Raw genomic sequence first — 72,089 nt, 5'->3', positions numbered from 1 at the left:
TTTTATTGCTTCCTCAGAAAAGAACTGACACTTTCGAGTTCCTCTGTATTTGCCAACCATTACTGTCATAGAGCATTTATGTTACTGGTGAAAGAGCCCATGCTCTTAGCCCACCCCCTTCTCGGTGAGCTGAGGAGCCGATTGCTTGGCAGACTGTGCCAAGCTGCAGGGATGTGAGGGTGCCCCTCTATGGGTGGAACATGGAGCCCACTGTTTCGGAGCCTGAGGCTCAGTTGATCACTGCAGAGGACTGTCCAGCTGTCACAGATGGGCACAGGTAACCAGGTTCTTAGTGATTGAGGACAAAGAATTGAACCAAACACACGGAGTTTATAGCATAAAGAAAGAGAGAAGATTTATTACATGATAGTACACTCCACAGAACATGGGAGCAGGCCAACTCTGAGCAGAGCTTGATCTCGTGGGCTGGAGGGATTCTATTCTTATAGGGCAGAAGCTTCCTGGCTAGTTTTTGGCAGGCTTCTATTGCACCTGTACAAGTAGTTGCATTTCAAACCTACTGCGCATGCGGGTCTCCCATGATTTTTCTTGATTGGCCACTGGAGAAAGAGGTCCCACAACGTTAATTTATTATAATGTTATTATAATGAGGCAGGGGTCAGTGTAGCATCTTCGGCACAGGTGCACTCGTGAATCACCGCGATTCACGGCTTTTCCAGGAAGCAGGAACAACCGTTCTTGGATGGTCTTTGTCTGGTATGGATGTCCTTTATCTTAGCCCTGGGGTACCTCTGGAGTTTCCTCCTGACTATCTCCTGCCTCACAGCTGCCCAGCCTCTCAGCCACACAACTACCCAGCCCAGATATGGCAGGCATGTTGGTGGAAACCATGAGCTGCAGGGTACCACCCCCCTCCAGTGGGAGTGGTGGTTGGGCCCAGCTGCAACGGAGCATTTGCCTGGAGATGGCAGAGCTGCCACAACAGGTACTGAGGTCCCAAGGGCAGGGAAAGCGGACAGCCTCAGGCACAGGGGTAACAGGAGTTCTGCTCCCCAACACTGGCCAGGGTAGTGTGGAGGAGAGGTTCTCACACTGAGCATGCAAAAAGCCTTTCCCTCAAGCACAAATTGGGGTTAGGACCAGGGAAAGGCAGGCATCTGTTCCGTAGGAGTAAACATGGCAGCAAGAGGAGGTGCTGGACCAAGACGGACTGCCTAGACTGGGGAAAGATGTTTCAGAAATTGATCCACCTGAAACATGAAAAAGCACCTGGTCCCTCCCACATCTAAGCTAATATAGTCCCAGAGGAACAACACAATTCTCTCTTGCCCACCTGATAAATGTACTGGCTGGTGCATTCACTCAAACTTGCAGCCCTAGCAGCGCGTGGCCCATGTCTGAACAGGTCTCACATGCAGTTTCCAGGAGGGAGCCTGAAATGAACAGCAGCTAGAAGCAAGCTAAGCTACAGGTATGACCACTTAGCAGCTGCCTGAGGGCTCCAAAGATCTGTATCAGAAATTGGAACTCTGGACACAACCTTTTGTTTGGTCTTGGTGAAAGGAAAATGGCCTTTGAGACAAAAGTCCAACATTCTCCTCAACTGCACAGCACTTGAATAAAACGTCCTTCCTTTTGCACCAGCAACTGCTTTGCAAGTTTGCCTTTTGTGGTGTGAAGCAGACGGACTCCCTCTTTGTTCTCTAACACTTATACTTCTAAACACTAGGTAAAAAAATTCACCATAGTCTAATCATTTAGAAACTCATAACTGGTTATTTCGGGTTATATAATTTCATAATACATTTCAATATTTCAAATAGCATGACTGATGCTGGTGGATTCAATATATGAAAACTCTCATGCAATTAAAATTGATTCTGCTATCATAGTGTTGGCTTTGTGCTTGCTATTACTGTCTACATTTTCTGATGACTTAGTGGTTTTTGAATCTTAACATCACTTTTTATTACAGAAAATTATCTCCCTCTTGCTATAATATCCTTCTTTTATTTTTTTCTTTAAGTCATGCCTTAGTGGATGTTCTAATCAACTTTAAAATTCTTAAAAGTTATTTCCCACTGTCAACAGCTTCAGGATCAAGTACCATTCTTCAAACCACTGAAGTGTAAGGTAGGCAGTAGATCAGATAACAACAGAACCCGAGCAGCAACCTCACAGACACACAGGCAGTCAGGAGAGACTGTGTCAGGGATACTTACAAAAGGCAGCAGCCCTTGCTCCCAGTGTACGTGGGTAGACAGAATACCCTGATTCCCAGTCTCCTGGCCCTGAGAATTCTCTTGTACACGCTTCAAAGTCTTGAGAGTCTGTGCTAAAATTTTAATTAAGTAAAAATTTCATCAATCCAGCAAATCTCTAGGCCAATAGGATGAGTCCTTCTGAACAGCCTGGAAAGAAATCCTCGTTGGTGTCTCAGTAACAGAAGCAAAAGCATTTTTCTTTTGGACAGGAAGGGTTGCTATGTTATTGAATAGATTTTCACCAGAACAGTTGACAAACTAAAAATATTCCAATGAAATTCAACAAAAAAACTTACTGATTTGGAATCTGAGGCTGTCTTTTTGTTTCAGTTTCTGAGGTGTTGTTGCCTAAGATACAGGATATGCTTTGCAAAAGAAAATAAGACTGCCTTCTGTAAACTAGCTGAGAACAGAAAAAAGATACAATATTTTAGTGCGACAATCCTTATAATGTTAAGTGAAACTGGAATTAAAACTGGCAGGAAAATGTCAGACTGTCTTGAAAACACCTGACTTTGAGGTTTCCTCCTGATGGGAGGTTGTTGCCTCAAGCTACCTCTTCTAAATGAGAGTCTCAGAACAATCTCTAGAACAGCACGAGTGGAGAAAAAATCAAGAATGTTAAAATGGGATCAGTGCTAAAGGAACAAAAAAGACAGGATCAATGCTCTTTAAGAGGCCAGTAGAGCAAGCTGAATAGGGTCAAGGAGACCTGAGCCCTGACCCACTGCAGGAGTATTCAGTGCATATAAACTACTGAGATTAAGAACAGCCTCTCAGCACACTCACTGGCTTCTCTGTGTATTTATTGATGAAAACACTGGCAGGCTTTTTAGATAATAAACTAGCCCTTCTCTCTCTTTAGTCCTACAAGGTCATTACTTGTAGAATCATGGTAAAATGATCCTAGACTTGCCGTGAGAAACTAAGCAGTTCAGAGTTTAGAATGTGGGTCTAATTTGCCTTGCACTCCCCAATGATGTGTTTTTTCTGATCCCTCAGCTGTCATTCTGATTCACTGACATAGAACTAGCCGGTTCCCCTACACAGAACCACATGCTAACTTAACACCCAGTAACACCCTTGCGCAGGATAACTGACTGGGTGTGTTTTGTACTTCATGTGATATGGGCTGGGATTCGGAGATGGTTATGTGGTCCAAAGGCCTTACTCACATGGCTGACCACCACTTGGGAGTTTAGTTGGGGCCGACAGCCAGAAACCCCAATTTTCTTCCACGTGGATCTCCCCACACGGCCACTCAGGGTTCGCCGCAGCATGGTGCTGTGTTAGCAAAAGAAAGAACTCGAAAGCCCCGTTCTGTAGCAGCCCTGGCCCCAGAAAATGTGTAACACCACCTGTGCCACATCCTGTTGACCAGAGCGCTAAGGGCCACCCCGAAGTTACAGGGAGAGCTAAACTCGACCTTCGAATGGAGGGCTGTACCGAGACAGAAGGGCTGCTGGAATCCATCTTTGGGGGCTACCACACAGACTTAATTTCTGAACAGACTAAGAATAAGTAAAAAGAAAAAAAAGCTTTTGTGAATTGTCCTACACTGTGAGTACAAGTTCTGCAAATTCCAAATTAATACAACAAACCTAGTCTTCGGTGGAACATTTCTATTTTGTGTTGAATAATTTTTTAAATTTAGTTCTCAGGACTAAAGTCATTATACATTTTTTATTTAATTATATTATTTTGAGGTAAATAAAGCATTTAAAGCATTACTAAGTAAAATGTAAATTATTATTCTTTGTTATTGCTATTTCCACCCATAATTGTTTGACAGAAATGATTTTTAGGAATTTATGATGAAAATAAACTTAAAATAAATCTTTAAAGGCAATGGAAGTTGCCTAAAAAGCTGACTTTAAGAGAGAAACACATATTATTGCAGCTACTAAATGGTTACCAAGAATAACAGCTAAATATTTAGCATTTTAGTCACACTTTGAGACTGAAAAAAAGTCTCTGAGCTAACATAATGCAGTGTAAAAATTTTTTGAAAAAGATGATGATGAAGAAGAAATACAAAGCCAAATTGAGCTAACAACAACAAAAAAAGCGCCAAAATTGGCAAGGCATAGCATTCCAGAGAAAATCTTACTGTCAAAAAAATTTTAATAATTATTTCACTATCCATTAGATGATCACTGATTGATTTACCCAAAATGAAATATGGATATAACATATGTCAAGTCCCAAGTATGTTTAATTAAATATGTCCAGAAATCTACCTAAGAATTAGAAAAATTCAGAACTCTTTGTTTATTAGTATTACAGTCTGACACTGCACATCTCCAACTGGAAGAAAACTAAAAATCCATGAACCGAGGCGCCAGACTGAGAAGCATACGGCACTTTGCAGCCCCCAAAGCCTGGTGGTTGTAGGTGGTGAAAATCCATTCGGGGGCCTCCCTTCGGCTAGAAGAGAAAAAGCATCATGTGATTCCTTTTAGGCATTGCAGTAAAAGTTTTAGATTTATTTGCAACACAGAGGAAAAGGTATTACCTTTATTGGTGCTATGTGGGCATGTGATAAAGACTAGAAGGAATTCTCTTAATCCATTTCTTTAGAAAGAGTTGGCGGCTCAGAGGAAACAATCTTTTAGGAGTTTTTAAATATTTAATATCTCACAGCCACTTCGCATTGTGAGAAAAACTTATGGTCCTTTATTGGCAAATATTTCTGAGCTTATCTTAACTTGTATGGAATTTTAAAAATGTTTAATATTTCTAAATTACAAAGCTAGATTAAACAGAAACTTAGGGCAATAAGGTAATTCTTTTTCTGCAAAATTAAAAAACTAATATTAAAATTTCAAAATTGGATTTTTCACAGCTAGATAAAAATATGTTTTTATTGGAGTTTTAATTCATTATATTTTAATTAATATTTATTGGCTGTCCATTGTACATGAATTATTTTGATTAAAAAATTTGGATGAATCAAATAATTATGGGGCTTCTATTATTAACAGTGAGTAATTTGGTAGATAGACATAGATATTAGGCAAAAATAAAATTCTGGATTGTATTATCTTGGGAGCATTCTGTATTATATGAAGATGGACATAAAAATTATTGTACTAAGGTAATTATAGAAATATGTTTTTAAAACCTCTGGAAGACTTACCTCAGATTTTGAATCACAATTATTATTAACCTCATGAAGTTAGATCACTAATAAAATAATGTGTATTGCCTGGAAAGTAAAGCATATCATTTATTTATCTTTGATTCTCTATACATATATGTGCATATTACATTATTATTATGTAATCTCCACCCTCTATCAGAAAGGATCATCAAAAAATCTGGTGGTAAAAGGCACCCCCTATGAGAAAGCTCTAAGTTATAATGCATTTTTGGAAGTGAAGTATTTGGTTCTGTAATTCAGTAATGGCAGGAGTGGCTGGCAGCAGGGGTCCTGTAGCCAGAGTATCTGGGCTCAGATCCTTCTGCTGTGTAACTGCCACATTCTGGCAGGCTTTTGGCAACTTGATTACATTAGCCATGGCTCAGACTTTTCATCTTAAATTAGAGATGTGCCATATTTTATCTAAGATGCTTTTGACTGTAAAACACACTACTACTTTAAGTTCTACTACAAAAGAAAAATCACCCAAAGCAGGGAGTTGAAAAGAAAACCCTGAAAAAAGTAAATGCACCAGAGGCTATGACCTCAATGTGAGAGAAATGAGAAGAGACCTGACACACAGCAAGGGGAGCAGAAAACTTGCCTGCCAACCCTTGGCCCAGAGTAAGGAGGGGGAAAATGTGTAGCCACAATACGGACTGGAAGCCAGCGTCTTTTCTGTTCAACCGAGTCCACACTATCAATACAGTCTGAAAACACTCAGAGAGAAACTCAATTGAAAGTGGCCTTACGGTGGCCACACTCCAGGTGACTAGCAGAAATAAACAAATTATCTCTGGGGGACTTGATGAAAATCCAGGCTGAAGCCACTCTAAGTCAGCATTGAGTGTAATACTGATTTCAGAGATGTTGCAGTGAGGGAAAGTGTGTGGCAGGTTGGCTGCAAATATGCTGGATTTCTTCCCTTCTCTGAATCCACACTCTTTGCAACATGACTTTGCAACTGCTCCCATCAAGAAATCGACCTCCCTATACTTGAATCTCTGCTTGTCTTGTGATTCCTTTGGTTCAATATAATGTGACAGATATTATGGTGTGCCCTTTCCAAGCCTAGAATCAAGAGACCTTGCACACTCCCACTTGGTCCCTAATCTCTGCCACTTCCAGGAAAATAAACCCTTGCTAGCCGGCTGGGAAGCTGAGAAGTCATGTGAAATAAAGCCAGTTCATCCTAACCAAGGTCTTTTTACATCACTCAGACCCCAGCCTACCAACCAACTGACTATATATGGAAGAGCACGTTTATCCAAGACCCTATGAGCATAGCCAGATAACAAAACTACCCCAAAGGGTCATAAACAAGTATAAATGTTTATTGGGTGGAGGGATTGGTCAAATAAGAAGATTGACACACAAAAAAGAAAAACCTCACAGACACAGACAACAGTGTGGTGTGTGGTGATTGGCAGGCTAGGGGGGCAGTTGGGAGGGGTGGAGGAGAGGATACAGGGGATAAATGGTAATGGATGGAAACTTGACTTGAGGTGGAGAACACACAATACAGTGTAGCACTGATGTGTTTTGGAACTGTCCACCTGAGATCTACAAATCTTTGTTAACCAATGTCACCCCAATAAATTCAATGAAAAAGAAAAAAGAATACATATTTATTAGTTTAGGACATTATATTTTAGGCAGTTTTGTTATACATCAATAGCTAACTGAATAAGATATATCTTGAAATCAGTGAAATACAGTAATGGTATCCACATTACGGAGCTATGGTAAGGAATTGATTTAATACTGTAAGCACTTAGAAGAATGCTCCATACATGACAACTCTAGAGAAATCCCATCTAAATTATTTATGGAGGTGTCCATATTCAACAGACTCTTGTTTTCAACTTTATTCATATATAAAATGGGAGTTCTAATTGAAGAATGATGTGGAGATGGAATGCAAGTAGAAATATTTTATAAGATACTAAATGCAATGTGATTATAACTGTTAGGTAGCAGCTAGGAATGAGCAGCCAGAGGGGAAATAAAGGAGGGTCCTTGCCATTACAATCTAATAAAGAACTTAATACAGAAAGCAAAAGGGAAACGTGTCTCACCAATTGGCTCAGCAGTGCTGAGCTCGGTTTGATAAAGTTGCCGGATGCCCCAGGCATTACAAGCAAAATAGCACAGGAGGAGGAGAACCCTTGAACTCTGTGCTGAGAAAGGGAACTTTTGTAACAATTTGACTAAGACAAAGAGCCTTTACTAAATGGAAAAGAAAGCCTTTGTAGTTGTAGTTATTGCCAAAGAAAGAAGGAGAGGGAACTAGAAGCAAGCTGAGGTATATAAGTCCCCCACCCCCACCCCTGAACTCCAATAGCCGGCATACTTAGATTAGCTAAGTACCCACTTGTAGCCTTGGCTCAAGCGTGTAGAATGAACTCACTAACTTACTAACAAATTTACTAACAACTTTATTTTCTCTGTGTGTGCGGCATTTAGACTAGCTAGGTGCCCACTGGCAGCTTTGTGTTGGGGTGTGTTTCAAAAATAAACGGTCCATCTAATTTCCCCTATACTTGTCTCCTGCTTGAATTCATCTCTTAAGGTGAGACAAGAACCAAGGTGGTGAAGGGGGGCCTCTGACCTGGGCCTCTCTCTCCCCACTCTGACATAACTACAGTTACACCTAAACAAACAGCTAAAATGCAATGGCGTGTGTGCCCCAAAAGGTATAAATATGTATTAAGCTAATACAAAAAAAAGACAAGTTTTGTTTGGGAGACCCAGGAGTGGCTTTATAGAGTAACAGGCATTTTAGTCAAACACAGAAAAATAAGAAATAATTGGTAAGGTAAGGGGTTATTGTAAAGCAGATAGTAGAAAGCATTCCAGGTGAAAGATGCTGCGTATGCAAAGATTCAAAGATCTGAAAGTGTCTGTCATATGGCAGCCCTGCCTGTCTGATCTGACTAGAGCCTACAGTTTGAGAAAAATAGACATGAAACCAGAAAGATAGGTTAAAAAGCTAATATGTATCTGGTTAAGCAAAAAAAAAAGACATTCTTATTTTAGCAATAGATGTCACCAGAGGTTTCAGAAAATGTCAGTAATATGACAAAATATGTATCTTAGAAATATCATTTTGTTAAGCGATACAGAGGAATGATTGGAGGGAGGAAAGTGAACACAATCGTCTACCTAAAAACTGATTGGGGCCTTATTGAAGATCTGATAAACTTAACTGGAGGTGTATTTAAAAGACACATTTTAGGATGGCTAAAATTCCTGAGCTAACTGCACCCACATAAACAACTGCGTGTAATTCCTCTAAATGTCTTATGAAGCTCAAACAGCTCACTGTCCGCGATAACACAGCCGAGGATGAAAATTTAAGTCTGCTGGGCCCCATAGTCCACAACATTTTACCTTGTGTCTTGCTTACCAATTTACAGAACAAGGAAAATAAAAACCAAATCTACCAAAACCCTGATGTAATTTTTTTAATTATTCATTCAGTCTACCCGTTGATACCAAATAAAAGCCTTAATGAAACATAAACAGTTTGACTTGAATTAATTTATTAATTATCATAGAAATGAGCCTTTTAGAATGGATCATAGTCAAATAGGACTTTACTGAGGTTAAAAATATCACTAGTTAGGCCCTGGCTGATGTAGCTCAGTGGATTGAACGCGGGCCTGCGAACCAGAGGATCGTGGTTCAATTCCCAGTCAGGGCACAAGCCTGGGTTGCAGGCCGGTTCCCTGCAGGCCAACTCCCAGCAGGGGGTGCACAAAAGGCAACCACACATTGATGTTTCTCTCCCTCTCCCCTTCCCCTCTAAAGATAAATAAATAAATAAAATCTTAAAAAAATATATCACTAGTCAGGTGTGATGCCACATTAGGGATTGATAAATAGTCCAAAAATTTTTGAGTAGACTAAGGCCAGAGAAGGGAAACTTCTACAAGGAAAAAGTGGGCCAAAAGTGATGAGGTATCTAGATGACAGACTACAGAATAATCCTTGAGGAATGCTTGGCCCAGAAAAGGAAAAGAGCGTGCACACAATCCTCAAAGTGTATGAAGAGATGCCATCATTTCAGTGGGGTAGTATCACAGTAAGATGCTGCAGAATTTGGAACTAAGAATAAAGGTTAGAAGTAAGATGAAGCACAGCTTTGAACTTACTCAAGAAAAATATTTTCTATTATCTAGAGCTATCCATCTAGGAAATGAGCTTATTCATGGGATATTGTCCCTAACAAAAAATATTTAAGTACTATTCATTCAAAATATTAATTGAGTGACCAAAATTTGCCAAGCCCCATGATAGGCATTCAAAAACAAGCGTGAACAAAACTGTGTATCAGAAATGACTATAGGAGGGAATTCTGCATTATTTTACTTAATAGACTCATATAATGCTGACCATGTGCTAGACATAGACAGCTATTTGAAAATCTTAGCAAATATTAACTTACTTAATACTTAAAACAACCTTACAAATAGAGGAACTGAGGCAAAAAGCAGAAATCTTCCCAAAAGCAAACTCACAGGTAGTAAGAGTCAGCACTGGGGTTCAAATCCTGATGGCCTAGCTCTGGGTCTATGCCCTTGGCCACCGTGACTGCTGCTTTCACCGGCCCCACTGGGTGGAGCTGGGCGCCCAGACTGATAAGGTGCGTCCACCGTCTCACTCGGAGGAGGCTCTGAGCACACCCATAAAACTGGTAGGAGATACTGAAGCCATTTTTGGTCAGTTTCAATATGTTCCCAGTGACCAAACTTGATCAGGTTTTATTCTTTACATTTTCTTTCCAATATAAAAACACACAGCCAAAAAACACACATGTATACCCCAAATCTGGAGTGTTTTTTCCATTTTACTAACCCCTTTGCTGTAAGGAACTCTGGACATCTATGGGAAAGAAAGTTTGGAAATTGATTTTGTTATGCAAAATTTATTTTTTTATTTGTTCCAATTTAGGAATTATTTCTTCTGAGTATGGGAAGGGAAGAATGAGAATAGGGTTCGAAAGGTGGATTTTACATTTTAGAAATTTGTACTATTTGTTTTTTATAAGCATCCTTATTTTCTTAATAAAAAATGTACAGCAGCAGTCCCCGACCTTTTTGGCACCAAGGACCTGCTTTGTGGAAAACAATTTTCATGGATGGGGATAGGGGATAGTTTGGGGATGATTCAAGCACATTTATTGTGCACTTTATTTCTATTAGTATTACATTGGAATATATAGTGAAATAATTATACAACTCATCATAATGCAGAATCATTGGGAGCCCTGAGCTTATTTCCCTTCAACTAGACAGTCCCATCTGGGGGTGATGGCAGACAGTGACACCCAAAGTGTGTTGCTTACGTCCAGCCTATTCTGTAATCTCATTTTGGTTGCTGTCCCTGAAGACAACCCTACTTCACAAAGATGGGATGTTGCAGGTGGAAGCAGGCTCCTCAGTGTTTTTATGGGAATCTCAGGATATTCCACCTTGACTTTAATCCAGAATGCATGAAGATTTGAAGTTGTCTCAAACATATTTTTAAGGCCACCGTCATTTACGATCTCAAGCAACTGATCCTCTCCCAGAACTGATCATGTCAATTCACCTGCCTTACTTACAGATGGGTCATGTAACCATTCTTTCCAAGTCCGGGGGTCTTTTGTGGTTGGGAAGTAATGCTCAAACTCTTTTGAAAGCTGAGATAGGTGATCATGCACCAGCCTGGAGAAAGAAGGTCTTGCCTCAGTCTCTTTCAAAATCTCTGCTAATGTTTGAAAGATGTCAAACATCTCAATGTTCACTCATCACCCCCCCCCCCTTCAATCCAGTTTGGCTTTGAGTGCAGCCACTTTATCTGCTGAATCAAGCACAGTTTTCATTCTCCCCTGAAGTGACAGATTGAGTTAATTGAGCAGTTTGAATGGGTCACACAAGTAAGCAAGTCTTGTGACCCATTCTGTGTCACTGAAATGTGCTGCCACTGGTGACTGTTTTTCTCAAAGAAATATCTGGAGCAGCACTTGTAACTCAAAGACTCTGACCAGCGGTCTACATTTAGAAAGCCGCTCACTTCTTTGTGGAAGAGAAGACGTGAGTGCTGTGCATCCATCTCCTCAAAGAGCTGTGTGAACAGATGTGAGTTAAGGGCCTGTACTTTCATATGGTTGATAATTTTAATTATATGCTGCAAAATGTTGGTAGGTTCGAGTGACATTTTACAGTTAACCATCATTTCTCTATGGATGACACAGTAAATAGACTCACATTCAGAAGCAACCCCTTGACCCTAACAGTGAAACCAGAAAGTTGTCCTGTCACGGCAGCTGCTCCATCCATGCAGATACTGACACAAAATGACCAGTTCTGTTTTCCTGGTATGTAATCATTCAGAGACGTGAATAATTCTGCAGCTGTGGTTTGGGTTGGCAACAAAAGTGCACATAACATCCTCATGCACATCCTCTTGAAAAATATATTGCACAGAAACCATCACTGTTTCTTTATTGTCAATATCAGTAGACGCTCAACCTGGATTGCACACCACAGTGACTCATTAGTCCTTTCTAACAATTGTGACTCATTATCCTCTGCTATTTCATCAATTTGTCTATGGTGCTAGCCAAAAAGGGAACACATGCCACCTTTTGAACTGCAGCCTCTCCTAAAAATTCACAACAAATGTCCCTAGCAACAGGCAGGATCAACTATCAACCAATAGTAAAGGGATTCTTAGCTTTAGCAATGTGGTCAGCCACTAAGAATGATGATCTCAGTGCAGACACATTTGATGAAGTGGTGGCCTTCAATAATTGCTTCTCTTCTTTGTGTTTATGTCTATTTCTTTTGAAAAACTCCAAAGGTTTGTGGTTTAATGCAGGGTGCTTGTTCTCCATGGGGTGAAGCAGTTTTGGAGGTTCTGTTGGATAGTTGAACATCACATATTATACAAAGCCGGCTTGGGGAATGTGAATTGCCCATTGCACTGAACCTACAATTTAAGCGGAACTCCTGGTATTTTCTTTTAAATGCAGCTTCCTTTCTGTTGTCAGTCTTAGGATCTTCTGCTGTCTCATCATTGGGTCTTTCTCTCTTTTCAAAGGAGCCCTCCAGGAACATTTGTTTTGTACTCCTTTTGCCTAGGGTTAGCTTGCGGGCTCACCAAAACTCTGACTGAGACAAGAGTGCCGTAGGGAAAAGAGGTGCAGAGGGAAGTGGTAACTACAATAATGGGTGGGCCATGTGCAGACTAAAAGAAGTTGGATTCTGACCTCCCACCACCAAAGGCAGCTGTACAGTTGAAGTGCATCAACTCGTTTGCCACTCTGAAGCCTGCCACCAGATGCAGCTTAATGGTCACTTGTCACTCACTGATAGGGCCTTGATGAGTCTGCAAGCAGTTGATTTATTATGGCCTCTGTGCAGTCACCTTTCTTTGCTCATGATGACCTGCTCCCCAGCAGTAGCATCACTGCCTCAGCTCCACCTCAGATCATCAGGCAGTAGGTTCTCATAAGGAGCGCGCAACAGACACCCCCTAGCATGAGCAGTTCACAGAAGGGTTGGTGCTCCTATGAGAATCCAGTGACCCTGCAGATCTGACAGAGGGTAATAAGGAGAATGTCTCTCATTTTCTGCCCATCTAAAAATGAAAGCAAAAATTTGAAATTATGAACAAAATGTATAAGATTGCCTCTATTTCACATCAGAGAATGTTGGAGCTAGTAGCATAAAAATCACCTATCATATAACTACCTTAATGTATAAATGAGGAAATTAAAGGCAAGGACATTTGTGAAACTTGGATAGTGTTAGAAAGCAACATAGAACTCTGGGAAAATTCCTTTAGCCTTTCTTAGTCCTATTTTCCACATGTGTAAAATAGTGGTAACAATAACATGACTGTAAAGCCTGTCCAGACAGCTGAGAGCTGGCTGAAGGCAAGGAATAGGAGTGGCCTGCAGGAAAGATCTCAAACCACCTGGGGCCATGATGAGGCAGTGCTGGTCCCATGGGTGGGGCTGTCTTTCCCTGGTAAATGAACACAGGATCTCCCGCCTCTGGGGAAGGGCTTACACTAGGCATTGCAAGTCTAGAAAGAAAACTGGATATGAGGGAAAAGCCCCCCTCACCCGCTCTGTTACCAGATTGAGGGTCCGCCCACAGTAAGGCAGGCACATGCGCAATAGGAGCTGAACTGCAGCAGGGGAAGGTGCTAGCCAAAGAGGCCTGTCAGTCTAGCCAGAGCTAGCAGGGATTGGCTGGGAGGTGGACCCACCCGAAGCCTGCAAAAATTTAAAAAGCTAATTGGTCATTCTGAGAAAGCGCCTGGTTCATCCCACACTCAAAACTAATACAAACCTAAGGGGAACTATTTTAGAGGAAAGTTCTCACTGTCCTTCTTACCTTTATTCCAATTTACAATGCCTTCTTATATTCCTATCAGAACCAGAAAGGGAGAAAGGGGCAAATGTTAGAAGCAGATCTATGTAAATAATTTGCAAATACTAGATTATATACTAATTTATCATCATATACTAATTTATAGTAAAAATAAAAGTTAACAATTTTTAATCATGGCCAAACACTCATGTCATGTATGACTTTCACATGCAATATACTTATATCAGGCCAGTAGAATGAGTAATCAGATAAGGCCAATATAAAGAAAAAAATATTTGTTAAATGGAGAAGAAATGGTGCTTATGGGTTGCACAACGAACTGGGAATGAGATGTCCTTATAAAAACGTCATTTCTTGCCCACATCACTCAAGGACATTATGTGCTGAAACACAGTTGATCCTATGCAAACAGTACCATGCTGTATAAAGACTGCTTAAGTTTTTCCACAGGCCTGATTATAGCAAAAGACCACATTAGAAGAAAAATCTGGTAGCAGAGTAATAAAAAAAAAAAGCAAATAAAAGACTGGGAATGTATCTTGGAAGAAAAGACACCCGCTACTGAAAGAGTGTCCGTAAGAATTTCCTGCTCACTTTGTCTCACTCGTGTCCTAGCTGGCACGTTCTGTACCGTGCCTTTCAGTGGTAGGACGCCTGCCTTTATTCACCTTAACCGACAGCACGCTCCTTCAGATGTTCTGGTGCTAAGATTACTTTCATCTTATCAGTTGAAAATAGGCAATTTTAACTTATTTCATACATTAGTGAGTCTCCCATTTCATATAGCTACTAAAACCCTTGATAAGGTACTAATAAGAAATGCCAGCATGAACACCAAAAATTTCAAACCAGGCTACATTTGCTATGTGTTCCATAAAGCCCCATGGGTTCATCAGAGCCAAAAGATCTGAAAATATGAAGTCACACTCTTGCATTCTGGCATTATAAGATAAATTGCCTTTCATTCACTTTTGTGGCACTTTAAAAAATTAGTCTATGAAATTTTCATGGCATCTTCAAAGCATTAAAGTGTAGGTAATAGAATAAAGTGATTTGAAATGAAAAAACACTTATGGTGATTATGATGGTGGCCCAACCAAAACGTACAGCAGAGAACTAAAAACCAAAGGAAAACATTTGGGAAAACACTTTTGAAAAGTTGCTTTAAGCAGCTTTTTAAAAACTGTATTATGGCAATGATTGGACAATCTATTGCACAGGCCTGGTGGGCAAGGCCACACACAACAAAGGGAGGTTACAGGATTCTTCTCAGGGTGGAAATAAGGAATTGCAGGACCTCTTTGTTTATAAGGAGCACGTTAGCTTCTTAATCAAGGTGGAGATTACCTGGTACAGGAGTTCCCAGTATCTCTAGGACAATCGGAGCAAAGTGTGGACAGGCAGAAAGCTTGGAGCTAAGGGAGCTAAGTGTTCAGCGCTGGAGCTGGGCAGATTTGACGCTGAGTGGAAGAGGAATAAGAAGGCTGTGAGGGAATTGTCTAGAGGGGAAAAGAGAACTGAGTGAAGCCATCTGGCCACCGACCAGGCTAGAACAGAAAAGAGTTCAGTTGCTTTGCTTGTAAACTCTCTTGACCCCTATCTGAACAGTAACCACAGGAACCACAGCATCAAATGAAAGTGGTTTATTTGATAGGAAGTAGAATCCCAAACCCCAGTGTCCCTAAGGTTTATGTGGCTCCCAGATCCTATCAAAGCCTGTGTTTGTTTCATGTGTGTTGACTGTAGGGCGGCCAGTACTCATTTTGGAAGAGGCAGGTGAAAGGTCATGATACATTACTATTGAAACTTCTAGACATTTTTTTCAGACACAGTTTCTTTTGATGACACTCTAATATCAGTTTCTCAGAGAAAAACCTTTGCCTGCTCAGAAAATCCCACTGCCTTTGTTTTAAAGAGTCACTTAAAAACGAGGACAGAATGCATATGACTTTGAGTTTTCAATCTGTCATCTATTTTAAATTTACTTTGCTAAGTGAATTAACCTCTTTGGCTCTGGAGACAGAGAATGAAAATAATCCAAGTTGGTGCAGAAGTCTGTTCTTTCCATTGAAATCTGTTCTTGCATTCTAATGAATATCTCAAAAACAAAGTAATTCCAAGCCAATAAAAACAAAGCAAGCAAACAAAAGAGCTTCATTCTTCCCAAATTATCTAACACTTTATTGGAAATCATCAAGAAGAACAGAAGAATTACTCTTTTTTTATTTTTAAACCCACGTATAAAGTGGTGGGCAAAGGTAGGTTTACAATTCGGAGTATGCTGAACAGTTTGTTCTTGTATTATTGAATAATTATGGTATTATTTTCCATACAAACACCTGGAAACCTACCTTTGCCTACCCCTGCTGGTTATTGATAAAATTTCTCTCTGACTTACAATTGCATACCAGAACATGGAAACGTTTTAAAACAGTAAAAGTACTTTGTTTTGCAGAGGTGGTGAAATGTCATCTTTCTCACTTTATTCTGCACCCATCTGGCAACACAGTGATCTCAAAAAGTATGTGACGATTCCGCTGTGCATCGCTTGTTATGAACTCACTAAAACTATTTGGCTCTGAATAAAAGGTTTAGCTCTTACACCTAAAGCACAAGAAACCTTCTGAGACCTGTACTCTAGAACAAGGACAAAGGACAAACAGGAGCCTGATTTGGCTTAATTCTCTAAAAAGTGCCTAATCTCAGTTCAACAAGGAATAAGTGGATGCTGTACAGGTGAGTATTTGAAATACTGTTACCTGGTTTCTAAAAGAGAATCATAAAATTTTGGAGCTAGGTAAGATGTTAGAAAAGCAACCTCCTGGTTTGGTAGAAGAATATATTGAAAGCTCAGACAGCTGCCATGACCTGCGCTCAGCCAAGAGTGGAACTGAGCACTATGAAACTGGTACTCAGCTGAGAAGGAGCAGATCTCAGCCTAGATCTCTGGTTTCCTGATGGTCATACAGTGCACCAGACATTTGCATATTTCATAAGGAGCATATACTGAGAGGCCAGCTCCTGGTAGAAATCAGGACAGATGCTAAGCTATCTGTGCTTCCCAAATGTGAGCCACCGAGGGGAGGTTCCAAGCTCACCTACAGAAAGGTAAAGAAGATGATGCTCTCCTGCCCTCCCCCCACCCCCCAGGGCATCATGTCTCTAATGAGAGCCTGTGCCCAGTGCAAGGAGCACAAATGCCTCGTTCACCAGTCCAAACAGTAGAAAGATCACGAAACCAATGCTCTTGAAGTTGTGTCATTGAAGAAATAATGCTGCTTATCCCCTGTAGGTGCTTAGGTCCTTCAGCAGCAGTTGTTCTCTGGGCCACAGATTACTGGCCTAGAGTTACCCACTCACGTGGACATTGTCTGACTTATTCAGCAAGTGTCTGTTGAGCCAGATGTCACAATAGATACTGGAGCAAACCCGTCAGAGTCTCTGCCCTCAAGGGCCTGTCACTATGCAAACCATTTGGTGATTTTTCCGTGCTGCTCTCCAAGATCTACTCAAGGGTTAAAAAAAATGCACTGATACAACAAGAACTAGTCACGTACATGAAAAGACTGGGAACACCAGCAAGTTGTTTTTTTTATGGAAAGTTACTTAATTATAGCAAAGCATGTGAAAATGAACTCTTAATAAATCAAACATTATGACTTTGAAAAAATCAGTTAAGAGAGCACAAGTGCTTTCAGGACACAGCACGCAGCATATTTAGCACACAATGATGAGAAACTGAAATAAAATACAAATTTTTGAAGTTTTTCTTTTGATCTAAATTAGAGCTCTGGCTTGCAGATGACTCAGCTATGGTGTTTTACATGTCTTGTTTCTTGCCCATTTTATGTTTTAGATTAAGTAGACAATTTATTTTTCTGAGCTTTATTTCTTAACATCTAATTTCTCAAATCTCTGAAATCTGGCTACCTTTCCATCGATCCACTGATTGAGTAAAGTGGCCCAGTCCCAATGTTTCTGTTCAGTTCTTAATTGCTTCAAAGTTTTTACTAAACGGAATACATCTGAGTGTGCCATTATTTCTGAAATTACCTTCTCTCTCTCATCATTTTCTCTTGTTAGCTTGTCATCAATTCAGACTACCCATTCCAAATACCTCTCTTTTCTTATATTCGCTTTTTAATTTAGCTCTGTACTCCATATTCTTTTAAAAGCATTTAAACTGTCTTACAAAGTAAACATGATATCAAATGGAGCAACAAGGAATAAAATATAGTTTTAACTCTACTTATGCTTGAACTGAAGACAAGTAGGTATCGTCCTTTATAGGAAGAGAGTGGCAGTTTAAGCTGGGCACTGAATGGAGCTGCACGTGTTCTGCCAGTTGAACCACAATGGGGAACAGGTTGAACTGCATTTGCATCATCCTCTGACAATCAAAAGCACACACATTTGTCTCTGTAGTTTGTGCTACTTTGGGAACAAAACTGATGCAGAGGTTTATGCCATAACACCTTGTAGAAGGCACACCAGGGAAACCTCAGTTATAGGATTATAAAGTTATATGATTATAAAAACCCCATTCAGGCCACCCTTTGTAAAAGCAGCAAGCATAAAGCCAAGGTAAAATTTAATGAAAGCATTTGGGAGGGAATGTCAGACAAGGTGGTCCAGAGCCTCACATTCTCAAGATTGAAATTAAGCTGGGAGATTGTACAAAATAGTGAATGAGTGAACATAGCTATTAGATTCTCTCAAATACCAGATTTCCTAGGTAATTCTGACTAGGTAATGTGGCTAGGTTTTGTTAGGTCATGACTAAAGCCACAAAGCTGCAGAACAAATATTCTGACTTGTCAGTCAGAATGAAATCTCCTTGCTTTACTTTTAGTCAAGACTCATCACTTTTATCAACCACCAACAAAGTTGTCCCCTGCAGTAGAGATGTGAGCCTAAGAATGACTGTTTCCTTATAAATGGCCTTGGAGACATTCTTAGCAAAAACGGTCTGCATTTTCTACCTGGAGGAAAGGACTTTCCCTATGAAAGTTTCTTTTTAAAGCCTAAATGATTAGTTTCTTTTCTTTTGTGATGGCTTATTCTCATCCATGGAAGAACCTTAGTGTAATGTTTCTTAAAGATTAAATATTAAGAATACCACTACGCCAAAGACCCCATCATTGTGAGCCGAACAATTCACCCAAACTATTCTTGGCTATTTAAATAGTGGTGAGAGTCCCACAGATTATTTCAATTTCTATTTCATTGATGCCAACATGTTCCTTAATAGTCTATACCTTAAGATTCTTCCAGATTAAAGACAGTAAACTGATCATTCAAAAACTGTAAGAAGCTTTTTGACTTGTGTGTACGATGCCAAAGCACAGTAAGGTCTCACCTGTTCATGGTAAATATGAGTTCTAATATCTGTATTCACATTTATCTCAGCAGTTGCATTTTAACTTTTACTGGGATCTTGTGGGACTTGAATTTCTTCAGATGATGTGCTATGGTAAAAGATTTTGAACTTAGACTTTCAACAAGTAGGTTTAAATTAGAAAACCTATTAGAAATAATAGATCTTTTTAAAGTAAAGCAACTAATCAGTTCAACAGGTACAGAAACATTTTTAAAATCATTCACTAAGCCTTCTGTTTTCACAAATTAGACATCAAGAACTCAGGAAAAATGAAAGAGGAAATAACTATGAAGCACAATAAAGAATATCTGAAGCTTCCAGTAAGCAGCATACCAAATAATGGGGTTATTATTCTCAATGTCACTGAAGACTCCCAGTCTCTCCATTAAAATCAGTAACAAGATACAAAAGTTCCGATTATACCTGTGTTACTTATTATTCTAGGATCAATAAAAAGTCTAACAATAGGGGATTGTTTAAAAATAGAAATGTGTGTATGTGTAAAATAATCATTGAAATTATGTTGGAGATAATTTAAAAGGAAGTACCTGCATGACTTTTTCATGGCTCACTGTATTCAACTTAAACAGGTACCATCATCTGTGTTATTGACAATTGTAAGACATCTCTAGAACATAGAAAGTTAATGATAAATGAAATAAAATACAGCAACTTTAATAAGGATTTTTGAGTAGTACAGTACTTTTACCTTACTCAGTTTTCTAAGGTAAGCATGGATTACTTTTATTTTTATGATATGATTATATTTTATTTAAGATGAGAAGGATAAAAAACAAGACCTACATATGTGTGCATGTTTGTATAAACCAAGAATATATAGAAGAGTATATATTAAGCTGTTAATATGGATTATGTTTTTGGGTTGGTGGCATGTGAATATGTAGGCCAGGGGCTGAAATCTGTGTATTATTTGACTAGTTATAAGCACATATATTGCTTTTGTAATTTAAAAACTCAATAAATAAATTAATTTACAGAACTAGTATAAATAAAATAGAAGAAAAATAATGACACACATATTTACCAAATAATATATTGGTTATCTAAAAGTATTAATAGTACAAATAACGATAAAATTACAAACATACCACCAGGAAATAGCCAAATTCTATTAGAAAGAATGCAAACATTACAAGCAAAGAAAGTAATTTAAAAATATACATGTATTCCTAGAGCATATAAAAAGAGTTTACTGTACTTATTTCAAAAATATAAATCAAAAGTAGTCAACATTTTGTCAGATTAACAAAAGTCCACAGAACCACAAGTTATTATATAATTATGAACAATTGTCTTATATGCTACTATGAACACATAAACTGTGATATAAAAATAATATTCTGGCAATATTCACATAAAATCATGTTTCTTACCATTAAAAAGAGTAGTTCCACTCGCAGAAATCTACCTTAAAGAAGTTTTAAGAGGTCAAAAGAAAATGTAAGCTAGAAATAATTGCCCTGGCCAGGTACCTCAGTTGGTTAGAGCATTGTCCTGTACACCCAAAGCCTGTGGCTTGATTCCTGGTGAGGGCACATACCTAGGTTGTAGGTTCAGTCCTGGTCAGGGTACCTATGGGAGGCAACCGATAAATGTTCCTCTCTCTCTCCCCCGCTTTTCTCTCTAAAATCAATAAGCACGTCCTTAGGTGAGGATTAAAAATTTTTTAAACAAAAATAATAAATAATAAATATAATACATGGTAGGACTATTTATAATGGAAATAATTTCAAGTCCAACAATAGAAGACAGGAATACTAAGTATAATGTATTTAAATTGTAAAATATTACTCTACATATGGCAGAGTTCTATTTATAAAAAGAAATCAAGAAGTAATTGGGTTGATGATATAGCTCCATGCCTAAATTGTACTATGTAACCATTTTCAAGCTTTATAGTCCAGGCAAGCATTTGGCAACTGGACCAACATTTCATTGATCATGACTCATTGATTTAATACTAAATTACCAGACAGAACCTACTCAAGTTCTGCAGTTCTTACGCACATGTAGGACTGTGCAGCACTGACTACAACAATGAGCCCAGCAGGCACACTCTCACTGCACGAGAAACCAGTAACCCTATGACTCAGTGACTGGCTCCTGCAGCCCGGGCAGCTTTTCACAAAATGTGTATCATCACGTGAAGAACTTCATTCTCTGGCATTTGAAAATATTACTGTTGACTATTATTTTCTCAATACGCAAAATCCACTTTTGTTCAGCAAGGATTTATCATTGACTTCGATTAGCAATGTTTTAACACTAAATAATAACATTGTCCTCATTCTTGAGTTGCTTACCATCTTATAGAAAGTAACTGCTTACACATTTTTGAGGTTGATATAAATGCTTAATACAAAAATATCTTAGAGGGGAGTAAGGAGGTAATAAGGATGCTTTGGTTCAACCAGCTCCACTTTCTCCTTTGCTCTTTATTTAAATCTGTTAGGTTAACATGTATACAGTGTCTGAAGTCCACGCAGCATTAAAGATTTTTATCTCCACAGAAAGGCTAATAAAATACCAAATCTAGTTTAACCAAAAGTGGATCATGAAGGATTTATTCATCTTCATTTTTTCATTTTTTAAAACTCAAAGCATGCAGATTGAGTTGACTAGCCTCATTTTGTTCTGGCCTGCAGTCATCTTTGCAGACCCCTCTCTTACTTTGTTCTAATGTCTTTCTTTCCCTTTTGACCCCATCTCTAACCCCATCATCCTCGTTAGTCATCCACTGTAACATATTTAATTCATGTCCTTATTGTATACTCATCCCCTGAAATATATAATATTCTTGTGCGACATTTAATTTACATGAGTTAAATTGTGCTGCAAGTTCTTATACTTCTTTTTTAACACTCAGTACTAAACTTTGGAGCATATCCATGCATTGTATCTAATTTGTGATGATTTCCTCCAATACACTCACATCAAGGTCCACGTACCTACACTACATTTTTCTTATCTATACCCCTGATGAGTGTGTATAAGTTGCCTTCAACCTTTGCTCCTGTAAGAAAGGCTACAGTGAACATTTTCCTACATGTCCCCGCATGGACTAGCAAAAGGGTTTCCTGACAGATATTTCTTGGGAGAGCATTGAGAACATGTAGTTAAGCATATTAATTTGTCCAGTTACCAATAGACTGCTCTTTAGAATGATGACAACAATTTGCCATCTTACCACTGGAGCAGGAAATGTCTCATTCCTTCCCATTTTCTCAAACATGTGATATTATCCAACTTCTGATTTTTGCAGATATAATGGGATAAAAATAAATTCATTGTTATGATTTAATTTTTCTGAATGTTGAGGTTACTGTGAAGTTGAACGTTTTTGTGTGTGTGTGTGTAGTTAGGCATTTGGGTTAGTCATTTGAGATCCTGAGTGAGTCTCACACACTGAGAACATGCCTGCCAAGACCTGCCTCCTACCTTCCAAGTCTGAGACCAAGAGATTCAGAAATTTGAATCTTCTTGTTCAGAAGACCAGCGTATTCAGAATTGCACAGACCTTCCTTTAGCCCTCATTGTCTTTATTCCAAAGCTCATCTCTCAACACGTCCCTCACATTTTAGCTGTATTTGAATCCTGGATCCTTTCAGAACACATTTACAACCCCTGCAGCTCTCATAAGTGAAGACTTACTTCTCCCTAATCCTTGAATCCTATGCAGTGTTGAAGCAGGTGTAGGGCAGGGTGTCAAACTCATTCTCACCAGGGGTCACATCAGCCTGGTGGTGACCTTCAAAGGGCTGAATGTAATATTAGGACTGTAACTACTTAACTGTAACTACTCCTTAACACTTAAGTGAGAGGTCGGCACTGCGGCCAGGTAGGAACAAGGTGCTGGGCTGGATAGAACAAGGTGGAGGGCCAGATTCAGCCCACGGGCCTTGTGTTTGCCACCTGTGATGGAGGGGTTTTCTCTGGCACTGTTTGCTGGCCCCAGTACATTCTCTTCCATTTCTCTGAAATCCAAAATTTCCGAATCCCTGGCTATGACAGTTCATCATAGTTCATGACTGCTCATGGCAGTTGTCTCTGTCCATGCCTGTCTCGCTCTAAGAGATGATGGGTAACACCTTCTCTCCAACCTCTTCTCCATTTTCTCTCAAATGGGCCCTGCATTCTACTTTGCTGAGAAAACAAAACTAGAACTTCCTCACCTTTTCCATATCTACCCAGCACTTAGGAGCACACATTTGGCCTTACAAGCCGTGAAGTGGATGAGCTCTCCAAGCTGGTGTCAGAGGTCAGGTGCTCCAACGTGCACTAGATGCCACCTCTTCCTAAATCGGCAAGATAATTGCTCTAGCAAATCTCTCTTTCTACAACCTGCATTGATTAATTCTCTTCCCCTCTTTTGGGATAATTCCTCAATATACACTCATGCCATTATTGATTCAAAGCTAATTGTTTAAAAAAACTCACCCACATCACTTCTGTCTCTAGCCACTGACCTATTTCTCTATTTCCACTTAGAAAAAATCATTGAAAAAGTTGTCTATATTTGCCATTTCTAATTATTCTTCCTTCATCCCTGCTCTGCCCATTCCAAGTAGACGTGTTCTACTGTTACCATGTTTAGTTAACTAGTTACTAATAAAAGGGGGAGCAAAGGGAATTAGACATTGAGCTTAATAAATAGGGAAGCATGTGCCTGTTTGCTTCACCAGGAAGCTACAGGTGAAGCAAACAGGTGAAGCAAACAGGTGATCACAGCGTTGCTCTACCAAGAAGATGAACACTCCTCAATCCTCCCTTCCCAGTGCCAAATTGTTGGGGCATGCTTCGGGAGGTGCCTGACCAAAGAGGTCTGTCAGTCTAGCCTGGAGAAAGAAGGGACTGGGTGGGAGGTGAACCCATCAAATCCTGCAAAAGCTTGGGAAGTTGAGCGTATACTTTGGAAAAGCACCTGGCCTGTCCCAAACTCAAGCTAAGATAAATGAAGGGAAACAAAGAAGCTTACTCTTTCTCAATCTCTCTCTCTCTTCTCTCTCTCTCTGTAATGCATGTGTTGTGCACATTTGTGAGTTGTCTCTCACCTGGGAGCACACAGCCATGTGGGTCTAGCAGCTACTGGGGCTCAGGAAAGACTGTGGGCTCTAAAAGACTGAGCTTTAATATGAAGCGAATCTCTGGACTCTGTGTTTTGTTTTGGCCTTGTGAAAGACATGGCTAGACTTTTTCCGTGGTGAGACAGATAAAGAGGAGACACGGGTGCAACCTTCCACACTAATAAGCCTCTTTGCCACATCACGGTTTCCCATACATGAGTCCTTGGAATGTTTTCCTTGCCACCAGCAATGCTACCACCACCCAAAGGGCTTCTCTTGTCAAGGCCACATTGGCCCGTATGTTGCCAAATGTAATGGCCAATTTTTAGTCCTTATCTTATTTGAACTATTAGCAACATTGTGCACAGGTGAACATTTCTTCTTAAAATGACTTGCTTCAATTTGATTCCAGGACACAGTTTTCTTGGGTTTTCTTATTTCAATACACCTTCTCAGTTTTTTAGCTGGGAGTGTTTTGGTTTTATTTTTTCACTCTTTGTCTCTTGATTTGTATAAATTTTATTTTTCAATTAGAATTGAAAATCAATGTTATTTTGTATTAGTTTTACATGTACAACATAGTGATTAGATAATTAAATAATTTCAGCCCTGGCTGGGGTAGCTCAGTGGATTGAGCCCAGGCTGCGAGCCAAAGGTTCACCAGTTCGATTCCCAGTCAGGGCACATGCCTGGGTTGCGGGCCAGGTCCCCAGTGGGAGCCATGTAGGAGGCAAACACACATTGACGTTTCCCTAACTCTCTCCCTCCCTTTCCCTGTCTAAAAAAATAAAATAAAATCTTTTTTTAAAAGTCCAGTACCCACCTGGCACCAAACACAGTTATTATAATATTGTTGACTATATTTCCTAAGCTGTACTTTATATACCAATGACTACCAATTTTGTAACTACCAATCTGTACTTCTTAACCTTTCACTTTTAAATTCAGCCCTTTAATACCCATCTTATCTGATAACCATCAATTTATTCTCTGTTTTGATGAGTGTGTTTTGTTTGTTTATTTATTTTTTTTGTTCTTCAGAGCCCCTATATAAGTGAATTTCCATGCTATTTGTCTTTATCTGACTTACTTCGTTTAGCATGATATTTCTAGTTCCATTCATGTTGTCACAAATGTTAAGTTTTCATTCTTTGTTGTCTGAGAAATATTTCAACATATATATGTCCCACCTCTTCTTTATCTGCTGGTGGGCACTTAAGTCACTTTCATTTCACTTGTAAATAACAATACAATGAACATAGGGGTGAATATGTCTTCTCTGATTAGTGTTTTGGGCCTTTGAATATATACCCAGAAATGAAATTGTGGGTCATAGATAGATCTATTTTTAATTTTTTTAAGAACTGCTATACTGTTTTCCATAGTGGCTGCACTAATGTTTATTCCCACCAACTGCACAGGGGTTTAGATGGGAGTTTTTAAGTAACATCTCTGAAACACTCTAGTTACCTAATTTTGTTGAGCCTCAGTCTGTCATTTACCTTGTATAGTTATTATAAGGACTCAATAAAATTACATATAAATATAAATAGTTATATAGATCCAGATCTGTATAGAGAGACATATCAAACATTAAGCTTGGAACACAGACTTTAATTAATGAGAGGTATTACCATTAGTAGCAGCAAACTCAATATCATAAAACAATTAGAATTCACAGTTAAGAAATAATGAAGATATGTATAGTAATTACCAGTCATCTTTTCCTAGGACTGAATAAAAATAAAAGGTCACAAGTTTATTCTTTAAAAATATCCTAATAAAATAAAGACAAATTTTATTTCTTATATATAAAAATTCCTTGTTTTAGAACTCAAATGTAGTCAGGAAAATCAAATGTTATATGTTACAAATGTTACCTTAAATAGAAAAGTATAAGAACACATTTTAAAAACACCAACACATTCTCATACTGATACATAAGCCAAAAAATTTGCAGGGAAGTGACATATGTTTTTAAACTTATAATACCCATTATAAACTCTTTTGAGAGTTTGGACTTGGCAAAAATTGTGTTATTAGGAAAATATCACTAGTCACAATGGTGTAGTGTATGGTGCAGTTATAAGTAACCCCCAAACTCCAGTGGCTTACAGCATAGGTTCATGAGCTTTTTTTCCTAACCTCTGTCACTTCTTGTCACACATGTGGCTCTGCCTAATGTGTTCTGTCTAGGACCTAGGCTGATGGAGCAGTCACTATCCGGAATAGCGCCCCTCACTCGAATGGGGGAAGATGTAGCAAGGCACACAGGGGCTCTTAAAGCTGTCCCCTGGAAAGACACACACAACTTCCTTCTCATGTCAAAGGCCAAAACCAATCACTTAACTACAAGTAACTACAATTGGGGGTAGCCATGCAACACTTCCACATGCTTGAAAGGGGAGAGAGAGCTGGAATATTTGTGAACAGCCCTGAGAGCTACCTCCCTTGAAATCCACATTCAGAATTCAGTACCAAGTTCCTTTGACTACGTGGCTGGAAAGAATCCTTTAACCTCAATGGTCCTTATGAAACAGGCAGGTAAAACTTCCTCTGGAGTTGCAAGATGTCTCATGCTTTCTGTAGCAAATCTGAGTTTAGATCTGCACAAGAAAAAGGTTCCTTTAAAGCATGAAGACTTGCTGATACAAGTACTGAACCAGGAACTGGTATTCCTTTTTAGTCTCTACTGCTGTTGCCTTCTGTGGCCTGAGGCGAGTTGTTTAATGACACCATCCTTCAAGAAAATAAGGAAAGGTAATGACTGACTGACAGTAGCACAGTTTCGAGCAGAGTAAGAAAGTGGTTGAGATTAATAGTGAAATCTTCCCATCCCGTGGAAGCCTGAACTGCTTGTGGTTTACACTAAAGAAGGAAAACGCATGCAAAGTGCTTCAAATCCTATGTGATGGACGGACTGTATTGCAAAGAGTTATGGCACAGGTATATGTCATATTCCCCTCTGTTTCACACTGGTGGGAAAGGAAAACCCACAGGTTTAAATCTGGCTCTGAATTTTCCCTGTAGTAATATAGGCATTATCAGGAACTAGCTACATAATATTAAAATGTTCACGTATCCCAGTATGAACCTTTGCATTGCCTAGTGAAGAGGTTCATGAGAAGAGTGTAGAAGTCATTTCTCTAGAGACAAGCCATGACATCCTGGAAGCAGACACTTGGAATAACTTGTGATGCTTTAAGTGATTGCAGCTCAAACGCTACCAGATCAAAATATTGGAACAATTATAAATTTTTTAAACAAAACATTTCAAAACACATGCATTATGCAGCACACTATAAATTATGTAATTTATGTTCTTTGTTTTCTGTTCCTTTTGTTCAAATTAAATAATTAGTAAATATTTTTCAATACAATAATTCAGACATAGAAACACATAGGACACATTTAAACAATTTTCCACTTTCAGATTGTTTAAAGTTTATTTTCTTTAATTTTAGAGAGAGGGGAAAGGAGGGAGAAAGAAAGGGAGAAAATCATTGACATAAGAGAGAAACATCAATATACTCCCCCTGACCTGGGACCAAACCTACAACCCAGGCATGTGCCCTGACCAGGAATTGAACCAGAGACCCTTAGCTTTGCAGGATGGTGTGCAACCAAGCCACACCAGGCAGGGCCAATTCCAAATTTTTGTTTTTGAAGATGTGGTGATATCTTTAAAAAATATATCTTTAATGTAGAATTTTAGCAGTAGACTGGCTGGTCAATGGTATGCTGATGTAAACACCTGACAGACACTATGAAAGTGCCTACTCTGCAGTTGCCCTTGCCACACTCCCACCAGAGTGAGAGGGCCTGCGGCCCTTCCGCCCAGCCACATGTGCCTAACATGTGCACATCCCCTCATTTGTCCATGTATTTTTCTTGATTAGCAGTATAAGTTGGCATGTTTTCACTGCATTGGACTTCAGAGAACTAGCATTCATCTTTGGAGACATGTTTTTCAACTGAGTAATTTGTATTTTTGTCATTAACTTGTACAAATAGTTTTAATATTCTGGATACCAATTCTTGTCTGATAAATATGTTATAAATATTCTTCCAGCATAATACAAGGTTTTGACTTTATATTTAGTGCATTTTCTCATACAGAAGTTTAAATATTCATGTACTCAATCTGTAGCCTTTGTGTCTTGCTTAGAGTTACCCCTCCCTTAATTAATCCAATTACTATCCTATTCTTTCTTAGAGTTCTGTCTTTTAAAGTGAGGTTTATTGAGGTATTTACAGAAAATAAAATTCATTTTATTTTTAGTGCACAATTTTGGCAAATGCAGGAAGTCCTGTTACCACTACTACAGTCAGGACACAGAACAATTCATTTCTCAAAACATTCTCTCCGGTACCTTTTGTCAACCCAGAACCTGGCAACTACTGATCCTTTTTCTGTTCCTATAGATTTGCACCTTGAATAAAGTCATATAAATGAACTCATGTCCTATGCAGCCTTTTGAGTCTAGCATTTTTCACTTAGTACAGATTTATCTCATGTAATTCAATGTATCAGGGCATGCTCTATTTCTATTGCCGAGTAGCATTTTATGTAATTTTATGTATAGATGAAACACATATTTTAGTATTGACCAGTTGAAAATATTTAAGTAGTCTCCAGTTTGGGTGATAAAAAAACACTACAAATATTCAATGTAAGATTTTTTGATAAACACAAATTTTTATTTATATTAGGGAAATAGTGAAGAGTGGCAAATACATGTTTAACTTTAAAGGAGAAATTGCTAAACTTTTCCAAAGGGACTGTGCCAGTCTGCATTCTCACCAGCAGCCAGTGAAATTTCCAGTTGCTCTGCAGCCTCCTCAGCACCTGGTTTTGGGATTTTCAATCGTTTTGTGTCTTTAGCCATTCTAAGTGTTTAGAATGTAACACCCAGTGTTTTAACTTGTGTTGCAGACCGCTCTGCCTGGTTCTAGAAATTGTATCTCGACCCCTGTGGCTAAGGGCGAAGGACCACCTTTGGAATGCCAGCTGCAGGAGACAAAGCTTGTCTCTGGTAGCAAACACTGCCTCGGTGTCCTCTTTCTGCCCCCAAAGCTTGGTCAGAAGTCAATGACAGGTAAGATCCCTCACAGCGGGGGGCAACCTAAGCCAGACTCGATCACTTGGGAGGCCTTCATGGAAGGACACGGGGCTGCAACAAGGAGCAATGGACTCTCATCTTCTGGCTTTGACATAACCCAAATCCCCATGTTCTCTGGGAGAAGCGCTTCCTGGCTCTAATCCCCTAAACCAGCATTCCTGATGGGGAGAGGTGCAGCTCCTTGCCTTGCTAGAGCCTGTCCTGGGGAAAAATCTGGCATCAAAAGGATTTCCTGGTAAACCTGTGAAATCTGCTCTGCTAAGAGTGCTTTCATTCATATGTTGAGGGTTTAAGCAAGAAACTCTAAAACTCTGTTCCTGACAGACTCCAACTCATACTAAACCCTCAAATTTCTTTGAAATGTTATCTACTGTTTGATCCTTGCTGCCCTGTATTCCTGTGTATTAGAACCCAATAAAAGGCCCTGGATGAGGGGGTTTGAGGCCTTTTTCTCCTCGGAGAAACTGGCTGCTGCTGGCCTTTTCCCTCTGAGAAACTGGCCACTGCTCATGGCCTTTTTCCTCTGGGAAAATGGCCACCTCTCCTCCCCAGGCAGATCACATCAGGTCATGATTACTCTCATCCGTGGCAGCTGGGGGGACTTGTGAGGAAAGTCACCCCCACAAACTTACATTTCCCTTAAGACTAATGATGTTAAGGATCTTTTCATCTGTTTGCCATTCATATATCTTCTCAGATAAAGCATATGTTCAAATTTGTGCCCATTTTTAATTGAGCTGTATTGGTATCATTGTGTTTTCAGCTATATAGTCTAAGCACAAGTTCTTTATCAATTGTTTTCTCCCATTCTGTGGCTTATCTTTGCACTCTCAAAATACTAGCTTTCAAAGAGTGCAAATTCTCAATTTTCATGAGATCCAGATGATCAGTTTGTTCTTTTATAGATTATATTTTTAATGTCTTATTTAAAAAAATCTTTGCCTAACCCTCAGTCATAAAAATTTTCTCATATTTTGTTTGGTAAATTTTATAGTGTAGGTTTTATATTTGTCTATGGTCGATTGTTAGTTATCAATTGTATTAATCTGCTCATGCTGCCATAACAGAGTCCCACAGACCACATAGATTAAAGAACGGAGATGTATGTCCTCATAATTCTAAAGTCTAGAAGTTGAAAATCAAAACATCGGCAGGGTTGTTTCTTCTGGAATCTTTCTCCTTGGTTCACAGATGGCTGCCTTCTCACTGTGCCCTGACACAGCCCTTTCTCTGTGGTCATATATCCCTGATTTCTCTCTGCTTGTCCTCATCTCCTCTTCTTGTAAAGACATCAGTCAGGTTAAAGGAGGCCCCACAATAAAGGCCTCATTTTAATTAATGATCACTTTGCAGGGCCCATCTTCAAATGCAGTCACGCCCTGAGCTGCTAGAGATTAGTGCTTCAACATGGATTTGGGGGACACAATTCAGTCCATAAAATGAATCAAAATTTATTTTTTACATATGAATATCTAATTATTCTAGCACCATTTGTTGAAAACACTATTTTTTTCTCTTTTTCTTTTTCATGTGAATCTGTTTTATTTCTGTCCTATAAGTGAAATAGTGCCGGATTCGTGACATTCTTTGAAGATGTCTTTTTTTACTTACATTTCTGGCTGATTGGTTGCCCTGATACCTCATCTGGGTCTCATTCTTAAACTTCGTTATAGCAAGTAACATAATAATTTTGTGTATTTACTGGTCTTGTTAGGATGTGGGAGACTCTCTGTCTAGCTTTATATCCTTTTAAGTTTTATAATGCTATTTTAATTTTTCTAGGTATAGTTTACTTATTAATTAATATTTTCTTTATCTTTCAGTAAAATGTCATATTTTAATAAAATATTTAAAATTCATAAGATTTATTTCTTGGTTTTAGAATTTTAATCTCTGTTATTATGTTCCTTTTAACAGCATCATTTACTTGATTATGGATTTAAATTATTATTGCTAGTGTATAGAAAAATAAATGATTTATACAATTAATCTGAAAAACTTACACATTTTTAAGATTTGATTCTTTTGAATTTTCTACTCATTTACTCTTTGTTTATAGCTCCCAGAGTAATTTTATTAGCATATCAATAATCCCTTATGTGGTTTTGGCTATAGTTTTATCCTAGTATTTTAAATCATTTTTTAATGTTTCAATTACAGTTGACATACAATATTATGTTAGTTTCTGGTGTGCATCTCAGTGATTAGACATTATATAACTTATTAAGTGATCATCCTGATAAATCTCATACACCTTTGAAACTATACATAGTTATTAGAATATGATTACATATTCCCTATGTTATAATTTACATCCCTATGACTATTTTGTTACTACCAATTTATCCTTCTTAATCCCTTCATGTTTCCAACCGAACCTATCCCCATCCCCTCTGGCAACTATCAGAATGTTCCCTGTATCTTGGAGTCTATTTCTCTGCTTGTTTATTTATTTTGTTTTTCAGATTCGACTGTTGATGTTTATTCATTACCATTATATTGTTCACATTTTTAGCTTTTTTTTTTCTTCTTCTCAAAGAAGACCCTTTAACATGTCATAGTAGTTCGGTGGTGATGAACTCTCAGCTCTTATTTATCTGGGAAACTATCTGTTCTTTATCAGTTCTAACTAATAACATTGCTGGGAAGAATAATCTTGGTTGTAGGTCCTTGCTTTTCACCACTTTAAATACTACTTACCCATCCCTTTTGGCCTTCAAAATTTCTTTTGAGAAATCACTTTTATGGGAGCTCCCTTGAGGGAACTAAATCATTTCCTCTTGTTACTTTTAACTTGTTACTTTTTACTTCTTCCTTTTTGTCTTTAAACTTTTACATTTTAGTTATGATGTGTCTTGGTGTGGGTTTCTTTGGTTCATCTTGTTTGGGACTTTGCACATCCTGGACTTGTATGTCTATTTCCTTCACCAGGTTTTCACTTTCTTGATCTCTCTCTTATCCTTCCAGCACTCCCCTAGAGCAAGTGTTGGTGCACTTGCAGGTGCTCTAGAGGCTCCTTACACTATCCTCATTTTTTTGGATTCTTTTTTCTTTTAGCTGCTCTGATTTCTTATATTACAAATAATTGATTTGATCCTCTGCTTCATCTACTCTGCTGTTGATTCCATGTAAGTTATTCTTCCTTTGTGTTGCTGTATTCTTCATTTCTGATTGGTTCTTTTTCATAGTTTTTGTTATTTTTATGCTGTTAAGTTCTAAGTTCATCTGCTCTTCTACCAAGTTCACTGAGCATCCTTATAACAAGTGTTTTAAATTGCATCTAGTAGATTGCTTGTTTCCATTTTGTTCAGTTCTTTTTCGTGAGTTTTGTTCTATTCTTTAACTTGGGACATGTTTCTTTATCTCCTCATTTTGGCACCCTCACTGTGTTTATTTTTATGTACTAGGTAGAGCTGCTACATCTCCCAGGCTTGGTAGAGTGTCCTTGTGTAGTAGGTGTCCTGCAGAGTTCATTGCACAGACTGTTTGTTCACCGAAGGTGGGTCCCACTCCCCCGAACACTGGGTGGGCTATGTACACCCTCCCCACAGAGCAGGACTTACTCAGGTGGGGCTCTGGTGCCCACTGAGTGTGCCCCTTGAGAGTTCACTTGTGGAGGTGGTTGGTGATACTTTGATGTGGTCTGAAGCTCTCCCCTGGGTGTGCTAACTCTGGAGCCACCCATGAGCAGCTGACCTTGGTTCTTCCTGGAGCCACTCAACATGAGCTATGAAGCAATCTGCAGATGGCTGCTATATTTTGGGGGCTTGGAGATGCCAAAGAAAGCCAAGTTATGAACCAAGGCTGGCTGTCACTAGGGCTATGTAGCAAGAGGTAAGGAACATGCCTAGGCCAGATGCTGCTTGTTTGAGAGATTTTTGGTAAGTCTGAAGCATGAGCCAAACAGGTCATTTGTATGGAAAAGCCACTGGAAACTGCTCGGGTGGGCCCAAAATTTGGTGTCATAGTGTCTCAGGGAATCACCAGGGTGGGTGAAGAGTGTGAGCCAAATTGATGGAGTCTTAGATATAGCACTAGCCTGCCAGCTCTGTAGGAGAAGGGCTCATCAAAGGAACAATGGCCTCTGCCAGCACTTTGGTCTAGGAAAAAAAACTACCCTTCCACCTCTCATCTTGATGCCAGACACTTCAGTTTCTCCTCATGTGTCCCTGGTGCCTTTCAAGTTGCTGTCCCAATACTAGAGTTCAGAGGGAGTGAATCTAGGTAAGTCGGTGTGTGGGCCCTTTAAGAGGAAATTCCTGGGATTCCAGATGCCATTTCTCTTAGTTAGCTACCACAATCCACATTGGTTTTTATAGCCAGAAGTTATGGGAACATCTCTTTCTACCACGGGAATTTTGGGCTGGGAGGCCTGTTGTGGGGCTCTGACCCTTTCACTTCTCTTGAAATATCTCTCCTGATTTTTATCTGCCAGATGTGAGTGTGGGGCCAGCCCATTCTTCACCTCCACCCCTCCTACCAGTCTTAATGTGGCTTCTTTATATCCTAAGTTGTACGATTTCTGTTCAGCTAGATCATAGGTTGTTCCAAGTGATGGTTTTTTTTGTAGTTTCAGAAAACTCTCAGCTCATTCACTGAGTTTGAAAGTTTCATCTTTTTATTTATGAAAAAATTATCTAATATGAAAATCTTCTGGTCCTTATAGATTTTTATATCTTTCCATGAAATTTAATTTGCACTAACACCAAAACAGAAACAAATTTCAACCACCATTCTAAGCTTTTCAATAACATTGGTCTATCCTGTGTTTGGCTCTTCTTGGGTTAATGTTAACTAAAAAAAAATTATTTGACATAGGTTTTAAATTGCCTACATTAAGCTTCTCATTGAATTTTTAAAATAATTTTTAATTGTTTTCATTTCTGCAGTTACATTTTTATTGCCCATGTTCTCTAATTTGCCTATCAAACTTGTCAAAAGAATGTCTTTTAATAACTATTTTCTAGACACCAAGTTCTGGGTTTTAGTATTTTTTTCTTTTGAAAGTTTTCTATCTCTTTAATTTCAACTTTTGTATTTAGTAATTTATTTCTACTTTCTTTACCTTTATTTTGCTGTTGTAACTTCCTCAGTTTAGCATATGTCATTCATCTTCATAACACGTGTATCAAAGGTTCTAAACTCTCTGTTGTTTCTCCTTGACGACTTCTCACAGGTTTGAGGCTTCCTTCACCATTTACTTTTAAGTTACCAGAGAGATGCTTTCATGAGACAAGGGCTTGCTAGTACTGCCAGGAGGTGGCATGGCTGCGTCTGTGTACTTCTTCGCTTATGTTTTTTAGTCTAATTTTGTGAGATAGTTTACACGGCTTTTGCTTTTTTATTTCAATTATTGATATTTTTTGGAATCTGTTGGAACATTTGTGACAATATCCCATTTATTTAAAAATAAAGTCATCAGATTCAAATAATGGGTAGAAGATAAAAACAAAACTTGAAATGCAAACTATGTCCAAAGAACTAAGATGACCTCATGGGAAATCAAAGAGCCTAACCACTGAGAAATCAGAGAAAAAGTCTAAAATGTGTTTTAAGTATGTTGGTGTCATATGTTGGTGTCAACCTTCATCCTTTTCAAATAAACATTAATAGGATTTTAGTTTTTAATGTGTTTGTTATCTCATCTCTGGATGTGAAACCCACATAATCTTATTTCTCACTATAACTTCTGAGTCTGGAAGCACAGGAGCCACTAGAAAAGAGGATATTTTGACATAAGAGACAGACGGACACAAGTTTAGGAGATCGTATGCAATTTTCTAGACTGCGTGATGTTTCTTTGGAAAACCATTTGCAAATTGGATAACACATGGTAAGTTACAGCCAAATACTTCTCCAAAAATGGGATAGAAAGTGGCTGTAAACTGGATTTGTGGCTTTTTAACCCACCAATATAGTATTGATATCAACAACAAGTATAAGCTGAATAAAGGACAAATTACTTTGAGTATAGATAAATTATCCCCATTTATTTAGGCTACACAAGCCTGAAGGCAGAAATTAAGTATCAGGATTAGTAATTAACAGCATTATTCTGGCTTCCCCAGGCATGTGAGTATATCACGTGCCTCATGCCCTTATAGTCACCTCACACCTGTTGCCAAGTCTCCAAGGACCAGCGCAGGTGGGCAGCCACTGAGTCCATAGGCTTCAGCTATTCCCAGCATTACATGAAGAAGCCTCATCTGCTCTACAGAAAGAATGTAGGCAATGAGGTCATGCTGAAGACTGTGACTCTCCAATTCCTTCAAGCCCCAGATCTCTTCTCAGTAGTGGTATGACATGGCCTCTTCCACCACTGTGGCCTTGGAATTCTCACTGTTCTTCACCTGGTTATCTTGAGCTTCATTTCACCCATGCCAGATGCCCCTCAAAGAAGTGGAGTTTGCTTGCCACCACCTTTACAGCTATGTCTATTAGCCTGACACCAAAGAAAAGCTATCTTTGATCCTAACATGTATAAAGATTTTGTGTATAAAGATAGTTGTTTTGTTTTACTCATGTTCTATTATCTTCCTAGAACTCAAGTGTGGATAAATCGAACTAGTGTTACTCACACTATAATGCATGAGAGTTGCTTCATCTATCTAAGTTCAAAGGATGGCCACATATTAGACCAAGCCCATGCATCCAAGTCTCTCCTCCACAGAATGAGGTTTTCTTATAGGCATCTCAATTCCTGATGCCAAGAGTCTTCTGGCATCCACCCCATATTCCACCAGTGGTACCCAATTCTTTCTAAATCCAAATGGATATGCAGCTCAGATAAACTGAGGCCCTTCCTCTAAAATATGAATTATCTTTAATCTCCTGGGAAATTAGCAAAGAAACTATTCAATAAGTAATAATCTTACTGGATAAGCATTCAGTGGAAATTTACATAGAGAGGGACCTGATGGTGCACAATGCAGTGATTCATTGTGAGGCTGGCTGATGTCATAAACCAGGAGAGGCCAGTGGGAGAAATTTACAGGCAGTAGCAGTTCCCTACAAGTAAATTATGGCTGCGTATTCATTCTGGGACATTTACTACTTTCTCCCATAAATACAATTAATGAGCTGAATTTATTTTCAAAGGGAAAAGCAGAGTTATAACTTAAAGTTTTTCAGTGAAGAAGCATATAAAACAAATTCAGAGGAAAGTCTTTGGGACTGGCTTATTGAAGAACTTAACTGACATCTTCATATTCCTTTGGCGACTATGGCACACATAAGCAGAATTTCCTTTCAGGATGTGGCACGTTTTCAAAAGCAATAGACAGGAACTAGATACTCAATTACTGTTTTCCCTTAACTTTATCATTCCCCCAAGATCTAAATATGACTCAGTCATAGTGCTTTTATTTTTTTGAAGAAAGTTTGTCATCATGAATAAAACATGCTCACAAGGAACCATAAGCCATGGAAAGTTACTTAAATTAGTTTCCAATTATCTAAAAACACACAGTTAAAAGGAAACATTCACAGAAGTTTACCTGAAGTCTACATGAATTTTTCAAGTTCTGTTAAAACTTTAGCTATCCATCAAGGTGCCAAATTTGTATTAATTTTATATTTCATTGTCTTAAAAGAAAAAGTAGTGATTTGTTTTCATGGATTTAAAAGCTAAAAACACAGTGAAAAAATTTTTTTGCTGATTTCAGTTTCTCTTTTCCAAAACACATTCTTTTTCCTTTGTCTTTCACACAATCTCAATATTCATTCCGCGGCGTGCCATCCAGAAGGGGATGAATAGTGCAGATGGGGAGTGGGTCCATCAGGCAGGCAATGGAGCATGCCGGCAGGCCACAGACAAAGACCTAAGCATCCAGACAAAACCACATTGATGTAAATTACTGTCGGTACATTCCGAAATTTTCCTAGCTTGGGCAGGATGGTCCATGCAATCATAATTACAAGGCAAGCTGCAGTAATCATTAAACAAACATTGAAGCTTCTGCAGTTTTAAGCAAAATGCTTGTTTTTCTCCTGATGCTCATGTGCAATATAGAATTACCAGGGGGAGCTCACAGCTCATTCAGTGCTTGGGAGCAGAGCTCTCTCTGTAAGCACTGTTCTTGCCAGCAGTCACATTGTGTATGTTCCAATTTCACCAGTGTTGAGGCAACCAAGTAATCAGGGTAGCTTTGAGGAGTATCTATTAAAACTACTCAAGAAATTCACACATTAGAGTTACCGTAGGATAAGCTTTTTCACATGACACACTACTTTACAGGGGATGTTTCTGAATTTTCAGGGGAGAAAGTAAAATTTGGAGATTGGCAATCATGGGTGCTTATACGGCAGAATGAAAAGCTTTCTTCCTCTATTAGCTCCTTTTAATGTTAACAACAACCCTATGTACTGAACAGCTTAATTGTCTCCATTTTATAGAGCAGGAAATTAAGGCTCATTGTCATGTAACTTTTTACCAGGCGTTATCCCTGGTTCATGTTAGAACCCTGACTCAGTAGCAGGTCTGGCTGTTTTGCAAGCTATGTTACTTCCACTGCCTGACAGACAACCTGGGAGAATTTTTCCAAAGTCAAAGAAATGTCACTCAACACTTTTTCCTAAGATTTAACTTTAAAGATGAAGCAGTTTACACAGATCACAAACAAAATCCAACACCTCGGCCCAGGACCTGGAAGAATATAGTCTAAAGCAAAACTTAACTCTGATCACAATATGTATTTGCACTTCGGTGTTGAGCTCGGGTTCTCAGAACCCTGTTAGATGTTGGGGAGACAAAGGTGAACATGACATGACTCCTGCAGTCTCACCTCAGTGGATAGATGGGAACATAATTAAAGTACAAAAGAACCAAGGCAGGGAATGATGATAATTGCTGCTGTAGTTCTCAGCTTCTGAAGAAACAGGAATTCCTCCTCATCTTAGTCCCCATTCCCAGCTCCCAAGATGTGAACAAGCCACAGTGTGGCCTTGTGACGATGCCATGCTATGACAGTGGTCACCCCTGGCTCCCAGGTTCTGAGTGGATCCAAAGCACAAGAAAGGGAAGGATGGAAAAGGCAAGCTAGTGTGCAGTGTGCTGTTATGAACGCCTCTGTGGACACCAGCCTGCCACAGCCCAGCAATGCGCCTCAGAGCCCAGCCTCGTGCACCCCATCGCAGACAAGCCCAGGCCACAATTCCAGGTTCTTAAGGTTGAGAAACCCAGGAAGCTGTGTGCTGCAAATGCCAGCTGGATAAATAACTTTTGATTTTCCTGACTGTAAATGTAGTGGCTTTCAACCCCTGCAAAAGCTTTTACTCCATGTTGATGTGGCTCCTGGATGCTCAGCCAGGTTCCCTTTCCAGTGCTGGGCCCTCCCGCAGCTCTCAGACAACCTCTCCGGGCTGCTCTCTGTCTACCTACACACCCTCCCAGACTCTTCCCTTCCTGTTTCAGCGTTCCAAAACTCAGCTCAGGCTGTCTCCAGCCTCTCAGTAAGACAAGAGAGTACCTGTGTCATTTTATTCATGGTTTTATCCAAAACACATTTGTAAGCACTGAAGATTTAGCAATGCACATGACAGACAGCTTCTGCCCTCACAGACTTTGTATTACACATAGACAGAATCATTTCAGACACTGTTGCTATGAGAAAAATAAGACACAAAGGTATAACCAACGATTGATAACACGGGAGGAGAGCAGGGAAGGAGAGGCATAGTGGTGACTTGCTTCACTTAGAACTCTGCTCAGGAAAGGACAGCTGAGCTGAGCTCTGACCTGTAGGAAGGAGCTTTCTAAAAAAATAGGCAGTGGCAGAGTGAGTGTCCAGACAATAGTAAAAACAAGCTTGAATGCCCTATCACAGCATTTCTCAGATGGCACTCCAATTGTCTCTCACGACGTCTGGACTTTCTGAAGGGAAGGACCATGTCTTGTCTATCTCTACATCACCAACACACACACACATCTATACACACACACACACAGGGTCAGAAACAAATAATGCCCCCCTTTTTATTACAAAATCTTTTATTACAAAATTATAACCATGTAATTCTGTAACATAACAGTATCATACTCAAGCACACCATATGACATTTTTGGTGAAATGTTCAAATTAAACCTATAAATTGTTACACCCATATTATTACCCTACCAACCACACTCAAGCAGACATTACTTCTGCCAGACTCTGTATGTGTACCTTAGAACCTGACAAATGAGTATTTGGTAAACACTAGTCTTAAGGAAAAATTCCCATGGACATTTTTATACATGGGAATTCAAACAGCATAATGGACAGATGATATCCTCATTCTACAAATGTGATACTGTGGCCTTTTTACACCCATCCTACATTTATCCAGTTACATCTACTTATGTGCTCTGAGGGTTAGAAAACTTTTGAAAAGGAAAAAAAGCCTTCTACTAACAGCAGTGCTGTGCAGACATACTAGCCAGTCTAATGGGCCAGAAGGCCATGAAGCCAAGCCCGGATGTGGACAAGGCCCATGAAAGCCTTGAAAGAGAACTTACTGTAAAGGAGAAAGCAATCTGGCTCCCAGTCCCCAACCAAGGCACATCTGTCCAAGGGAAGTGGGGATTTCTTGCCACAAAATCCTGTCCTGTGCCAAAACTCTAGGGCCTTCAAGAGGAACATTGTACAAAGGAGCTGAAAAGACTCTCTCACTGAACTCCATGCCTGTGGCCAAAACCTCCTGTGTGGCAAACCTCAGCAGCATAACATAGAGGGAGAAAGTTTCCCCTCCACACTTATGAAAGTTGCCCCAACTGCTAGAGTATTGTATAGCTTCAGAAGAGTAATGGGCCACATGACACTCAGTAGAACCAAGAGTAGCTTAGTTGGTGAGAACTAAGCTTCAGCACAGCCCTGGTGGCAGCTCTGTCACCGAGATGGTGGTGGGGATGGGAACCTGGCTGTCTGTGTGCTCCAGTAGGCAACAAGGTCATTGAATTATAAAGACACATTTGCATCTCCTAAAGAACCCTGGAAAATCTTGGAGAGGAAATTTGCGCAAAGTGTATTTCTAGCTCCGACTATGTTGAGATTTGTGAATGTTGAAGGTAATATTAAATTGTGGTTCTGTAAAGGAAATCAATGGGGCAGGATTCATTTAACATAATCTAGTTATTTGTAGACCAAAACATAGACTAGATATTTCTTGTGGTTGATCTTATGGTAGATTTAAAATTTGGATCCTCATTTAAATGATCAGTATTTAGCTTATTTCATAAGCTAACATTTGTCAGTAAATGATGAGTGTATCAAAATACATCCAAGTCACCAAGGGAGTCACCCCCAGTTTCAGTTGTGATAATGAGGTGGCCATCAGGCTGATAAATTAGTCTAGCTCTGTTCTATATAATTTAGTCTAGTGCATAAGAGCTAAAGATTGATGCTGGGGATTGGAGCCAAAGCCACCATTCCTTGCCTGGCCCACACACCTGGGCATGTTTCTCACTCAGAAATTACTTGTGGAAGAAGCCTAGTGGCAGTTAAGGCAATAAAATGTTTGCAGTCCTGGGCCCCAGCCCTTTTGGAGTCTCTCCATCTCATCACTACTTATGCTGCCGTGTATGCTGGAGATAAAAGAAGAAAAGAGGAGAAACAAATCTTTATGTTAAATAGTGGTAGTGTTCACTCACTTAGCAAATAGGGAGGCATGATTTCATGCCCTGAATTCAGTACTTACTCTGTGCCCTTGGACAACGTGCTTCAAATGTCTAAGCTTTAGTTTCCTCAGCTATCGCACAAGGAGAGTGCCAGTAGCATTGACCAGTCTAGTGAGAGGTATTTCAGATCAGTTTTCAAATGGATCATTCATGTGGATCACCTGGATGGATTGTTGAATCACAATTTTCTGGACCACAATTTTCTAGAGTGTTTGATGCAAAAAATTTGTGATAAAGCCTAAAGGTTTATATCCTTTAAAAAAAATTATCAATTGCTGCTAATGCTGCCAGCCTAGAAATATGACTTTGGGAACCTCTAAATAAAATAACAGTATGAAAGATGGTGAAGGGATTAACCAAAAAGTATTTATGCACAGCATGTGGACATGGACAATAATATGGGGATTGGCTTGGGGAAGAGCAAAGGTGGGGCTGGGTGGAGGTGGGGAAAGGAAGAAAAAACAAAAACAATTGTAGCAGCATAATTTTTTAATGTGACAACTGTGTTTGCCCATTTGTAGGAAAAACAGGTAACTATAGGCCTATATATTAGGGAAAATTTAATTTTCACTTTACTCTTTTGGTAACTTTTGAATTTTGAGCATTTACTTTTACTAGAAATAAATAACAGAGTAAAAAATAAAACAATGCAAAAAAGTATTTAGCACAATTCTTGTGAAATAGTAAGCATAAATATGTTTTAGCTATTACTTTTAAGCCACACTTTTTACCTAACGCGAAACACGTAAGTTTTAGAGTTTTTTGAATGAATTATCTCTCATGTCTAATACCGGCAGAGAGTTTGTTCTGACATTAGCAAGTCATGACCCTTCATGTCACATAGTTCCATAGCAAGGCACCTAAGAGGTTTCTAGTAACAGAGCATTCTCCTATGAGATGCTTATTTGCTACTATGAATGAGAGGCTAAATCTATGCCTAGAAATTTTTTTGACTATCCTTTTACTTTGAGTATTTTTGTATCACAAAATCTGAACTCTATTGTGAGCCAACACGCACAGTTCTTAAGCAGTCAGGTTCCTGAGTACTTACCTCACAAGGTGACCAGCTCTTGTCATGTTGTGAAGCAATAGTTCTGCACAAACTGGGATAGAAAGAATCCTCACTTTTGGCTCTTCAGTCATAATTCATCCCTCTCTCTATCAGGACTAAGTGAGTGAGTTACTCTTCTAGATGAAGATCTTCTGAATGCCCAGGTACAGCTTCTGAGCACCTTCACATTTACGATTCTATCTGACCCATGGAGGTATTCCCTGTGACCACAGAGGAGAAAGTGAAGACCTGACTGCTCATGGTAGTATAGTCTTGTTTGCTAGCTTTCTAGAAGCACAGATCCTTACACAATGTGTACTCACAGAGAATGTTTTCAGAATTTTTAACAGCCAAATGGAAGAGTTGGGCCCTAAGAGAATTTCATTTTTTATTTAACAGTTCAGTTAAAACTAAAAAGTAGTTCATGTGTACTATTGGAAATCAGAATTTACAGAAAAAGAAAACAAACATTAAAGCCACACCCCATTTAACCCCAAGAGGACCACTATAGCATATTGGGACCTGGTCCCCTAACCCCCCTTTCTGCGGCAGCATGTGCAAAGTGAGCCCTGATGCTGTTGAAGCTTCTGCGTTCACTTACCACTATAGTATGATCATCTTTCTGTTCATAAATACTTTTTTATAGTATAGGAGTCTATTGTTTCAAAGAACTATAATTTGCTTAACTGAGTGGTAGGTGATTCCCAACTTTTGCTCTTTCAAAGACTGCTCCAGTTCACTCTTGGTGCTCACTCTTTTCCACGTTCCCAGGTTATGTCCTCAAGAATAATTCCTCAAAATGAAATTTCTATGTCAAAAAAGCAGGCAAATGTCAAGTCTTTTGATGTGCATTGCCAAATTGACCTCAGGAAAGGTTGTACTAAATAACTTGCCAGTTCTCAACTCGTGAGCACATCACTATCCCTTTTTATTGTTATTGTACGTTATTTATTCATTTGGCTGCTGATAGATTTTTCCTGGCCATAGAAGCATCTTGCTTTCTGTGCTGCTGCAAAAGAAGCCTTAAAGAGAGTAATAATAGCACCTAAATATTTTCTCATGAATAAGATTCGAGCATTGTGCAAACACAATCAATACAGCCCTGTCATTTAACCCCACTGTCTCAAAACTACACCAATGCCTTCTACCTCCCCATTCCCACCTACAACTAACCTGTTTACAATGGGCCGAACAGCATCTAAAACCCTTTAAGTGTGGTAAATCATGTAATACCACAATGCCCCTCTAAGACAAGATGCCATTACCAGTCCCTTTGTACAAATTAGAAATTAGAAGTACCTCTTTGCCTAAGATCACACAAGAAGTAGTAGAATATCAATTTGAACCCAGGAAGAAAAGAAGAAAGGAGGGAAGAAAGGAAGGAAAGGAGGGAGGAAGAGAGGGAGGAAGGAAAGGGGACACAGAAAAAGAAAGAAAGAAAAACAAAGAGAAAGGAAGTTTTTGAATGCAGAATGGGCAACCCTGAGAGTGTGAACTTGGGCAAGAAAATATGAATATGTTTTGTATTTGTTAATGTTCCTATTAAAATGTAAAGGAAATTAAATTAATGGGATCCAAAGTGGAACTAGAAGCACTGAGCAAGAAGTTTCTGAAACACTATTCATGAGTCTCCTAAGGAAGAAAATCAGACCTCCTGAAGCTCAAGACCTCAGAATGAGCCATTTCAAACACCACATTCCCTAACCAGAGTTATTCCATCTCTCTGCCTCCACCAATTTATGGCTCAGCCTGGGCAAATCATTAAAATCTCTAATGGACAAAACCTATTTTTCTGGACCAGTCATATATTCTCAGGTATGAAAACAGAACAAAATAAGGCATAATAATTAACAAAAAAAACATTAGACAAGCTGTTATGCCTACATCCAAATTCCTGGAGGAAAGTGCACAAAATGACCTGTTAGTTCTGGGGAGGGAACGATGCAGATTTTGCTAAGCTAAATGTCACTAAGCTCTGGGAACTTGAATGCATTTCTGAATAAAGGTGCTTCTTGAAAGAGAATAAATAAGTATCTCCGTATTGACATTTTATTGAATTGTGTACTGCGTAAGATTTGGGATACACTAATAAGATCAATGATTCATTAATGCAGTTCAGAACGTTGTCAGCTCTTTGCAAACATAGATTTAAGTCCAGACACAACAGGCGCTGCCTGTCTTCCCTTGGTCATGGTGCGATTCTTCTCGCCCTCACTCAGGGTCAGCAGACTTTTTTCCCTAAAGTACTATCTGCCTTGGTCTCATTTTGGATTTTGCTTGTTCATTTGTTTGTTTGTTTGTTTGTTTGTTTTTCAGAGCTATGCTTTCTAAGTTGAAAATTACTTAGTACCACTTCCTGAAATCACAACATTGTTAACTAGATTTATGACAGCTTAAAGTGGGAAGTAAGTTACAAATCTAAATAAGAATGTAAGCATTGCATTTTTTGTTCTTATTTTTTTTTATTTTGCCCAGTTTGAATACGCCTCAGGATTTTCCAGATTATCCTCTTTTCTCCTTACTCAAGTAAAGAAGGCAGCAAAGAGGCAACATACCTGAACAGGAGAGCGTAAACCGAACTGAAGGTACTTGTCCTAAGAGTTTTATTCTGATACAAGAGAGAAGCGAATGGGCAGGCACCAGCTCCCAAAGAACACAGTCACAGAGACTCGTGCGCCTTTGCCGAGGGGATTTAGGTTCCTTTATCTCCTCTGAAGGACATGGGTCATTCTACTTACTGTTCATGTTGCAACGTCATTCTTCCTCCTCAGTCTAATTCTCAAACAGCTTATTTTTTTAAATTCATGGTTTACTTTTCCTATCATGTTTTTAAGAGCCAGTTAAATTGTGAGGCAGACAGTAAAGTGTAAACCAGATGTCTGTTTAAGGACACGGGCAACAACATGCAATAGACTCAAATTTTTGCAGCTTTCTCTTTCTCTTTCTCCCCGCCCCCCATCTGGCTCTCCCCCCCCCCTCTTTTGAAGTAGCTACAGGCAGCAAGGGAAATGATGGAAGAGATGATGGAATTGTATATTCAAACACAACATCCTTCATTTCTTCTTCTTAGTTGAATATGTATTCCAACTGCTTTTACCACAAAAGTTTTCCCCAAAGGAGCCAATAAATAAAAGCTAAAACCTCAGGTAAACTCTTCTAGAATAGCTAGAAAATGCCTTAGAATAAAAAATAACCAAATATTGGAAACATTCTATAGTAATGCTTTCCAAAGTAATTGTACTCTGTTCAGCAACAGCCTATCATTTCCCAGGATTATATTATCTGTCTGCTGTTTTCACCAGGACCCCTAAAGAAAGATGAAATACACTATTACTACTATCCCTTTATGAAAATGTTTTCTTTCCAGAGCAATCCTTCCTCGATGACTGCAGTTGATAAACCAGGATCCACTTGAGTCTCACTGGGCTCCGGTTATAGTCATAAAATTCAGTAAGAATTCACTAATACAGGTTATTTGTGAGGAAGGCTAAGCTTAAATAATAAAGTTGTCATTGAAATTTAGTTCTGTTATCATGGGAGCATATGCATGAATAGTTACCAATGTACCACCAGAATTCACATGGTTTAACTTTAATTATGGAATTATTTATTAGGTACTGTAATATCCTTCTCAGATATTCTTTTCTTTTTTTCTTTTTTTAAAGATTTTATTTTTATTTATATTTAGGGAGAGAGGAAGGGAAGGAGAGAAACATCAATGTGTGGTTGCCTCTTGTGTGCTCCCAAGTGGGGACTTGGCCTGCAACCAAGGCATGTGCCCTGACTGGGAATTGAACCAGCGACACTTTGGTTCACAGCCCACACTCAATCCGCTGAGCTATGCCAGCCAGGGCAGATATTCTTTTCTTATTAAAGGCTGAAATCTATGCCTTAGCCTGAGTAACACAGTCATCATTTACAGATAGAAGATTAAAAAATAAAAATGTATAATGGCATGGCTTCTAGTCAAAGAGGCTAATTTATTCCTATCTACTGATGGCCCTAGTGTATTTTCAGTTCTACCCTTTTGAGTGTTAGTTATGTAGATAAATTCTGGGGATCACTGTCTCTAAGATGATTCCCTACTTGCTGATGAGAGAGCACTGCAGGTCATGCAGGCAAGGGCTTCATATCACTGACCTCACTATGACACCAATGGATTGGGAAGAGGACTTCCAAAGGATTGGGAACAGCCTTCAGAACAGTCAAAAGCTGAAAGTAAACTTTCATAGGCTGGATTGCTGTGTATCAGGTATACTCACTAACCAACGTTGCATCCACAATATAATTTCTTTTCCACCGTGTTGAAGTGTTACCATACACTCATATGGGGCTCTGCTGCCTGCAGCCCATAAATTCCAGAGGCAGAGATTTGCTGCAAAAGGACAGGAGTCTTTTATTTAAAAGCTACACAATTTTGGAAGAATAATGGGCTTCTGCCTCAAAGCCCATTCCCTTTAAAATACCCAGAGGAAAATAATCCCTTCACCTTTTGCCAGCTCAGTTTAAGACTGTGCCTGAAATTGTTCTTCCACTTAACAATGACCATCCTTTGGGATACGCAAGTGGCTATAGCATGATTATCCAGGCAGTTTAGCTGGTTCTTGGTCTCAGTCCGGCTCCAAGCATCTCTCTCAGCTCTGTGCATGCTGGCAGCCTCTTCAAAGCACCCTACCTTTCCTTAAGCCACTGCCTGCTGTCCCAACATGCCATCCCTCCTGTGGACGGTTCTCAGGGTGCATCCATGTGCCTGGCCAGGCAGACCACCCTGTGCAGCACCAATAAATAGCCAGTGCTGCTCTTGCCTCTTGTGCAAGCAGGAGCATGGGCCCATTGCCTGGCCACATGGTCTCCAGGGTCTGCTGGCACAGAAATGCTTGGTCCCTGTCCACGGACCAAGCTAACAAGGTGGAAGAAAGAGCAAGTTCCTGTGAGCCCTCGATTTAAATATTCCGCCCCCAAATCCAACATGTTGTGGGAGTACCCAGGTTGCCAGCCAATTTAGTCTAAAGTCCATCGCACAACAGCAGCCTGCACAGCATCTGTGCCCGCTCCTCCTGCTGCCATAGTTGATCACTGGGAAATGAGGAGGAGGGTCTTCTAACTGTGTGCAAGGGGCACAGCAACTCTGGGCAGGGCAGGGGGCCTTCACCGTCTTTGCCTCCACCATACATGGGTGTTGTACTTTTTCAGCCCACCCATACTCTGTGCAAGATTCCTCCAGTTGTCATGCCCTGGAGGAGACTTCTATTTGCCCCCTTGGAGTTTCCAGCAACCCCTACCTCAATTTGCAGAGTACAACCTTTCACATCAATTGGGGATCCCTCCACTCTCCTCAGCAATCTGGCTAGGCCCCATTACAAAAGTGTAATACGTGCACTGCACACACAGGCAAAAATGGTGACACCATTTTCACATCTATTTTTTAAAGATTTTATTTATTTATTTATTTATTTATTTTAGAGAAGAGGAGGGAGAAAGAGAGGGAGAGAAACATCAATGTGTGGTTGCCTCTCACACGTCGTCTACTGAGGATCTGGCCCCCAACCCTGGCATGTGCCCTCACTGGGAATGGAACCAGCGACTCTGGTTCACAGGCTGGTGCTCAGTCCACTGAGCCACACCAGCTAGGGCAACACATCTATACTTTAAGAGGCCACTTATCCACAAAGTTCTTTCAAAATGAATAAAAAATAAGCATAGCCGAGTTTCTTCAAATCAACTTGTAGAGCATGTGATCTATAATGGATAACAAGTTGTAACTGAGAAATTATTTACAGCTTAAAAGAGACATCCACACCACTAGTTCAGGCTGCACCTCCTTTCTCCTTTTACATTGTGAGGATGTTTGCTCACTGCATGTAGTGTTCAGTTGAAAGAATGTCAAGCTGTCCATCCTAATCTGACTTTCTCCCGTTGAAGAACCTTTCAATGGTGCTTCCCATACAAAGGTATTTAATTAGGCTGGGGCAGGTTGAGGACCTCAGGAAATCACAGCACAGCCATGGCACTCATCCCTACACACACAGCAAAGTTCCATTTTTCACTTACAAAGAGAAATTTGAAGAAAAATCACTACTCTTTTAAGAAGAAAAGGGCTTGATCTTTTTTTGAAGTGTGCTCCTAAACTGAAACACGAACAACTAAAAGCAATACTAATAAATATGCTCGTGGCAAGAATAATGGGAAACATTCCAATGTCTCAGGAAAAATACTGTTGTTTCAAAAAGGACCGAACCAGGTATAACAGAATCATACTCGCCTGGCATGAAGGGATTTGTGTTCTGAGATGGCCAGAAACTAATTCTATTCTGGAACAATTTTATAGCTAAATGAATTCTTTTCAAGCCTGACTGGCATTATCTTTGCTTTATTACTTTAACTTTATTTTTCCCTTGTCATTAGCCAAAGTTTAATCATTTATTGCCTTGAGAAGAATTTGGAACATGCCACTGAGGTCCATATTTGGAAGAGAAATTGCACGAGTAAGGGAGTCAAGAGAAAAGGCAAAGAGAAAAGCTTCACCGTTTTGGCTTGGAACCTCGTGGCTTGTAACTTAGAAACCACAGACCTACATATACAGGCAAAATCGTCTCCACTTGAAAACACTGTTTCCCTCACCAAGAATATGACCCAGAAAGATTACCGCCAAAGTTTTTAGCTCCAGAAAGTGGAAAATTGTTGGAAAGGGAGTGAATTTAACATAAAATATATATAGCTTCTCTCCGGGAGAGACACTTAGCAAGCAGGACATATCATAGCAAATCGTGTTTACATGGGATTCATAGGTAACGTCAAGTTTCCCATGATCGAAGTTGGTTTTTTAATATAGTCATTTAAAAAATCTAAACCCTTTCCTGCCCTTTAACACATTGAATTTATTTTGTTTTATTTTGTTTTTCTCAAGATCCGTGGCATTAATTGTCCTAAAATGATACGTTTGGAGGTTATTTAAGAGTGTTACATATTCACAGATGTAATGCTGCTGTTTTAAGGACTCTCGACTATTTCTAATAGCTTTTCATCACATTTTGGCCAAGTTATCATCTCTCTCTTGCTATACAAGCATCTAACAGATTCTCTAAGGGTCTAATAAGATTTCCTTTCTAATCAGTTACTCTGATCGGCTGCATTCTCAAAAACCAGAGAAACAAGCTTGTGGAGAGATTAAGCAAGAAGGAAAAAGCACTCATGTTCATGGATGATATTGTGGTAATGGGGGTGGGGCAGAAGGGGGTAAAAGGGGACTATACAGTAATATAAAAAACACAGTATTTTTTAAACTTATACTAAGAAAAAGTAATGCTAGGTGAGGGATATTTTTGTTTGCAAAAATCATAATATTTTGGCTTCTCAGAAGCCTTTCTAATCTTTACTTTTAGCTTCTTGACCATTTTCTGAGAGGTAGAATGTGTCACTTAACTTCATACAAAGGAGGTGTTACATACTATGTCTGCCTCTTTATGAGCTGTGTTGTTATTCAGAACAAGTATGATCATTCCAATAATTTTTAGACCTAAAACAAATTTAGCAGCAAATCTTTCCAATCATGCTGTACATGTATTTCAGAATTCAATGACCTTCTGTCACGAAACTAAGTTAACTTAAGAGAAAACCTATGTAATAGTGATGAAGGGAATGTTCTCACACATTTCGGATAAGCCAGGGTCAATGTTTGGCTCCAAGTCATATTCTGAATCACTGTAAGAGTAAGCCCCGTGGAAGCTGAGTGCAAAAACGCCCTCACACTGTACGCACACACTCATACCTACACTGACCCCAGAGTCCTGTGTGCTTTCTTATTCCGGCAGCTAAATCCAGTTCCCTCTCTTAACCCACGAACACTCAAGACTTAGTCTCTTCGCTCCCCACATTCTACTTACAGTACATTGTGGAGATGTTGCTTTATTTTTATAATTATGGAAAGCAAAAGATTCCTGGAACTAACCAAATTATGGTGGCCCCAAAACAAAGTAAAAAAAGCAAAACAAACACATACTGCTGTTTTAGAAACAGCAATATCTGTGGTTCCCTTAAAGAAAATCAAAATCTCCTTTTAACCATCTATTCATTTTTACTCCACTATTGGAAATGGCCCTTTTTTCCCGCATTTCTGCCTCTCCCTCCTTTATTATTATTATTATTTTACTTTTTAACCATTTTACTTTTTACTTTCTGCCTCTCTCTAGCTAATACTGAAAGTAATTTTAGCAATGAGATGATTAGAAGCTGCATCATTACTCTGGAGAAAAATGAAAAGCATGACCCTGGCCATCATCACCATGCCAAAGAAAGAAGAAAGCACTAAATAACTGCTGAGTTAAGCCATAGTCTTTACGGCCTAGATGGTTGATATCCAAGCAAAGATCTGCTCATCTACTTGTCTTCAAGTGCCTATATTAAAAGCTTCCTTTCATTCTTATTTCTGAGGACTGTGCCTAATCAGTAACCATCTCGGAGCACAGGGTAAAGATGTAATGCCTCTTACATGCTGATCATCAGTCTGGGGTAACTCATGTGCATCTCTTCCAAACAACTGCTAGGAGCCTCTGAGATGAGAAGATATGATCTCTTCTGGTGAAAGGGTGAATGGATATTGAATCTCAAACAACTTACTCTGCGTCACTTCACATGTTTGTATTACTGTACATTTCAACCATCCACATACCCGAAAAGGTTTGAGACCTTCATTTAGACACTGAAATGTTATTGGGACTTTTTCCTCCTCCCCACTCTCCCATTTCTATCCCTTCCCTTGCTGGTCAATTTGACTACGGATTAGAAATGAAATTTCAGGTCTTAAGTTTCAAACATGCAGGTAGAGAATATCAGTTTTTCCTAATTTCCCATCTATTATATGTATGTATATAATATGTATGTATTATTATAAGATACATATACACACAAAGCATGCAGACTCAGAGAAGTGGCATAGAAATGTGAACTCTGCAGTAGATTGCAGGAATATTCTGAAACTGGCAAGGCTTTGGAGAACAGATTTAAATAGGTGTAGCCCCCGCGTCTCACCTCAATTCTTCCCTGTGTTCCTTTATACTTGGAGAAACTGTATGTTCTACCTTTTGCCTGATACTTAATTTCTTTACAACCAAATCTGTTTGTCACTAACTGAAATTAGCCCCGCTCTTGCCTCCAATAGGCTCCTTCTTCACCTTTCCACTTCTTTTCCTTTCTATGTTCTCCCTGTCACTGTATGCCTTCAGTATCTCCTTCTTCTTTCACTTTGTTTAATCCCTTTATTTCTATTATAGCTCTGTTACCAAGGGAGTATCAGCACACAGGAGACAACTAATAAAGATATATGGAAAGGAGGAAGAAAGGGAGAAAGAGCAGGAGACAGAGAATCCACTCAAAGTCAACCTAATTTCCCAATCCAGAGCACCCTAGTTCCTAGACCCTCGCTTCGAATTCAGCCAAAGGACACGTAGAGCAAAAATCAAATAAGTAAATAAATAAATAAAATATTGGATATTATTTTTCTAACTCTTTTTGGTTTCAAGAAAATAAAAGACAGAAGTAGTAATTTTATGACTGATCTTACTTTGTAAGTAGAATTTTACAGCTGAAAGGGACCCGCTCCCATCTCTTCAGGGTTACATAGCCCTTTTGGTTTTCATATATGAGTGATCCTCATTTACCATAGTCTTCAAGTCTCTGAATTCAGCTTCTTCTACCATGACAGCATATTTCCTTTTCCTTTCCTTTACAGCAAAGACCCGTCTTTTTCTATTAGGGAAAACTGGCCACACTTCAGGCCATGCTGAGAGCTTCTCTTCTGATTCTGCTCCCTGTGGCCAGAGTCCCATCAGATTTCCCCAGTGAAGGCCTGCTTGTGCTGACTTGGACTCACAATGACTGAGTGGTCCCTTCAGCATCCAAGACCTATTTTTCTCCTGTCTAATTTCCCTTCTCCTGAAGTTGTTTTCAGTCAAGAAAGAAGCAGTTAATACAACTAATCATCTTAATGTTACTCTTGGAACTGAAGAACACAACATGCTCCAGCACCTCAGAAATAGATAATGTAGTTAATAATCACTACAGCTTCAATGAAGAAATCTACTCAGAGGCATTCTTTAAGCTTCATCATCTTTTCTTTTGCATTAGTAAATTATTTCTGGCAAGAAACAGAAAGATTTTTAAGCTGATACATTTCCCTACTTTATTTCTAAGTATTTCCACCTGAACTGGATTTGTGAATATTCATTAAAAAATCCAAAAATATCTTATCTCTTAATTAAATATTTTGGCTCTGGAAGAAACTGAATACCTGAACACAGCATTAGAGAAACTGACAGCATTAACATGTTCAGTGTTTTTAGGGGTGTGTTCTTTTAATCTCTCACGAGGCTAGCTACTAGAATCATTTTAGCAGCCAGTCTGCCAGCCTTCCTTAGCAGTACAACTTAAAACTGGTTTCACTGAATCTCATGTCACTCTGTTTCATCAGGATAAGATAAAAAGGCACAGCTGTCTCATCACTCAACTCCTAAAAAAGAAAACCAGTTATCACAGATAGTCTTGGCTTATCTAAGAAGTTACTGCAGGCTGTCATATTTTTCCCCATAGGTAGTAATTCTGGGCACATTGATTTCTAATAAAGAAAAGATTTCATTTCTTAAATCTTATACTTGTTTTGCATTATACGATGTTCCTTGAGGGTGTGAATTATTTTTTAAATACTAAAATTAGAAATTACCCTGTTTTTGAGTGAAGAGCAGCTTTGTTTTTGTTCAACAGTAATTCTTTGTATTGAAATACATTTCCATTAGTATAGCAATAAAAAATTTAATATGAGTATTAATCAAAATAGATCCTACTGCTTAAAATAAAAAACATAAGTGCCATGACTGGTGTGGCTCAGTGAGTTGGCCATTGTATCCTGTCAGGGCACATGCCTGGGTTGTGAGTCCAGTCTCCAGTTGAGGATGTGCAAGAGGCAACTGCTGGTTTCTCTCTCACACAGACATTTCTTTCCCTTTCTCTCTCTTTTCCTTCCCCTTTCTCTAAAAATAAATAAATAAAATTTAAAAAAAGAAATCATAAGCAAAAGAGATGCTATTTATAACTACAATCTTCTATTTCTTTGAACAACAGAGATATATTACAGAGAAAAAAACTAGATTAATATGGCTACCTGAACCCATTCAAATTTGTCAGCCAATATAACTAACTAGATATTTAAATAAATTCATGTTAAAATGGTCAACATAAGAGACATCCAAATCTGTGAAGAACTTTTGAGTTTATTTGAGCCAAAAGGACAATGATTGCTGAGAAGCAAAATCTCAACAGATTGAGAAAATGCTCCAGAGAATGGCAGTTTTGCAGCTTATTTTATACATTACAACCAAAAGAGGAGATGGAAGGAGAGTTACATGAAATCATTGGTGGTAGATGAGGGAGTTGGGAGAAAGCAAAGAGGGGAATCCCTGGCATTGGGTAAAGAGTAAAATGAGAAGAGAGATACTTCTTTTACATTAACAGGTACAAGACAGGTAACACTTACAGCACATAGAAATGATATGTGGGCAACAAGACAACAAGGAGGGGTCCTGTGGTCTCTACTCTGATGGAAGGAAGACTGTGCCCTGAGGGGTCTGGAAAAGAAGATTACTCTGACATTCCAAAGGCATATTATCTTAGGTGCAAAAACAAAATAAGCAGGCTCTGTGAAGGTAAAGATTGACCTTTGTCAAGGAAAATACTGGCCGAGGACCTACCCGCTATGACTAGTTTTTAGTTAGGTAGTTTTTATTTCAGACCACCCTATGCGGTTACTTTTAGTCCCTGAGTTTGTAAGGTGTCGGGCATAGTTTGTGGCAACATTTTCATCCATGAAATATATTCAAAACATTATTGCTAAGTAAGAAATATTGTCAATAGTGAACCAAAAATTTGGATGAATCTGTGAAAAATGGAAATCAAAGTTAGGGTGTGTTACCATAGTTAGCTAGATATTAAAAAAGGAAATAGAGCAAAGGGAATCAGACACTGAGCCTGTTTGTTTAACCAGGAAGCTGCAGCCTCACTCTCCCCCCAGGGAACACAGGGAACGACCTACGGAACCACCCATGTATTCCCCATAGATCACTGAGAGAAAAACAAGACAAAGGGGGAAGAAGTAAGGACATGCAAAATAGGAGTCAAAATGGGGCAGGGGGGAGGTGCTTGACCCTAGAGGCTGTCAGTCTAACCTGGAAAGGGATCATTGGCTAGGAGGTGAACCCCTCAGAAGCCTGAGAAAGCTTGGAAGTTTATTGGTTATTCTAAAAAAGACTCCTGGTTTTTCACAAGCTGAGAGGATATAACCCCAGGAAAACAATGAGGAGTTGTCTTTCATTCCATGACCCACACTCACCTGCTTTGTTCATGTGCTCTCTCTTGCTTGGGAACACATGACCATGTAGGTCTGCAGCCCCATGGGGCTGCAGTATACCACATGGGCTGCAAAGGACTAAGTCTTCGCCTAAAACAGAAACTCTGGGCATTGGCCTTTGTTTTGGCCTTGCTGAGACACAGTTGGAGTTTTTCCATGGTAGGGTTGATGGAAGTGGGACACGGGAAACCCAGAGGCAGATTTCTCCCTGAATAAATCTCGCCACACCACATCCTCCCATGTGTGGATCTGTGAAATGCTTTCTTGTGATCCCCTGGAATAACAATTTCTACCAGCAACAGTCAGAGAGGCCACAACAGATCAAATAATGCTGGCAGAGACTGCTGCAGAGCTGAGGGTGGCTCCAGGGCACCTAGACTGTGAGGTGCTGTTTTGGGAGATTCATGAGAGGCCCTGGGGCAATTAATAGAAATGAGTTTTGTGTTTGGGTTGAACACCTGGAAGCTAAAGCATGAGTCAGTCCATAAATGACAGCAGTTAGGAGGGGAGGGCCCCTCCTTGTTCTAAACTAACTACCAGAAGGCAAGCTATGGGAAAAGCCATACACTGCAACTGTCTTACACACACCCCTCACATGCCCTGCAGACAAGCTCTGCTGATCAGAATAGCCTCCAGCAACAGCACAGTAGAAATAATCTACTAAGGTGCAAGGATGGATAGGTGATTGAGAATCACCATGTGGTTCAGAAAAAAATAACACCATGGAAAATAAGCACAAATAACAACAAAACAAGTTAAAAATAGAGATGCCATAACAAACAGAAGAAATGTTAAAGTAAGGACAACTGCCCTATTCATGGAGTGATTAAAAGATAATGCATTTAAGAAAAGAAAGCTACTAGAGATTATAAATATTTAAAATATGACTATCAAAAATAAAATGATCAAAAACTTTAAATGGCATAATGGAACAAAATCATGGAATTAGAGAATAAAGCAACTATAAAAGAAAGGTTAAAAGACATGAAGGATAAAATAAGGTATCAGAAAGGGTAAATATAAGAAATAATCAAGAAATTTTAAAAATTATTTCAAATCCCTAGAGTAGTATGTCTTTAGTTTAAAGCAGCCCATCAAATAAGAAGCAGACTAATAAACTGTCCTATACTACCAAAATATTATCTTAAAATTTCGAAGAACATTAAAAACTTACAAGTCAACATTAATTAAGGAAAAACTTTACCTTCCTTAGAAATCTATACATTTTTTAGAAATTAAGAAATTATGTAGATAAACAAAAATAGTAAGATTTTGATTAACAAACAAACAAGCTCAATCTAGTAAAGATATACAGAACCCTCTTTTAGATATCCTTAAAGGAAACTATATTCTAGTGTTAGAAAAAAATTGACAAAATTTTATTTACTTCTTGAAGTTTTTAATCATTGCTAATGATTCAATGCTGTTCCCCTCAAAACCAGAAACCTCACCTTAAAATACTGAAGAAAATAAAACATAAAAACCTTAAAATACACCTTTCATAGTCTTAGAGGATGTGGAAGTGAAAAAAGTTCTTCTCAAAATCCAATATTTGAATGACTTTTCCAGGTAGAGCACACATGCACAAATACACACACCCACATGCTATCTTTCCCAACACCTTTCTCACAGAACACAGCATTTTCTTTGCTGTGTTTTTTCTTTACCAAAAGAGAGTATTGCCGCAAACCAAAATCCTGCAGAGCAACAACAGATTTATATTAAAACAAGCCACTTAGAGAGAAACCAGGTTCTCTGGCAAAAGCAGAAATGGAATAAAAACATGATGACACCACTGCTAAGACAGGTACAATTTACAGCCACAGATGCTCCCAGCGGAACTGCTCTGTACTCCTTTCCGCCACAGCAGCTTTGGAAGTGGTTAGATCTTATCAAAATCCAGTTGGGAAAGTTTCCACTGAGGCCAGTGGGTAGTAGTACAGGACCAATGCACGGAGGCAACCTGGCAATCAGCAACCCGGGATCCAGCTTTTTGTACTAAGTCTCTTGACTGGGTCCCTGTCTCTGGGCCTCCCTGGAGGAAACGGTTTTGCTTTATAGGGCTTCTGAATTGTAGGAGCCAGAAACCTGGAAGTGTATGCCCTCCCAGAATGATCTAGCAGTAGCTTCACTGATTTTCATTCAGCAGGAAGAAGAAGGGATGGATGGGATTCACAGCTAAGACATGCGGAAGGGTGTCTGTTCTTCAACAGTTCATGTTGCTTGGCTCCTGTGGTTTCATCCAGAAGGATCACAGGTGATCATTTCTTTGGAAACCTCTGTTTGCAAGACAATAACCAAACCTACGGAGACTGGTCAGAGAGGTGCGAGGGGTATGTGGGAAAGCTAAACTTTGTGTGTGGTGTATCTTGTCTCACAGATGCATAGGTTAGCTGCAGATACATGAGATCTTAAATGCTCAATAAATTAAAACTGAGAGATTACTGAAAATATTTTTTAAATTCTGAACTGCTTCTAATATAGTAAATTAGAGATATATATTTAAATTAATAATATAATATATTTTTTAAATTATACTATAAGAATGGCAAACAAGGCCAATCTTGTTCACAAAGGTAACTGATTAAAAGCAATACCACAAGTTGGAGCTACTCAGTGTAGTCTCCTGAAGTAAGCAGATCATTTTGGCCACAGTACAATGGGTTCAGAGAAGTCATGCTATTTTTGCAATTGAAAAACTTGAGAATCCTCGCCAATTAGAAATATGTCTCAGTTTCTACACTTATAAAATATATAACATACTCTCAGGAGCAATCTGAAAGAAGCTATAGTTTAAAAAATAAGAAAATGTCGACAAATACTAATAATAAAGTATCATCAATTAATATCCTTAGGAAAAATCACTATGGAACAGCTACAAAGCACTCTCAGGACCGTTTGTTTACCAGGTAAGGGTGAAATCCATTCCCATAGTTCATACGTGGTGGGGATTATGTTGGTTTCAATTACAACAGGAAATGTTACTGTTTGTAAGTTAAGGAAAGCATTAAAAAGAATACAAATAATCAAATTTAGGAACTAATAAAAAAAAGGCAGATTGAATAAAACAGAGAAGTAGGAGAAAGTACACAGCAAAAGTCCTGGTGTAAGTTACCGAAATTTCACAAAATCCACATTATATTCAAGTATTTCAACAAAAAATAAAACCAGTGAATGAAAACAAAAAATACAAAAAGACACAAAAAGAATAGAACTAGAAATAATTCACAAAATAGTTATATACAAAGTGGAAAAAACAAAAGAAGCCTATACTTTGGTGTGTGAAAACTCAGCTAAGCGGAAGTCTAGAAACTTGGGATAAAGGGAGTGATGTAGCCCTGCAAACTCTCACAGAAACAAACGATTTGCTGTCACCTGTGCACAGTGGGATACTGCCTGAATAAGTCGAGTCTCAAAGTGGGATTCTAACAGGCCCTGTTTCCATCTTCCCAGAACCGTTTAGTTCCACTTTAAAATTTCAGTGATGCAGCATAAGCGTAAAAGCGGAAGCCTGTTTTCCAGGAAGAAAAATCAGCACTTGCTCAGCCCTGCAATTGGACTCATTTCTCAGGCGACAATTGGAATAAAACGAACAGTGGATGAGCGGCAGGATCTCTTCTCCTTGTGGCATTTGCTTTCTCTACTCCTTCGATAAGAAATGAATTTTGTGAGTGGAAGGTCATCTGTGACGTTATCTTAGGCAGTTACATAGTTGTGTTTATCACATGTAACCCTGCGACTCTGGCCACAGGTGACTAGAACACAATAGGCAGCTGGTCCAGTTTAAGCCAATCAAATGTTCTCCTCCCCAACCTTTGGTGTGGAAGTGATGTCAACTGTGGAGAAGTGGACTGGTCACCTTCCTCTTGCCGTGTGCACAGAGAAGTACCTCAACCAGATTTTGGGAAGGAAGAGTGAAAAAGGCCCGAGACTAGAGAAAACGTACAGAGCAGAGAGAAATGGAGAATACTACTTAGATTCCTGGAATATTTCCATCTTCATGCAGATAACCCTACCCCCTTCTTCCCACGCAGGTGCTGCTGTGGGGCTGACTCCCCTTTAAACTTCCTGTGCGTAACTCTCCACCTTGAAGTGTGTTTCTGATGATAACAAAGCACAGCCTTAGTCTTCCAAGTATTAGTTCACCCATTATTTAGTACAAAACAAGAATAAATCAAAGTCAAGAAGCTCTTTAAATTTGATGTCATTGTCGCACAGCCTATGCCTTTCAAATTAGGGAGACATGTTTCAAATGCACAATAATCTTGATATACTAGGACATTGTGAATCATTTTTTATGGTTCAAAATTCAAAGAAGTATACACTGAATCCAAGTTTTAAAAAATAATGAGAAACTTTACATCTGACCTTAATTCCCTTTGTTAGCTTAGCCATATAGTATTATAAAACACTACATCTGGTAAATCTCTGCAAAAACTGATCCTCCATCTTTGAAAACATTTTATGAGAGGATACGGACTTCCTGGCTTTATCTGAAGGACAGAACAAGAATTAAGCAGCCTTGAGGTTTCCAGAATATAGAAAATTTCATAATGTCTTTGTTCTTCTCTTGACAAGCGTATCTTTCCCGGTATCTGAGAGACTGAAGAATTAACATGTTTTCAATTCAAACCTGGAAAACATCCATTTATGTCTCAGTGATAGAAATATATTGTGGTAAAAAATTCTTCATTCTCAAATGCATTGTGTACAGCCAAAAAAAAAGGCTACCAAGTGTATCAAACATCATGCTCTTAATCAAAATTAACACTTTTATATTTTATTACTTAGCAAGTATACTTTAATAAGATTTTAAATGAACTATGTATATCAAAAGTACTATTTTTATAACTTCTTTTTCCTTGAGGGCTTGAAGAATTTTTAACAAAATTAAAATATTTACAAAACTTTCATTTATTTGGTTTTGCATTTTTTAATTGTTGTTCAAGTACAGTTGTCTCCACTTTCCAGCCGCACTTTCCCCCTCCCCACTCACCCCCATCCCCCACCCTCAATCCTACTCCCCTTTGGCTTTGTCCATGAGTCCTGTATACATCTTCCTTGATGACCTTTCTCCTTCTTTCTCCCATTATCACCCTTCCCTCACTTCTCTGGTTACTGTCAGTTTATTCTTAATTTCAGTGTCTCTGGTTATATTTTGCTTGCTTGTTTGTTTTGTTGATTAGGTTCCACTTATCAGTGAGACCTATGGTATTTGTCTTTCACCACCTGCTTAATTTCACTTAGCACAATGCTCTCCAGTTTCATCCCTGATGTCCCAAAGGGTAGGAGCTCCTTCTCCCTTTCTTCTATGTAATATTCCATTGTGTAAATGTTCCACAGTGTTTTGATCCACTCATTTACTGATGGGTACTCAGGTTGCTTCCAATTCTTGACTATTGTAAATTGTGCTGCTATGAACATTGGGGTGCATAGGTTCTTTTGGGTGTTTCAGGATTCTTAAGCTATAATCCCAGCAGTAGAATTGCCAGGTCAAAAGCCAGTTCCATTTTTAGTCTTTTGAGGAAGTTCCATACTGTTTTCCACAGTGGCTGCAACAGTCTGTGTTTTCACCAAGAAAGTACTAGGGTTCCCTTTTCCCAACAAAACTTTTAAAACAGCGTTTTTTCTCCTTTATGTACAAACACCATTTTAATATGCAGTTCTTTGATGCCACTGATTTCTTTGACAAATGACATCATGATAGAATTTAAGAATACCATTTAACATTATTTTCCCTCTGGCAACTCATGGTATATAAGACTCTAATTGATATTTAATCACTTTGAATGTGAACATACTTCTACAGGAACTAAAGTATTGTCTACTTTGGATGCATCTGCCCCTTACTAGAAGAGATCAATGGCAAACACATTTGTTTTCTATAACAAGTGTGCAAATCAATAGAATGGCCTACGTCATGATAATAAGAAAAATTTAATGGAGGTCATTACTTCAATTTCCTGTATCTGAAATTGGTTGAAGCTAGGTATTATAAGAAAGAAAGTTGTAGATTGTTCTGGCTTCTTCAAAAGCCATCTTATTTGGGAAGCATATTAACCAATTTAGCCCAATAATTGAAATGTTGATGCACTCTGAGCCTCCTGGCTAACACAGAGCAATTATCGGTAGTGAAAGCTTTATCACAGCTTTGCAGTTTCCTGCCTTCAAGTCTGGATCTATATTGGCTTCTGAATGAGGTGTCTTTTTAATAGCTACAGGCCCCTTTAAACATTATTAGATCAATTGTAATCCTTGTCTGCTAAGCTGCCCTTTTCCCTCTCCTTTCTAACCTTTAGAGTTCTTTTGACTGTTGTTCTGGATCTTTTCTGTGGTGGAAAAAAACACTGCTCTTGGGGAGAACTGGATTTTTCTAGCCCCATTCTCATAGTGCTGTCCCTTTGCTATTTGAATTGCTTATCCCAGGGATGAATTTCTGCAACAACCTTATTTTATCCTGGATCATACTACTACTCTGACCTATGTTTGACAATGGATCAGCAGTTAATCAGCATGATCACTACTGAAAATATAGTCTACACTTGTCGCTCCACTGACTAAACATTAGTCGCTGCAGCAGGAACTCCACCCTTTGTGTGATGGAACTTTCAACAAATGAAGGGTTGGTGTACTGCAGATACAATTACCTAATCTGTGCTATGGTGAGTAGGATGTCTCAAGGGCTACGCAATCTGAACCTTTTCCATAACGATCCAGTGAACTCTGGAGACTTCATTTCAGAGGCTGCCACCATAGGGGTTACCCCAGTCACCCTAATGGGCCATTGAAAGTCTGACACCATTTTTGCAGTTGAAGTCACCTCATAGTCCAGATTTTGAGTTGATCGTTTCCATATTTGGTAAGGCATATTCATTTAGATGATATCTGCAGTTCTATAACAATATAACTAGGCCTCAATATAGAATAACTCATCATTTTTTATTTTCATAGGATTATAAAGTAGCAGATATTCATCTTGCTTTGCCTCTCCAAGACAACCCCCTAAACACATCCACACAACTGCACACACGTCCACATCCTCCAACACATACATGATGCACACACACAAACACATACAGTATATAAAAGGCAAGTAAAAAAATTATTTTGGCATATAAATAGCTTTAATATATTTTAATTATTAAAAATTTTTTTAAAAAAATTTAACTTCTCCACTACTTCCAATGGTTTAAAATAACTTCCTTCAATTTTAGATCCAATCCTTGGTTTCTCTCTTAGTGTCAGAACTTTTTAAATTCAATTTAATAAGGAAATTTTCTTCTTCTCTTTTGGTAAAGAGAAGAATAGAATTTGCTTCATTTTCAGATGTCTCACTGAATGCACTCATAGCCATTTTGTTAATGTTCCAACGCTGACTGGGTTATATGTTGTAGACCACTCTGCCTGGTTCTAGGAATTGTATCTCAGCCCCTTGTGACTGAGGGTGAGGGACAACCTTTGGAATGCCAGCTGCAGGAGACGAAGCTTGCCTCTGGTAGCAAATGGTGCCTCAGTTTCCTCTCCCTGCCCTCAAAGCTTGATCAGAAGTCAATGACAGGTAAGAGTCCTCAAAGTGGGGGGCAACCCAAGCCAGACTCGATCACTTGGGAGGCCATCATGAAAGGACTCAGGGGGCTGCAACAAAGAGCAATGGACTCTCATCCCCCGACTTTGACATAGCCTGAGTCCCCATGTTCTCTGGGAGAAGCGCTTCCTGGCTCTAATCCGCTTAAGCCTGAATACCTGATGGGGAGAGGTGCAGCTCCTTGCCTTGCTAGAGCGTATCCTGGGGAAAAATCTGGCATCACAAAGATTTCCTGATAAACCTGTGAAATCTGCTCTGCTAAGAGTGCTTTCATTCATATGTTAAGGGTTCGAGCAGGAAACCCTAAAACTCTGTTCCTGACAGACTCTGATTCATAGAAAGCCCTCAGATTTCTTTGAAATGTTATCTACTATTTGATCCTTGCCGTCCTGTATTCCTGTGCATTAGAACCCAATAAAAGGCCCTGGAGGAGGGAGCTGGAGGCCTTTTTCCCCTGAGAAACTGGCCACTGCTCACGGCCTTTTTCCTCTAGTAAAATGGCCACTTCTCCTCCCTAAGCAGATCACATCATGTCTCAGTCAAATTTACTCTTGTCCATGGCACTTGCAAGGAAAGTCACCCCCACAGTTATGCGGGTTGGACCCTCTTGTGTGAAATAAGAAGGAAAGTTCTCCCCGCTGACAAAGTTACATTCTCTTTCTTGTCCATCAAGAAAACAGTGAGTATGTTCAGCCTGCTGTCCCCTCTGCTTTCCTATAACATCACTTCTCATCGTCTGTCTCTGTTTTTTTAGAGTAACATATGTTAGATTTCCTTGGTGCCACCTTTGCCCATTACCTTTCTTTCCTACCTGCTTCCAGCCTTGGAGGGCCAGGGCAGCCTAGCGAGGGAAAGGAAGGTTGGGCTCTGGACAGGGAAACAGAGAAGTTGACTAAGGGGCCACTGTGCAGCAGGTTTGCAGCCACAGGTAACCCAAGCTGGAAAAATAGAATGAAGTTTGGAATTTGAATTTTTACTGGACTGAACATGCTAATTACCAAAATGAAGTTAATCTAATGTGCAATAATGACTGGAGGACATTCTATTATCTGAAAGTGGCAGGGAAAGTAGTGCCCTGAGCAGGTTAAAAGAGACAGATGGAGGAAAATAAAGTTGCCTTACAGTTGTACCCTATGAAGTCACATCTTCCCACAGGTACGATGATTTAGATGCATCAAAGAAATCAAAGTTCTCAGCTTAAACATCAACGTGTGGACTGCTAGTTTCAGATGGGCTTGGGCACCCCTGGTGACCTGGGGGGACAGGTTTTGCAGGGGACAGGTTTCCCTGACATCTCTTTGCTAGGACACTCTAAGAAAGATGAAATATCTTAAAAGAAGAGGAAAAATAGGCTTGACTCAACAACAAAGCTCTATGCTTCAGGGTGAAGAGGTGATTCTAATAGGGTATTTGTCAAAAAGATTTTTCTGCTCGCTTCTCTGGCCTCATGTAGTATATAAGTAGAGAATGAGGGGGAAGGCTGTGTAAACAATGAAAGATTTGTCCCCAACAATGCCTGTCCTTCCTGTCCTTGCCATGGCTCATTATGATTAATGCATACATTGTATGGAGATGTGACTTTCTTGGGCCAATAGGATGTGGACAGAAGTTATGTTGTTTTCTGAGGTCTTAAGAGGTGTCTTTTGTTTCCAGTCAGTTTTTTTAAGCTTCTGCCATTCCCATGAGAAGGACATTCCCCAAAGAACTGCTGGACCCAAAGGAGAAAATACCTGGCGTGATCTGGACACAGCCGCAGCCCACAAGCTCAGTGGATCCTCTGAGCCAGCCTAGCCATTGCCAATCCATGAACCCACAAGTAAAAACAAAATCGGATCATTGAAAGCCACACATACTTTGATGGCGTTTTTTGGACAGCACTGTCAAGTAAAAAACAAAATTGTTGAAGTTTCTGTAAAACCACAGGGATAGTAGGGCATGTAAAACACTGGAGTCAGAAGGAGGTATTCGCCTCCTGTTTTCTTAATGAACACTCCGAGCTGTGGGATCTTGAGTGATCCAGGTCAATAGCAAAGGCAGGAAGCTGTGGGAGAGAACACAGTGTCTGGGAAACTTAGAGTCCTCCATCGCAGCAATCTCCAGCTCGTGGTGTCTGGAAACAGGGAGAAGTGGTCATGCTCTCACAAGTGCTGAGTGACAGTAGCACTGGGAATCCAGGTATGCAGATGTTCGTTAGAGCCATAGGAAGTAGAAAGAGAGAAGACAACTCAACTCCACAGATGACACATTCTTGTGCATAACCAGGTGTGATACACATATCCTGTAATCTCCCCATGATCCAGACAGAGCCAGAAGCAAAGAAATACAAGTTATAAGTTGTGACTGCAATGGATGTTTACAGAAATAATCAAAGCCATGAACAAAGTCGACAGATAAACTTAATGCATTTATAAGTAACCCAAACAGTGGCAGAAAAGCTGATGTCTTTGATGATGGGATAGAGATTCGAGATTTCAGGCCCTGGCTTGTGTAGCTCAGTGGATTGAGCACAGGCCTGCGAACCAAAAGATCGCAGTTTGATTCCCAGTCAGGGCACATGCCTGGGTTGCTGGCCAGGTCCCAGCAGGGGTCACATGAGAGGCAACCATACACTGATATTTCTCTCCCTCTCTCCTTCCCTTCCCCCCTAAAGATAAATAAATAAAATCTTTAAAAAATAGCACAGAAGTAAGGAAAAAAGATTTCAAAAAGGCAAAAATATGGAATGAAATCAACAAAATAAAATTATGAAGATAAATGTAAAATTCTGCCCTTATACTCAGGAAATCAGATGACCAAATTCAGTTGAAGAAATGAGGTTATGAGAAAAAGGTCAGGAGATGTTATATTATTATAAGCCTGTGCGATGTATAATAAAGCTAATGCAATCTTATATTGTATTAACGAAAATGTAATGCCCAGATGAAAGGCGGGGTTAGTTTCTCTGGACTCGGCACTGGATGCAGTGTGCTGCTCAGCTAAATTAAATTCTGTCAGTATTTAAACGTCTTCTCTGTGTAACTGAGTGTGCAAAATGAAAAAAGGAAATGACTGAACCACTGCGGTCAGCAAGGTGAGAGTCCGGAAGCTGCAACATGAAAGAGGTCTTTAGTCTGAGAAGGGACAACCCGATGAGGAGACTAAAGAGAACTATTCTCAAATATTTGAAATTCTAGTTCTTTGAAAGAATAAGGAAACTTTGTGGGACTCCAGAGAATCAGTTGAAGGCCAATGCAAAGATAATATTATAATTGATAATAATGCTATCAAGTAAGATTCAAATTCTGATACAATGCGAAAGAAACATTTACAATTCAGTCCACTGAAAAAAGTAAATGGCTGTTTGTCCTTCTCTGACTGACTGATTTCACTAAGCATGATACCCTCTAGATATGCTTATTTGGTCACAAATGGTAAAATTGTATTCTTTATTTATAGCTGAGTAACATTCCCATGTGTAAATGTACCACTACTCTTTCATCCGCTCATCCACTGAAGGGCTCCTGGGCTGTTTCCAGATCTTGGCGATTGTCAATGCTGCCGCAGTGAACATAGGGGTGTTCATGTTCTTTTGAAAGTGGTGTTTTGTTTTTCTTCAAATATATGGCCAAAAGTGGAATCACTGGGTCATAAGGCAGTTCCATTTCTAATTTTCTCAGGAACATCCATACTGTTTTCCATAGTGGCTGCCCCAATCCGCATTCTCATCAACAGTGCACAAGGGCTCCCCTTTCTCCGCATCCTCACCAACACTTGTTTGTTGATTCATTGGTGATTGTCATTCTGACTGGTGTGAGGTGATGTCTCATTGTGGTTTTAATTTATATCTGTCTGATGGCTAATGCCTTTGAGTATCTTTGCAAATGTCTATTGGCCATATGTATGTCCTATGGGAAAATGTTTATTCATTCAGGCACCCTGCCCATTTTTCAACTGGATTATTTGTGTTTTTGGTGTCAAGTTGTTTAAGTTCTTTATAAATCTTGAATATTAACCCCTTATTAGATACATCATTGGTGAATATGTTCTTCCATTCAGTGGATTGCCTTTCTGTATCATTGATGGTTTCTTTTTTGTGCAAAAACTTTTTAGTTTGATGTAGTCTTATTTGCTTATCACTTACATGTGGAATCTAAAAAACAAAATAAATAAATAATCAAAATAGAAACAGAGCCATAGATACAGAAAATAGACTGACAGTTTACAGAGGGTAGGGGTTGAGGGAATGGGTAGAAAGGTGAAGCACAAACCGGTAGTTAAAAAATCATGACATGTAAAGCAGGCACAGAGAATATAATCAATACAATTCTAATAACTACGTATGATGCCAGATGGGAATGCTGTGTAAAGTACATGATTGTCTAACCAATGTATTGGACACCTGAAATTAATACAAAAATATTGAATGTAAAACTATAATTGAAAAATAAAATTTAAAAATGAACTATACTTGAAGAACACTTAAAAAATTGTTAAAATTAAGTAAGTAAATTGGCCCTCCCACAAGACAATGAGGCATACATTCCTGGAGGGGGTAGAGTGGCCATGTTGTCAGGGGATGTCTGTTTGGGGTTCTCTCCCCCCCCAAATTCTATCAACCTGTGAAGACTTTTAATAATTTCCACTTCCCATCAGTAAAATAACCTTCAGAGAATCCCTCTACTTTATGATTAAGAGGGGCATATGTGAGAAGCAATTTTTATGAGAAATTTACCACATTTACAAGAGCACTTATCTTGCCCACTTGATATTATGTGCCTGTTGGTAAAGTGAGTTCAGCAATAGCCAAGATAATGTTTGAGCGTATGTGTATGTGAGCTGGCCCTTCCTCACACATTTGTAACACTGTGTAGGTGGATGAGTTGGTTGATAATTAGAGACAGAAGGAGGGGGTGGGGAGAGAGAGGGGAGAGGAGGAAAAGGGACGAGGGAGTGTGGGGGAAGGGAAGGGGAGGGGAATATGGAATGGGGGAGGAGAAGAGAGAGCATAGGTAGCCAAGAGGGTGCAAAAAGGCCATTTAAATCTGCACATGACTAGAGCCCTCATCTCCAATGGGTAATCACCCTCTTTTGGAGCACTGTGTGGTTAGAGATGCTCCTTTCTAAATATAAAAAGTGAAGCACTCAGGCATGGTCCATCGCCAGATAAGTCACACAAGAAAAATGGAATGATTTAACAAAGTGTATAAGGAAACATTTAAGCTTCAAAGGCAGGGAGATGATGAGCATGTAGAGGGAAAAAAGAAAAGAAAATACCCAACAAGATGACTGGATTCCATGGCCCGCTGTCAGCAAAGCCAGTGGGGTGAGCAGAGGACAGGGATGTGCAAGAGGCAATTAGGACAGTGATGAAACAATTATTTTTGAATTACTCCCAAAGCTCAGCAAGAGCCGGTTGCTCATGCAGTCATGTGAGGACAGGCCTTGGGAAGGTAGAACAGTCTGGGGGGGTCACCAATGTGGGACAATATTCGGCACAAAAGTGACAGAATGCCTCGAAGTTGAAAGCTTGACAGATACTTGAAAGTACAGCAAGAGGAGGCAATAGTGAATTTTAACCCTACAGTGATCCATGAAATATTGAGATGGAAACAGTTTCTCACAGGGTTTTCCAGTCTAATCATGGGGAATAGAGCAGTTTTATTCATATCCTGGTGTTCAAGGTCATCTCTGCAGACCTGAGGCTTTGAAACCAGCCATGGTATTTAACTGTGAAAAAAAGCAAGAGGCACCACTATCTGCAAGTGGGCTGAGGAGTCTGTCAAGCTTCCCTGAACTGAACCAGCAAACCAAACGAGAAATAAACCCAACAATCAGCACCTACTCTGAAACAATTTGCAGGCCTAACTTTATTGTTAGTCTGCAGTGATAAGAACGACAAGTAAGTGAAAGAAACCCAGTAAATGCTGTTCATATATTTGAGGATTTTGCTTTGCTGGTTAAGAGAATTACAAAAAAAATCAAAAGTTGATGCAGCCACTAGGAAAAGGAGGTTCCTCAAAAAATTAAAAAGAGAACTATCTTATAGCCTGGCAATTCTACTTCTGGAGGAAATGAAAACACTAACTCCAAAAGATATCTGCGCTCTCATGTTAACTTCAGCATCACTTACAACAACCAAGACATGGAAAAATGTGAGTGTCCATCTTTGGACAAATGCATAAAGAAAATGTATATATATAAATGTATACACAGCACACATATATACAATGGAATATTATTCAACCATAAAAAGGAGGTATTGCCATTTGTGACAACATAGATGGACTTTGAGGGTATTATGCTAAGTGACGTAAGTCAGACAGAGAAAGAAAAATATTGTATAATTCACTTACATGTGGAATCTAAAACAAACATATCAAACTCATAGGTATAGAAAGCAGACTGCCAGAGGCAGGGGTCAAAATTGGCAAAGTGAGTCAAAAGAAACAAACTCTCAGTTATAAAATAAGTAAGTCATGGGTATATGAGGTACAGCATACCACCCACAATTAGGAATACTCTATTATATATTCAAAAGTTGTTTAGAGAGATCTTAGAAAGTTCTCATCGTGCCCTGACTGGTGGGACTCAGTGGGCTGGGCACTGTCCTGCAAACTGAAGCTTTGCTGGTTTGATTCCCAGTCAGGGCACATGCCTGGGTTGCAGGCCAGGTCCCCAGCTGGGGACATAAGAGAGGCAACCAATAGATGTCTCTCTCTCACACTGATGTTTCTGTCCCTCTCTTTCGCCCTCCCTTCCCCTTTCTCCAAAATTAAATAAATAAAATGAAATAAATAAACAGTTCTCCTCCCAAGAAAAACACTGTAACTATATGAGGTGATTAATTTCAAACGCTTTGTTGTGGTGAATCTGCAATACATACAAATATCAAATGATTATATTGCGCATCTGAAAATAATATAAATATTGTGTCAAATGTATCTCAAAACCCCAAAAATTAACTAACTAAATAAATAATTGAATTGCCTTATAGATGACTCCATATTCTTTTGAACTACTGACAGTATGAGCAAATATTCAAAATTGCTTTTCTTGCTCTTCTTTTCTGACTAATGGATAGTAATATCATGTGAGAAAATTTTGTATGTCTTAGGTCAGGATCCTGTCTTGATTTTTGCAAAGCAAACAATAGTTTACAAAAGAAGCACTTCTTTTTGTAGACTACGATTTTGCTTTTCAAAGATCTTTAACATCTACTGTTTTGCAAATTATTCTTCTCAGTTTATTTTATCAATGATTGCAGTGACAACCCTACATAACTCACTTTAAGTTAGGAACAACATATAAAATGTATGTAGACATGATATTTGGCTTATTTTTTTATTTCAGTGTCCTTTTTATTGAAAGTAGTGATGGCTAAAGTGATATTATATCTAGGATTTTCTTTAGAAAATTCCAAAAATTAGGGAAAACATAAAAATAGGAAGACATACCATCCGGTTTATCTTTGTTTCAATGTCCTTTTCGTACACAACTATTTATGGCTAATGTCATATTATGCCTGGGATTTTCTTCACAATGCTACAGAACAAAACTGCAGCCCCCGTGGGAACTAACGGCCGAGTGTTGTCACGTTGGGTGATGGGTACCTGCAGAGTCAGTGCACTGTTCTCTCTGTATCTTGGACATGCTTAAGTTTTTCACAATAGAGTTAAAAAACTAGAAAAATAAATATATCTGTTTATATGACATAGACTTTTTCTTTGTAGTTTATTAATAACTATAAACCTTTTAAGACTTACTTTAGTAAATATGTTTAAATTCCTTTTGCTTGCACCTTCCACCTTCCACCACCACTTTCACTATCTGTAAATCCCTGAGAACAGGGCATTTTGCTGAGTATTTCTTTCTAGCTTTCATAATTTGTTACCAATAGAAATTACTTATAAAAGTGGGATCTCATTTGTGTGTTTCTTAAAGGCTTTTCCAAACCACTGCCAGAACCCCCCTACAGTTGTTAAAGATCTCTGAGAGCTGGAGCAAGCAAGTGGAGGCGCACATCTGGTTCATAGCATCTTGTAAAATTGGACAGGTCTTATGATGCTCACCAGAGTAAGGCAGCAGATAACATGGGGGCTCTTCCCTATACAAGAGAAGTGTATATTTTGTTAAAGATTTTATTTATTTATCTTTAGAGAGGAAGGGAAGGAGAGAAGGAAGGGAAGGAGAGAAGGAGAGAAATATCAATGTATGGTTGCTTCTTGTGAGTCCCCTGCTGGGAACTGGCCTGCAACCTAGGCATGTGCCCTGACTGGGCATCGAACTGCGATCATATGGTTTGCAGGCCCGTGCTCAATCCACTGAGCTACACCAGCCAGGGCAAGAGACGTGTATCTTTATAAAGACCTGGTTAAGCCAAAACCTCCTCTCACACTGCAACACTTGTCGTTCCTTCCCTTCTCTCCTTATAAGGACAATAATCCCATCACGACCATCCTCTGGATCTCATCTAAATCTAATTACCTCCCAAAGGTCTCACCTCCAAACAACACCACCTTGGAGATAGGGGCTTCAACACAGATTTGGGGAGACACACACATTCTGCCTACAACACACATCTTCTTTATTTTTGCATTTTTTAAATATATATTTTTATAAAAATATGCCTATGTTGTGTTGTGTTGCAGTCTGTCAAGGCCTGGCAGGTCCACTATAGCTTCTGGGAGACAAAAGAAAATTCATCCTGCTAGTCAATACATTTCTTTTTGATTAACCACATGTTAATAATTGCTTTATGACAGCCGTATCTTCTGACTTTCTATGCATATGAGTTCCCATTAGAACATCATGTGACACCACATTAATTATTAAAAAGCACATGGTAACTCTCAAAATTCTCAGGAAACACTAGGTAACATGAGAAAGTGAAGAAGAGCTGGAGGTTACCAAGGAGGACCCGCAGAAGAGCACAGGAAAGTGTGAGTTCCTTCATGCATGTCCCACGGCTCATAGCCAGGGAGGAATAACTAATCAAAGAGGGGAAATGAGTGCAGTGGTAAATAAAACTGGAAAAAAATGTATCAGTTGCAAGAACATCAACTAGCGTCGTGATGAAATCCTGGCACGTGGACAATCCTAAGGTGATTAACACCCACAATGATGGAACTAGTGTATGGACAGAAGACACAGAAGCTGCCTCTGTGTACCTGCATCTCCTTTGGCTGCTTGCTAACACTTCTTACCCCAGACCTGTGAATCACTGGAATGGTCTCGAAAATTGTCAAAATAATCTCTGAGAGGCAGATGGTTACAAAGGCTTCTGTCCAGATGCCAGAATCCCATGTGCTTGCCAACATGTGTTTCCAGCATGCACCATTATACTTAAAATGTTATTTTTCCTTTTTCTGCCATGGTTACTCTACCATAATTAACAAGGTTCCAGTACTTTTCCAGAACAAAAGAAACACTGCCGCTTATTCGCCTACCTTTAATAAATAGAAAGACGAAAACCAAGTACCAAACACCTGCAAACCTTCAACCTCAGCTGCAGCTCTATTGTTTGGGGTTCACATCAATGGTCTTCATGAAGTCCTTTTACATTTTCTAGTTTCAACTGTGTTATTTTCTCCCCTGGGTTCCCAGTCACCTCGCTACTGGGAGGACTGATCTCTGATGCCTTCCCAAGTCCACGAGCAAACAGACAAAAAAAGAAAAAACATTTCTTGAAAGAAACTAGTCACATATTTCTTATTCCCCAGAACCGGGAGAGGATGGTAGGGAAGCAGATTCTCCACTTCATAACAATACTGGGGCTTCTCAAGCCAGCAATGCTAAGTAAGATTCCCCAGGCACCAGACATCATGGCTGCAAAACCTTCGGCACCATCTCAGAAGCTGAATTTCCAGATACCGACAACAAAGCACTTTGATCGGCACCCGAGGCTGAGTCACAGGAAGAAATGAAACATTTGCCAAACCCAAGTGGACCCTTTTAGGAGGTGCCAAGAGATGCCATTGTCCAGAGCTCAGTCTCTTCGGTGACCAGTTTTTTCTGTTGGCCTGTTTACCTGCTCCTGCATCCGCCTGCCCAAGGCCTCCAGGGTCCGGCACCACCGGATGTGGA

At 39.3% G+C, this 72,089-nt stretch overlaps 1 long non-coding RNA gene across 1 annotated transcript; it reads right to left on the bottom strand.

Annotated features, from left to right (window-relative positions):
* Positions 1-37,898: 37,898 nt before the first annotated feature.
* Positions 37,899-64,094, bottom strand: LOC118983142 (uncharacterized). The gene is made up of 3 exons (XR_005065659.1): positions 64,083-64,094; positions 47,627-47,634; positions 37,899-38,674 (listed from the first exon to the last, which is right to left on the bottom strand). It is a non-coding gene; the product is annotated as an uncharacterized LOC118983142 (long non-coding RNA).
* Positions 64,095-72,089: the final 7,995 nt, after the last annotated feature.

This window comes from Sturnira hondurensis, unplaced genomic scaffold, assembly GCF_014824575.4.
Source record: "Sturnira hondurensis isolate 20B ecotype Veracruz unplaced genomic scaffold, ASM1482457v3 Scaffold0000396, whole genome shotgun sequence".
NCBI classification, from domain to species: Eukaryota; Metazoa; Chordata; class Mammalia; order Chiroptera; family Phyllostomidae; genus Sturnira; species Sturnira hondurensis.
This window is presented reverse-complemented; position numbering and strand designations above follow the sequence as displayed.